The sequence below is a fragment of the Mirounga angustirostris genome, unplaced genomic scaffold, assembly GCF_029215605.1.
Source record: "Mirounga angustirostris isolate CCGP_5_RB_7025 unplaced genomic scaffold, mMirAng1.0.hap1 SCAF_12, whole genome shotgun sequence".
In the NCBI taxonomy this organism is placed as follows: Eukaryota; Metazoa; Chordata; class Mammalia; order Carnivora; family Phocidae; genus Mirounga; species Mirounga angustirostris.
Window position 1 is genome coordinate 104487 of NW_026991720.1, and position 72089 is coordinate 176575.

Below are 72089 nucleotides of genomic sequence, written 5' to 3' on the forward strand. Positions count from 1 at the left end.
CAATACTAATCAAAATTCCAAGAGGATTTCTTTGATGGATTAGCAAGCTGATTCTGAAATGGATTTGAAAGAATAGAAGAACAAGAGCAGCCAAGACAAATGCCTCTCTAGGTTGAAAATCTCACCACATGCAATCAAATTATCAAATACTGATTGTAATTTATGTTCCTGGCACGGTACCGGACACTGAGATTACCGTGATTAGTGAGATCAATAAACAACAGTAAGGTAGTTCTCGTGGACGCTATAAAGGAGATTCATGTGACAGCTAGAGGGATGCCCTAGAGTTCTAAGATGAAGTAAGGTGGTCTGTGGAGCCATTTGCCAGCTGTAATGGAAGATGGCATGGTTATGATTATGATTATGGTCCTACAAACTATTTCTCCTGAAATCTTACAATCAGGGGTTATTCTTAGTTAATATCAAAGCATGTGGAATTTCTCTGGGCTGCTTCTGTCTCCTGAGACCTATACTTAGGGTCTGAGCTCTATTCCCATTCCTTGGCATCCCAGCTACCTTTCAATTTATCCTGTTAAAATGGAAGCTGATAAGTGGTTTATTCCTCCTAGGAGTTCATGGATTTGAAAGATGAATTTTTGAACACAAAATATCTTAAAGTTAAAAAGGAATGCATTTATAATAATCTGTAATGGTATAATTTCAAAATGTACATCACCAGAGATCTATTTGGAGAAGGGCCTGGGGATGATTTTCTAAATATAGTTTAGCCAGGGGCCTCACCATGACATAGTTGAAGCCCTTATAAAGAAGCAAATTTGCTAGCAACACATATCTTGCCTGTCAGTAGAGCAGGTGGGTGCGCAGTGATTCCATAACAAAGAAATGAGGACTCTGGGTCCCTAATTCTCCCAAAGTCACCCTCAGCTGCTGGTTAACATCTAAGTTCACACGCCAACATACCTCAATACCCGTGCAGTAAAGGAGGGAGAAAGCATAACGAGGGCAAAGAATGTCCAAAGAGTGAAAATTTATGATCATAAAAATAATTTTTTTCATTGCAGGAGATTTTGCCTTTATTTATATCGTTTGACATTTTATGAAATATACCATTCACCTGTTATGTGTGTGCTTATAATTAAATAATTAACAACAGAAAAGACTGTTGAGGGGGCCAATCTTCTATCTACATATCTGCACATGCATATATATAAAAAATTGGATAACAGTTCATAATTAAAAATTATATATATGTAATATGTATGCCTTTTTGAATTCAGCATTTCCTAGATTAACAATGCATTCTCTAGTGACTATGAAAATGCCAGCTTTCTCTACTTGAATTTTTCTTACTAGTTATTTATAAATCATAATCCATTATGTATTTCAAAATTTAATTTCTGATTCTGCATTTACCTTGATGCTTACTTCAATACCTAGGAGATATTTCCAAAATGGAAAAATTAACAAAATTAAAGGCCTTTTAAGGGCTTTTCTTTTAACTAATTTGAAAATGGCTTTCAAGATTGAAAAATATTTGTTACTTGACTGCATTATCATTTATAGTCCAGTGAAATGTAAGTCAAACTGGGTCTTGCTTTGGATTTGAAGCTTTTGGCCTGAGTATGGAAGGTCTTAGAGCTGAAAGATACACCCTCTACCCAGTTACACAGAATCACACAGTTTAACATTGTAATGATCATTGTTTAAAAACAAAACTTTGGGAAACTTCTTGGTTATAAATCAGAATATTAACTACATTTAAAATTTTTGAAAAGCTACAAGGGTTTGTTTTTTTTTTATGGTTTTTTTTTCTATTTATTTATTTATTTATTTGATGTAGTGTTCCATGATTCATTGTTTGTGTATAACACCCAGTGCTCCATTCAATACGTGCCCTCTTTAATACCTATCACCAGGATAACCCATCACCCCTCCCCTCTCCCCTCTAGAACCCTCAGTTTGTTTCTCAGAGTCCATAGTCTCTCATGGTTCATCTCCCCCAGCAAAAAGCTACAAGGGTTATGAAAGGAAGCAGAACATGCTGGGTATAATTTAACAGGGGAGGCTCACAGCTAAGCACAATGTTAATAGCAGAAATAAAAAGTGCCAAGAGACACAGTCAGAATTTTCAGAATTTTACCTTGACAGTGTTTGGTCTTGTTCAAACTTGAAGTCCCAGTGAAATCAAAGCCAGGGTTCCAAAAAATAAGTTGATTTTAATGATTTTTGCCAATTTAGTCATGATTTTGTGGAGGGGTAGACTTTTGAATTTCCTTACTCTACCATTTTTGCTTCTCCGTTTTTGAAGGACAATTTGCTGCATGTAGAAATCAACTGTTAGAGCTGTTAAGGATACACTGGACAGGAGAAGACCCTTCTCTCTTATTGCTTTCAAGATTGTTTCTTGGTCTTTTGTTACTTTGATTCTTCTAGGTGTAGCTCTCCTTGAGTTTATCTTTCTTGAAATTTGTTTGAGTTTCTTAGATGTGTAGATTATTTTTTTCATCAAATTTGAGAAAGAATATCCTTTCTACCCCTTTCTCTCTTTCCTCTCCTTTGGGACTCACATTATGCATATGTTGGTGCACATGATGGTGTCTCACAGATCTGAGACTCGGCTTATTTTTCTTTATTTCTTTTTCTTTGTTTCTCGGACTGGATAATCTCAGTAAATTTATCTTCAAGTTTTCTCTTTCTTCCTTCTGACATCTCAATCTGCTGTTAGCTACTACACTGATTTTTTTTCGTTTTAGTCATTCTATTTTTCAGTTTTGGAAGTTCTCTTTAATATTATTTTATAATTTCTATCTGCTTATTAATATTCTCTTTTTGCTGAAATGTCATACTTGTACTTTCCTCTAGTTCTTTAGACCTCAAACCAGGTCTAACATTGGTTCCTAGGACATGTTTACAATGGTTGATTTAACGTCTATGCCCTACAAAGTCCAATGTCTTTGATTCCTCATGAAGAGTTTCTCTTGACTTTTTTTTTTTTTTTCTGTGATGAGCCAAGCTTTCCTGTTTTGGGATATCTCATAATTTTTGTTGAAAGCTGGGCATTTTAAATAATATAATGTGGCAGCTCTAGGAATCAGACCATTTCCCTGCTCCAAAAGGGTTATGGTTCTTTCTCTTTGTTGTTACTATTATGTTGCTGTTTGTTTTGTGACTTCCCTGAATTAATTCTGTAAAGTCTGTATTTTCTATTATATGTGGTCACTGAGGTCTCTGCTCAGTTAGCTTAGTGGACAGATAATGATTGAACAGAGATTTCCCTAAAAGCCTTGAACCAGTAAGTCTCCTAAACTTGGCTATGGGGCTCTGTTTGTGTGTTGGTGTTTCTTTAATGCTCTGGCAGGCATTTTACAACACTACATCATCCATTACATCCTGCTTATGGAGACCCTCAAGGCAGACACAAAATGAGAGATTTGGACCCTTGCAGGTCTTTCCTGGGCAGCTTGGGCATGACTTTTTATAGTCTCAGGAATATGTTGGAGCTTTTCAAAGCCCTATGAACACGTTATCCCTCAGATTTTCCTTCTGTTATTTTGGTCAGCTTCTTGTTTGCCCCCAGAGTTATTGCTGCCTCAGGCAGCTATTATGTTAAGCGATTGCCACTGATCTTTTCAACAAATGCCCCAGGGAAAAGACTGTTTACATGGAGTAAGCTCTGGGTCAGATCAAATAAAAACCAGTCCTTGAGTGGAGGTTTCCAGAGAACTGCCAGACCTGTCAAACAGTAACAATTATCTGGGCATGGGATGTTGGGCAGCTTCAAACCCATCCTACCCCATCCAGTGGCTACCAGTCTGCTACTTCTCACAGCCAGCTGTTTGTTTTCAATACCACTGCAGAACTGGCCAGAAGGGTTAGAATAGGAAAAGTTAAAATGCCACAAATCAAGATTCAGCCATCTTTCTTGAATAAAAACTCCTTGGGATGTTGCAAGCCTGTGGTTAAATTCTAGAATATTGAAAAAGTTTATTTTGACAATTTTACCAGTGTTCTCATTGCTTTTATGGAAGAACAGATTTTTCAGGTCCTTACTCCAACATTCTGGGAAAGCTGTTTAATCTGCATGTGGAAATTTAAAAATAATGTCTATTTACCTAGTAAAAGGTGGTTAGCAACTAAAATGTAGAGTAGTTAGAGACTACTAAAGAGGTAGAGAAGTAGCAAATGGAGAAGGCCTGAAGAATACAAAACAAAGAAATATCAACTTCGATGAGTACCCCCACCCCAAGCCAAGACCTAGATCGCTAGGGAGAGGCTGTGGCTGCCACAGATGCACACAGTGCCCCAGGCTGAATATACCCTCGCTAGAGGGCAGGGCTGACTGAATGCAGCAACCCTAAGGTGAGTACCCACACCGCCCCATGTTGATCCACTGGCAGACAGCAGAAGCAAAACACCTTCCACTTGCTATTAACAAATCTTAACATTGCCAGCTGGAAAAGAGATGTCTAGTGTCCAGTTTTCATATCAAAAAGCCAGGCCAAGAAAGGTGAATTTGCATCAGAGAAGCAATATATTGATAACCAGGACAGCACCTTTTGATAATGGAAATGTAATTCTCTGTAATGTATCCAAATTTAGTCTTTCTGTCATCCACACAGAAGCCAGCATTCAATAAGCAGCCCCCCAAATGATAGCTTCTTTATTCAAATGATGCCTCAGACTCATCAGAACACAAGGTCATTTATCTAGGAAGCCTTCATCTTATTAGCTGACTTCCAAATTTTTTCCTATGCTCATCTGGTAGGTTCTTTGAGAGTGTGAATTTTTATTTATTTTAATATTTTTCATCTCAGGTCTAGTTGGTTAAACCTGAGTAGCTGAGAGCCTAATATATGTGAGTTTTCAATTCAATAATAGAACTGGCTTAGTGAAGCATATCTTATGAACTGCCAGGTCGATTCAGACTCATTACATTTAGGTGGTATGAGTAAGTTCTAAAATATAAACCAAAAAGGAACAAACTAAAGCGTAGAGTCAGGGAGCCACTTGGCAGCAGTGAGCAAAGACAGAAGTCACCCTCCATGTGGGTGCTTATCTGCAGCTGGGTCTTAGGATTTCCTGGGGCAAAAACCTCCTGACAGAGATTTTTAAATAACTTTGTTTGAGATGTCATCTTCCATAACAGCTTCCTAGCTACATGTCTATTTACAAAACAAAAGAATTGGTTTTGGGAAAGCATAAAAACTAAATACAGTTAGCTTCAGGACACAATAAAGAACCACCACGTGAGTAATTGTTACCTAGCAGGAGTCTAGCTATTTCGGAGAGCATAAAATTGCATCAGAACTGATGTTTTATGAATCTCCTTGTCATCCTGAGTATTTTACAGTGGTTTCCTTTTATTCTCCACCTAAGAATATGATGTGACTCACCCCAGTTCATCAACATTGTAATTTAAGGGGGAAAATAATGTAAAATGCCATTTTCTGGAATATAAAATGCAGGCAACAGGGTGAAGAAGAAACAGGAATAAACCCCTTTTATTCACAAGTCATTTCAGGGCACCGGCATCCACTAGCAGAAACTAATAGAAGCCACATGGCTTCATATGGCTTGAACGGGTCAACAGCCTTTGCTGTTATAGAAGTAATGGTCAGCAGCAATGTCCAAAATAGCCAAACTGTGGAAGGATCTGAGATGTCCTTCAACAGATGAATGGATATAGAAGATGTGGTTCATATATGCAGTGGAATATTACTCAGCCATCAGAAAGGATGAATACCCACCATTTGCATCCACATGGATGGAACTGGAGAGTATTATGCTAAGTGAAATAAGTCAATCAGAGAACGACAATTATCATATGGTTTCACTCATATATGGAATATAAGAAATAGGGCAGAGGATCATAGGGGAAGGGAGAGATAACTGAATGGGAAGAAATCAGAGAGGGAGACAAACCATGAGAGACTCTAGACTCCAGGAAACAAACTGAGGGTTGTGGAAAGGGAGGTAGGTAGGGGGATGGGATAAATGGGTGATGGACAATAAGGAGGGCATGTGATGTGATGAGCACTGGGTGTTATACACAACTAGTGAATCACTGAACACTATACCAAAAACTAGTGATGTACTATATGTTGGCCAATTGAATTTAAATTTTTAAAAAAGAAGAAGTAATGGTCAGTCCTGTTAAGATTATAGAGATAGGACAAGAAGAGAAAGAAAAGATTCAAAATGACAGAACATAAAATTTCTGCAATTGCCAGATGATTTGGTAACCAGAATGTGAGTTATTATGGGGAAAGTACCTAAAGTACCTTTAAAGGGAGATTATCTTCACCCTTGAGGTCGGATCAGAAACAGAGGTTTTATTTCCCAGTGTCAGTCACAGAAAAACTGTAACCCCAAACCACGAGAAGCCATGTGCTTACCTCAGCGGGGGTCCCACCTCCTGTGCCTTTCCAGCTTCCAGGCAGCCAGTATTCCACTCCTGAGGGCCAGTAAACAGCTACCTTAGGGCTCCAGAGCAACTGGGAGGTTTCCCAATGGGATTAGCCAGCAGGAATATCAGATGCCTGGCAGAGTGACTTCAAAAATAAGCATGGACCATGAATTTTTCCTAAGGTTTAAAACCACTGATTTCTATTAGAGTTTTAAGGATTAGAGTGTAGGATATAAAAATCTGTGGACTTTCGTATCCTCATCTGCTCAAAAGAGGGCTGTGTTAGGGATGGGCAAAGGGTCCATACACAATTGTCCAGGATTAATGCAGCTTGCTTTTCTCCCTAGAAGTTGGTGACCCACCACAACTGTTCCAATAGCAATGGCCCAACCCAATTTGGAGCTCAAGGAATAAGACAGGCCTGATACCACCATGAGCTGCACACCTCACTTCATTAACGGCTAGATTTAGATAGTCCTCTCTTCATCACTTTCACAGCAGACAGGCCCAATACACACCTTTCCAAGTTCCCTCCTAACTATTGCTTCATCAGTATTGCTGTACACTTGGACAAGAAATACCCACAGAAAGACCAGGCTTGCAAGTCTTGAGAATGCAGTCTGCATTTTATCCACACTTACTTCACACTCTTCACTTTCAAAGAGCAAATGACCAATGCAACATCTGGAGACCCTCTCATGTTACATTTGGGCCTTTTGTCTACATGGACATTAAACTCTCTATGGAAAGTATGTTCTGCAAAAAATGTACCTCCTCACTTTTTTTTTAATTTAATTTTATTATGTTATGTTAGTCACCATACAATACATCATTAGTTTTTGATGTAGTGATCCATGATCCATTGTTTTCCTATAACACCCAGTGCTCCATGCAGTATGTGCCCTCCGTAATACCCATCACTGGGCTAACCCATCCCCCCACCCCTCCCCTCTAAAACCCTCAGTTTATTTCTCGGAGTCCATAGTCTCTCATGGTTTGTCTCCCCCTCGGATTCCCCCCCTTCATTTTTCCCTTCCTTCTCCTAACGTCCTCCATGCTATTCCTTATGTTCCACAAATAAGTGAAACCATATGATAATTGACTTCCTCTGCTTGACCCATTTCACTTAGCATAATCTCCTCCAGTCCCATCCGTGTTGATGTAAAACTTGGGTATTCATCCTTTCTGATGGCTGAATAATATTCTATTGTATATATGGACCACATCTTCTTTATCCATTCATCGGTTGAAGGGCATCTCGGCTCTTTCCACAGTTTGGCTATTGCAGACATTGCTGCTATGAACATTGGGGTGCGTATGGCCCTTATTTTCACTACATCTGTGTCTTTCAGGTAAATACCCAGGAGTGCAATTGCTGGGTCATAGGGTAGCTCTATTTTTAATTTTTTGAGGCACCTCCACACTGTTTTCCAAAGTGGCTGTACCAACTTGCATTCCCACCAACAGTGTAAGAGGGTTCCCCTTTCTCCACAACCTCTCCAACATTTGTTGTTTCTTGCCCTGTCCATTTTTGCCATTCTAACTAGTGTAAGGTGGTATCTCAATGTGGTTTTGATTTGAATTTCCCTGATGGCTAACGATGATGAACATTTTTTCATGTGTCTGTTAGCCATTGGTATGTCTTCTTCAGAGAAGTGTCTGTTAATGTCTTCTGCCCATTTTTTGACTTATTATTTGTTTTTTTGGGTGTTGAGTTTGAGAAGTTCTTTATAGATCTTGGATACCAGCCCTTTATCTATACTGTCATTTGCAAATATCTTCTCTCATTCTGTGGGTTGCCTCTTTGTTTTGTTGACTGTTTCCTTTGCTGTGCAGAAGCTTTTTATTTTGATGAAGTCCCAAAAGTTCATTTTTGCTTTTGTTTCACTAGCTTTTGGAGATGTATCTTGAAAGAAGTTGCTGTGGCCAATGTCAAAGAGGTTACTGCCTACTCTCCTCTAGGATTTTGATGGATTCCCATCTCACATTGAGGTCTTTCATCCATTTTGAGTTTATCTTTGTGTGTGGTGTTAGAGAATGATTGAGTTTCATTCTTCTGCATGTGGCTGTCTAATTTTCCCAGCACCATTTATTGAAGAGACTGTCTTTTTTTCCATTGCATCTTTTTTCCTGCTTTGTCTAAGATTATTTGACCATAGGGTTGAGGGTCCATCTCTGGGCTCTCTATTCTGTTCCTTTGGTCTATATGTGTGTTTTTGTGCCAGTACCATGCTGTCTTGGTGATCACTGCTTTGTAATATCGCTTGAAATCGGGCAACATGATGCCCCCAGCTTTGTTTTTCTTTTTCAACCTTTCTTTGGTGATTCGGGGTCTTTTCTGAATCCCCACAAATTTTAGGATTGTTTGTTCCAGCACTTTGAAAAATGCCATTGGAATTTGATAGGGATGGTGTTGGAGGTATAGATTGCTCTGGGTAGCATAAACATTTTAACAATGTTTATTCTTCCGATCCATGAGTATGGAATGTTTTTCCATCTTTTTGTGTCTTCTTCAATTTCTTTCATGAGTGTTCTGTAGTTCCTAGAGTATAGATCCTTTACCTCTTTGGTTAGGTTTATTCCAAGGTATCTTATGGTTTTGGGGGCTATTGTAAATGGAATCGTTTCTCTAATTTCTCGTTCTACAGTTGCATTGTTAGTGTATAAAAAAGCAACTGATTTCTGTGCATTGATTTTGTATCCCACCACATTACTGAATTGCTGTATGAGATCTAGTAATTTGGGGGCAGAGTCTTTTGGGTTTTCCACATAAAGTATCATGTCATCTGTGAAAAGAGAGAGACCCCATCAAAAAGGAGAATTTCAGACTGATATCCCTGATGAATATGGATTCCAAAATCCTCAACAAAATCCCAGCTAATAGGATCCAACAATGCATTAAAAGGATCATCCACCACGACCAAGTGGGATTTATCCCTGGATGCAAGGGTGGTTCAACATTCACAAATCAATCAATGTGAGAGAACACATTAATAAGAGGAGAGAGAAGAACCATGTGGTCCTCTCAATTGATGCAGAAAAAGCATTTGACAAAATACAACATCTTTTCCTGATTAAAACTCTTCAGAGTATAGGGATAGAGGGAACATTCCTCAAGCTCATAAAATCCATCTATGAAAAACCCACAGCGAATATCATCCTCAATGGGGAAAAGCTGAGAGCCTTTCCCTTAAGATCAGGAACACGTCAAGGATGCCCACTCTCACCACTATTGTTCAACATAGTACTAGAAGTCCTAGCAACGGCAATCAGACAACAAAAAGAAATAAAAGGTATTCAAATTGGCAAAGACCTCTTCACTTTTTTTAAGAGTCACACTTTTAAAAAAATATTGAAGTATAATTAAGATACAATGTTATATTAGTTTCAGGTATACAACATACTGATTCAACAATTCTATACATTACTCAGTGCTCACCATAAGTATAGTCACCATCTGTCACCATACATTATCACAATAGTATTGACTATATTGTCTATGATGTACTTTTCATCTCTGTGACTTATTTGTTTTATAATTGGAAGTTTGTACCTCTTAATCCCCTTTATCTATTTTGCTCATCCCCCTACCCACCTCGCCTCTGGCAACCACCAGTTTATTCTCTGTGCTCAAGAGTCTTTTTAAGGCGTCTGGGTGGCTCAGTCGTTAAGCGTCTGCCTTCGGCTCAGGTCATGATCCCAGGGTCCTGGGATCAAGTCCCGCATCAGGTTCCTTGCTCAGCGGAAAGTCTGCTTCTCCCTCTCCCATTCCCCCTGCTTGTGTTCCTGCTCTCACTATCTCTCACTCTGTCAAATAAATAAATAAAATCTTTAAAAAAAAAAAAGTCTTTTTGTTTGTTCATTTGTTTTGTTTTCTAGGTTCCATATGTAAGTGAAATCAAATGGTATTTGTCTTTCTCTGTCTGATTTATTTCACTTAGCATAATACACTCTAGGTCCATCCATGTTGTTGCAAATGGCGAGATCTCATTCCTTTTTTTGTGGCTGAGTAATATTCCTTCATGCATATGTATATCTTCTTTATCCATTCATCCATAATTCGGCCTTTGGCTAATTCAGAGGTTGAAATTACCTCGTAAGAGGCCAGCTAATTGCTTTTTTGAATCTACACTAACTTCACATTGAGCCTACTCTCAGAGGTACGTAGGCTTAGTAATAGAAAATACTTCAAGCTCTTCTGCAGTCATTACTCCTGAGTCACTCAAACTGTACCGAGGTTTAACTGGCATAGGACTATTGAGTTCACAAGGAATATCTTTTAAAAGTCTGGAAAAGAGTATTAATTCCTTAATTATCAATAATTACACTCAGAGTCCTTTAAAGCAAAGATACTTAAGGCAGAAAGAAAAAATATACTGTAAGTTCAAACCATCTTTATACTTGCTTTCCTTTATCTGGCTCAAGAAAGTGTCTCAAGATCAACCTAGTTTTTAGACTGGAAAGAGAAGTTTTGGGACAAAGTATCACTTCATGAGGTGCATATGGAACATTAGCTCCTGCTGGAGTCCCAAGTTGTACATACCTTGAGGGTTATAATTACATCAGCAAGTGATACCCACTGGAATACTTGCCTCACACAAACTGATAAAAACTCCATGTTGGGCAATTTCTAATCTGCAGCCTGTAAATCCGTCTTCCATGCGTACCTGAATTCTTTGGCCAATTAGCCCACTGGATCCCACCATCCTTCCCAAGGCCAGGGTTTCCAGCCCAGGCATCCATCCCGCTCTACCATCTAGAACCACTGATTCTCCTGTCTGGGCCTCTTTTTCTAACCCTTAAAATTAGGCAGGTCTTTCTCAGCACTAGGATTTTAGGATTCTTTCTTTGAGGCTCGTGTAAGTTCCAGCTTCCTTACGAGGAAAGGGGAGGGAACCTGTGTGGTTACCCAGTTCTCAAGGGTGTGGGTGGGGTCAGAGGTGCAGATAGTAGGGCTGCTGTCCAGCTTCAGCTCTGTCTGGCATCTGCCCGGCAGTCCTATAGTTAAAAAACATTTTTGTTCATTCTTCCTTAGGACTGACACTTGAGAAAAATGTTTTATTTCCCTTCAATTAATTTTCTATCTCCTCAAAGATATGTTTTTTGCAAATATACACCATAAATTTGACCTTCTCCTTGAACTTATTTAAAAAGTAAATTAAAAAGAAAATCAACTAACAAGTGTTTAGTAAAAATCCATTTTATAGTCATTATTGCTGTGCCAGGGCGAAGAGGTATATAGCAAGTTTCTTCCCAGAAGAGTTGATAAGAAAGTGACCAAAGATTAATTAGTAATGAAATCAAAAAGTAACTCGTTGGTAACAATGTCAATTAAGGAGCAGCCCCGCGAAGTCCCTGGGACTTTGTGGTGGGCTGTGAGGACGGCTCAGGAGTCCCCTGCAGAGTCACACCCAAAGCCACCTGGCTTCATCCCCTTGGTCATATGCCCGTGTCTGAGCTCCTCTGCATTTGGAAGTTCAGAGAGCCCCCAGGGCTCCAGTTCCACCAGCACCCTGTGCCCGTCCACTGCCCCAAGCCCAGGGACTTCTTCCCTCACCTCTGCTCCACATTTTGCATTTACCTTTATTATATAACTTATCACTTACACTGCAAAGTAAACTTTTACTTGGGGGTGATCATTCATCTTTCTACCACTGAGCCACGGTGGCTACCACATACACGGTAGGTCTTCCACAAGCGATGAATCCACGTGATTCCTCTAAGAGCGATAGTGCATGGAAATGCTTCATGGAAACCTTAGGGTTCCACCTGAGCATTGAGGATTTGGGATGAAATGTGGCTACTGAAAGCTGTCTCAAAGGCATTGTGGTGCACAGGCCAGTGGGAGCAAAGGGAAGGAAAATAAAGGAGAGAGCACCCCACAAAAAACAGATAAAAGCTTAGAATGGAGCCCGCCATCAAGGGCCTTAGAAACCAGGTGGCAGAGACTCCACCTGATTCTGTAATTGCAGGGGAGTCCTGAGAGTTCCGCGGGAGGAGCAGGGCATGCGGACAAAACAGACCAGTTCCTGACCCCTGCTTGGCACAGGGCAGCAGTGATTCCCTTCTGTGGGCTTGAGACCAGGAGACAAGGGTCTTGGAAGGAAGAAGCAGAGGCGGGAATCATGGGAAGGAAGCAGCAGGGGCGGGAATCCTGGGAAGGAAAAAGCAGGGGCGGGAATCATGGCAGGCTACTTGACTACAAGGGAGTGTTTGTCCTAATCAGTTTAGTGTAACAGCCAGTAACTGAAGGTTCAGGGTATCTCCCCATGATGAGTGTAGTTTAAAAATTGGGAGGAGAGGCCTGAGAATACTTAACTCAGGGAGGCTGTGAACTTTCCCTATGTGCCTGTAGTTCCCCAGCAACACAGTGGAAACAGGAGCCAAGCCTAGATTGTGTTGGTTGCTACCCAGAGCAGCCAGAATTAGCCGTAGCCCAAGGGGTGAGTACAAGCTGTAGCTTTGGGTGTAGCCAAGTCTAACATCAGAAGAGCAGCGGCCATCAAGTGAGGGGCCAGTGGGACTCGGTAAATGAGTGAGACAAAAGGTCAGGCATGGAGGCAAGAAGGCGAAGCAGGATATATATAGTCAAGACATTTTCTGAGACAGATGATATACGTTAAACTAAAACCAGTTTGCAAAAATTGAATTTTTTTACTCACATAACTGTGAAGCCCAGCAGTGTTAGAGGTTGTGGACAATGATGCAATGGGGACTGGTCTCAGTCTCTCCTCCCTGCTCGGCTAGCTCACTGACAGCTCCCTTCGGAGGCCACATGGCTCATGTGACCCTCCCTGAGCAATGCCAGCAGAAAGGAGGCACCTTCCCGCCCTGTAATCCTGTCCCAAGCCAGGAGTTAAGTTTCACTGGCTCTACGGGCCACGTGTCCATCACTGAGGACATCACAGCAGCCAGGACGTGTACTGCTTGGATGGCCAGACCTAGTGGTATGGCAAGTCCTGGAACATGTGGAGAACAGATGGCTCACCAAAGAAACTCAGGGTGCTGTCGTCATAAGAAGAGTGACTGGCCGAAAGAAGAGAATGTGTACAACAGGAGAAAGGGTTCCTACAGAGAATCCCTTCACCACTGCGTGCCAGCACCTGATGTGGGCTGGGCCGACGAGCTCTCCATCTGGGAAGGGTGTCGAGGATTTCTAAGAAGAGAGAGGTAACAATTTTTCTTAAATGGTTTCCTGTAAACTTGATTTTCCCACCCTTGGCCATCTGTCAGATAGTCAGATTTAAACCAAGCTAATGATACTTACGCTCGGCCAAATTAATTTATCATTTCTTCTAGGACTAACATCAAGAAATATGCCAAATAATGGAGAAATGGACTATTAAAGTTTCGCTGGTATCATCTACACTGTGGTATCTTTCCAAACACAGAGTTAGGATTCAGCTTTTTCTACCAGCAATGTTTTGCCATCAGATCCTGATGCATAGTATACACTAATACCATTTCAGGATTCTACACAAACCCATCACTTGACCTGATGACCTTAATACTGGTTTATACAGTAGGTGAATGTCTTTAAAATTTTTGTTTATACAAGAGATATCACTGGTGGGTATATTTTTAAATCTGGAAAAAAAATAGTTAAACTAGCCTGGAAAGATTTATTCTTAGTGAATCCAGAGTCACTGAGATCCCATAATACCCTTGAACTCTTAGAGCAGAGGCCATCTATTTCTACCTTTTCTTTGTTATTTTATAGTGGCCAAATATCAAAGGAACACTCAGAATTACACACACAGAAGCAGAAACAACAGACCTCTCAAATTAGTGGAAAGGGATTATCAGTTCCATGGCGAAGGTGCCCGTGAAGTGCGCGCTGAGTTCTGGGTGCCATAAGTTAAGAGGCCCAGTGAGGGGCACAGGACAGCCAATAATAAAGGAAGTTAGCTCATAAAAGAGAAGACACAGGGAAATATGATATTTGAAGTTCCATAATGTGGAAGAGGGATTCTGTCCATTCTAAATCCCTATGGGTTAAATTAGGACCAAGGGAGAGAAAAGTCAGGAAGGGATTTTGGTTCAGTCAGAACTGTCCAGAGGTAGCCTGAGTTGCCTTTGGTTGAAAACACCACTACTTCTCAGCTTTGGATGTGCTCAAGAGGAATCTGGGTGAGCACGAAACAATCTTGATATTAAGATGCAAGCAGCTTTTCTCCTGCTGTGTAAACTCTCCCCCTGTGTGGGGACCCTATCCTTCTAAAGGACTTTGATCAGCCAATCAAGTTCAACATCTATTTCTCTATCAGTTCCTTCCCATCATGATTTCAGTTTCTCTCATCTTAAAAACAAACCCAACCCTGATATTCCTCATGTCTCCTTCAGTTGCTGATCTTTTCCTTAGCACTTGCAGGCAAGCTTCTCAGTTGCATTGTCTCAACTTGTTTTCATGACTTCACTTTGAACACACTTCACAGACCAACCAGCCTGGCTTGTGTTTGTACCACACTCCTCTGAAGCCGACCTTGCCAATATTGTCGATGATGACAGTAAATCCAACGGACACACTTCAGTCCTTAAGTTGGGTGATCTCTCAGCAGCATTGAACATATGACTGCCCTACCCTCTGGAAATGTCCACTTTCTTGCTGCTTCTGGGACGCCACACATTCCTGGTATTCTAAACACCTCCCTAACTGCTACTCCATGCTCTCATTTGTCATCCCTTCCTACTTTCAAGCAGAGGCTCAGGGCTCGGCATTTTCACAGGCATCCCCAGTGATTCTGGTGCCAGAGACTGGGGACCACACTTGGAAACACGCTGGCTCACATGATGGTGTCCCCAGGCCTCTTTCCTGACTCTACTCCCCCTTCAGCAAACTCCCCTGGCTTTAACTACCATATAAAGTCATAATTCCCAAAGGACTCTCCCTTGGGCTCCTAAACTGTAGCTGTAACTTGCTTCTTAACATCTCCACTGGGACCTCAGGTTAGACATATCCCAGACTTACTCCTTATCTTCTCCCAACCTCCTTTTCTTCAAGACTCTATGTCAGGCCATCCTCTAGGGGATAGAGCAGAGCAAAACCAAGTGTGAAATGGATCCTGGAAGGAGGGGAATAGAGAATAATTGGTAGAACCTGCCATCTATCTAGTTGCCCATACCGGAAACCTGGCAATAGCATTTACAGATCCCTCTCACTTATCCCCAGAAATGCAGCTCATCACCAACTTCTGCTGACTCCAAACCCTAAATGCTATACTAATCTCACCATTTCTGTCCATCCCCATGCCTCCAGTCCTGTTTAAGTCACCATGATTTCTCTCCCAGGCCATGACGCCTTCTGCAGGGCCTCCCATAGTCCTTTGAACAGAATCCTCATCTTTATCTTGTTCCCTGAGCCCTCTTCTGACCCTCTCCCTCTTCCCCCTACATCCCAGCCACCATAACCTTCTTCAGCTCTCAAATGCATTTCCTTCTCTGCTATAAGGTTTAGTGCAGGTTGTACTGTTTTCCTACCTGGAACGATCTTTGTCTAAGTCCTTATCATCTCTTGGGCCTCAGCCTAAATGTTGGTTCCTCCAGAAGGCCTCTCCCAAACTCAGGGCCCTGGTTATTACTCACCTTCCCTGGTCAACTGTAAGCTCTTTGAGGGCACAGCTCGTGTCTGTATTCCCACCACGGAATTCATAGCGTGCATGTTCATTTGTCAGAGGCCCTTTGGAGAGCAGATACAGAAAAAATATAAATGTTTATAACTGCCTCATGTGGTCTTGGGCAAGAGCACTTCTGTCCTGTGCTGCCGTCCCTCTGGGTTGAGCCCCAGCAGAGTGTAGGGTCTGTTTGGAGATGTGCTCCCTCACACGCACACACTGAACTCACTTCGGTGTGCTGGCTGGCTCTCCCTCCCACTCTGCTTCTGAGGGCTTGCTGCCAGAGGCTGTGTCCAGGTGCCATCCTGAGCAGCCCCCTCTCTGGGTGCGGCCGACCTCTCAGCTGAGAGTTGGCATTCTGGGCACTCGCACTAGATGATCTTCAAGGGCTTTGCATTAGATGTGGTGGTGCTTCCTACTGTATTTCTTTCAGAACCCACATCCTCCCTGGTAAAGCACATGTTTGACAAAGGAGTTTGGAAATTCGGGCTGTGTGGGGCCTGCCCACTATGTCTAAAGCCCTGGGGTTGAAGCTGGTCTAGCTGCTCCCTAACCAATCATATTCCACTTAAACAGACAATCACAATTACATCAAGTTAACCAGGCTTTAGAGGGGAGGGCTGGGGGGTGGGCAAAAGGCGTGATGGGGAGTGGGAAGTATGGGCTTCCAGTTGGGGAATGAATAAGTCACAGGATGAAAGGTACAGCCTAGGGATATGGTCAGTGGTATTGTACTAGAAATGGATGGTGACAGGTGGTAGTTACACTGTGACAGTAGCAGAACATAGACTTAGTGAGTCACCATGTTGTACGCCTGAAACTAATGCGTCATTATGTGTCGACTGTACTTCAGTTAAACAAACAAGCAATAAGTAGCCAGGCTTTAAACCCAGGACTCAGGGGAACATCGAAAAACCTGGAGAACACAAATCTTTCGCTCTAGATTTCCTGGCTCACCCCACATCAGGATCCCGTGACCCTCAAAGAAAGATATTAATAATGAGGGGGCTTGGATCTGAACCCAAAGTCCTGGGCAACTTGGAGCTGTCTGAAATGGCTGCTTGACCAGAGGGACCTTAAAGCAAAAAAACTTATCATAAACCAACAGCAAGGGTCAGCCAAATGCCCAGCTCCGTGAGGCTTTTTACATTATCTCGAGTTTATGGAGAATAAAGTATAAATGCTGCCCTGCGGATGTGTTGATGTGGGTGACCCTGCCAAAGGCTTCGGAAGGACTGACCAGTCAGGCTATGCTGAGGAAGTGTGTGCGGGCCTTCATGGTGCAGATGTGGTCCATCCAGCCTTGCTTTTGTTTGGTGCAGTCCCTCATGGCCTGTGGCTCGAGGCCCTGAAAGCCGGGAGCCCCAGCTGCCTCCAGCCATCAGCAGGTACAAACACAAGGCCCACAAGGTCTGGAGCTTCTCCCATGGATGAGTGAGGATGAACAACACACAAGTTGCCCCCAGGCTCTTGGGTTTCTAAAGGCATCCAAGGGAGAAATTTGTTGCTATAAAGACAGCCACTTGGAGAAACGCCATTGATGAACTCATTGAAGTGGATGCGGGGGGATGCTTTTAAACAATCACTTTTTTAAAGTAGATTTGTCTAAACCAATGCAGCTAAATGGAGAAAACGTAGCCTGGATGCTGGTCAACAGGATGCTGGTCTCTGCTCTGACAACCTGTGTGATGTTAGAAAAGCCTCTCAACCTCTCTGTGCTTCAATCCCTCAATAAGGACTTGCTCAGTCCTGCTAAAGCACTTTCCAGCCCTAACAGACTGAAAGTCTTCTCCACCTCCAGCATGCTGGAGTTCTCCAAACATTCTTTTAAAATCTTACATTAACTGTGCTTCTTAACATTCCTCAAACTGGTTACCTCAAAGCACACAAAAAGCCAGATCTCAGTCCTGACATTACGGAAGTTCTAACTGCATATTATTTTTTCCAGTTTTGTAGTTCACTGCAAAACAAGCATTTAAGAGGGATAAAAATAAGCCCTCAAGTAATCACAGCTCCCTCCAGACTCCCCAGCATTGCTCCTGGGGTGGAGTTGGCAGGAGGGGCAGGCAGCCTCGCATGATGACGTTATAGGAATTCTTACCTCTGTGCGGCTGGAGGCTGCCTTCATTTGAAGCATGGGTGTTAACTTTGTTCATCTCCTGGTGTATTTTGATGTGCTTGTTTGCAGGACTAAATGATTGCTAGTCCTCTCAGAGGTCAAATTTATGAATAAAAGTATGTAATGCTTGTAAAATGGACACAGTGGTGTGAGCTTGAAAATTCTGTAGGATCGAGGTCAGTGCTAAGGGATTTCTTTTCCTTTCAAGTGTCTGTCCATGTCCCTCCATGCTGCACTACCTCAGCCAGCTTCTCTGGTCCCATAGGCTGTCCCTCAAGTCACACTGCATCTCCCCCTAGAACTCTTCCATCGTGCCCCTCTGCACCTTGAGGCTGTACCACACCCTCTGATTGCTGGTGACCTCGGGCCTACCCTCCTGACACCTCTTCCCAGACAGGCAGGTGAGTACTGAGGTTCCTCCTTCTGTGTGGACGGAAGGCTGTGGCTCTAGGTGGAAGTGCGATCCTGGGTTAGCTACCCAGCCTCTGGGCTCCAGTTGTCTGAAGCTTTAATGAGGTTCAACTGGGATGGTCTGAGTCAGGGGCCTAAATGCCAATGTCTTCCCCTTCTACTTCCACACAGCTGTCCACTGACAACCTCGGTGCTCTGTGGGCTAGTGGAGTCACCACTGACGGGGACACCCTCTTCCTCGCTGCTCGTGCCCAGCAAGCCTCCAAGGTTGGAGAATTTGAATTCCTTCCTATCTGAGGAGTCTGTCCCTTCCTCTCCAATCCCATGGTTATTGCTCGGATTCAGCCCCTGGTCGTCTCTTGTCGGGGTTGGATGTTCTAACTGGCCCATCTCCTTACACTCTCACCCCTCTGACCCCACCGCCACCCTGCTCCTGGAGTTATTTTTATGAATGGAATCTGATCCTGACACTCCTTGACTCAACACCCTCCCACTACCCCCCTCCCTGGAGGGTGAGGCCCATGCACCTGGGCAGGTTGTCCTCTGCTTCAGCGTCATGAGACATGGGTGCCAGGCTGTTTGCTCAGGTGAGACTCTGTCCAGGGCACTCACCATCAGCCAGGAAACACCTCCTCTTCCTGATAGGCATAGCTCAAAGGTAATCCCCTCCACCCCGTCCACAAACAAACAGATTTGCCCACTTCCTCATTTTTGCCCCCACTAGAGACATTCTTATGACACATTTCTTTACTACAGAAGCTGTTTAAACCAAAACCCATAGAACCAAGTCATTGTATTAACCACAAACTGATTGAAGCCCAACGTGAGCAGCGGGCCAGAGGCCTTGGTTGACTCCGACCCCCACACACACACCAACAAACTCATGCATTCATTCTTCCTCAGCATGTGCATGCCACCTGCATTCACTAAATGACAACACCACCTGATAGCACCTAAACCGAAGAAATATGAATGGAAAAGTAAAAACAGGGTTTTTTTTGTTGTTTTATAGTAACTACTTTGAATGTTTTCTTAAAGAATTAATAAAAGCAGGCACCTGCGTGGCTCAGTCAGTTAAGCGTCTGCCTTCAGCTCAGGTCAAGATCCCAGGGTCCTGGAATTGAGCCCCACATTGGGCTCTCTGCTCAGCGGGGAGTCTGCTTCTCCCTCTCCCTCTGCCTGCAGCTCCCCCTGCTTGTGCTTTCTGGTTCTCTCTGTCAAATAAATAAATAAAATCTTAAAAAAAAAAAAAAAGAATTCATAAAAGCAAATTGCCTTAAAAATGGCTTGTTAAAGTCAGTATGGCAAAATTCTGTAAAAGATTTTTTAAATCATAAAAATAACAGACTATGTTGTTCTCAGATGATTTTACCTCAGTGTCCTTAAATTCTTTTCCATTTTTATGCACACAAAAAAGTGGACAGCATAAATGATGTATTATTAATGTGGTTTATTCCAGGAAAGACATGAAAATTCCAAATCAGAAAATTTCCCAAAGAAAAAGCTATGGGTTGAGTGGAAAGTGAATGTACTTTCATGTTTAAGTGAACATTTTTATGGATTTCTGGTCAAATTAGTGGAATAGAGAATGCTGATAGAACTGTCCGTTCTCTGTCCCCTATCACAATGCAGGGACCTCACCTCACCTCCACTGCCCAGCAGAGGACCTCACACCAAGCTGTCCCTTCATATTTGCCAAAGGAGTGAGGAAGAAACAAGCTCGTCGGACCAATAAACTAGACGAAGCCAGACCTCGGGCGGGAAAGGAAACTGACCTGCTGTCCTGCACCAAGACCCAGGTTCTGTGGAGGAGAGAATTTCAGGAAGCCCACACACAGGGCAGTCCCTACAGCTGGGATCATCAGGGTACTTTTGGGGGCACCACTTATCACTGAACATTTTCTAAAATGGATTGGTTCGCTTTTCTGGCTGCACACATCTGATTCTCCGTATGATTCAGAAGGCAGGAGCATCTCGCTGTGATTTAGGGCATGTCTCAGAACATCAATTCTCACTCCTATAGGAAGTGTGGGGGATTATGTTGAACCTGCAATGACCCCCAGGGGTCACCAAGCTGGAAGCTCTTCTCCCCAACGCCTCCAGCTCATTTTCAGGTCATCTGCCTCTTCTGAAAAGTCAAACAAAGCCCCATTCCTTTGAATTGCTAAGCTTTGATAAACTGGAACTTGCCTGTATTATTTTGTAGCTAAATTATTAAATATTAGGCCACCCCAGGGATATTTTCCAGGCTCATTAAGTTTGCATCAAGAGCCCCCCAACTTCCTGTTGTGACCTTCACTTTATAGGGGACTGTCAGTCTAGAGACATCTCATACTGCTCAGAGCTCATGGTGGGGAATCCTGAGGGTTTCCCAAACCATCTGTGGAGAAGACTCAATTATATTTCTAATTTCCAACTCATTACAGACCAATACTGCTATAAAATACAGTAGAAATGAATTACCAGAAAAATAAAATTTAAAAATATATACAAAATCAAGCCCTGGTTGTTATTAGAATCAAAAGACATAAAGTCATACTTCAGTAAGTATAACCAGAAAAAGCATAGTACCAATTACCAAAAATGTATAAGTAGTTCCCTGAAAATGTATGTGCTGGCACACGCACAGCTCTTCACCATTCTGCAATCATAGCTCCACGAAAACTTAGGAACCAGCGGTTATCCATGTGCAAGCTTAGAGAGCACTTCAAGTCTTAGAGGTGATGAATGAATTTGCTTCTTGCTCTGTGTATCTACTCTAAGCAGGAGAGATGACAAGACGCTACACTAGGGGTAATGTACGCCTAAACTATTTTCACATTTGGTCTTTACTTAGGGAAACCAGGCTGACAGAGGTTTCTGGGATATGCTGGGATGTTGATGGGATGGGAAAAGAGATATTAAATAATTGTAGCAGGCTTAGGATATTCCTTTTATCAGAGTGAAGCAAGTGATATCCTCAATCTTTCATCAACAGACAGCACTAAAGACGCATTCTGTAAAGTCATAGTCACTGTCCCAGCATGGCTGACAGACTCGTCCTAAGATACCACACATGTGCCGTGGACCTGCTGTGCAGGAGTGGCAGACAACACGCATGCACAAGCGAGCTCCACGCCGCCCAGGCTGAGTCTGCCCAACCAGGATGGGAAGGTGATCGCACCTGAGTGATGGAGACGTACCACAATGCTGTAAGGGTCCTGGAGGCTGACTCATCTGTCCAGGGGTGGCAGCCGCACTTCCAGTTACCCTTCGATCCTGGGAAGTAAGCGCTCTTCACTCCTGGAACTTGCCTGGAAGGGGCTGGTGGGTCCTTGGATCTAACAACTGGGCTTTGGACGCACTGAAGGTGTGTATGTGTGTGTGTGCGTGGGTGTGGGTGGGTGTGTGCACACATGAATGTGCAGGTTGTCTCCATGTGTGCACCGCACACATGTGCATGCATGTGTGGGGTATAGAAGGGACTCAGAAAATGCTCTGCGCTGCCCTACTCTATGGCTCTCTTGTGGCCAACCCCCAAAAGATGTCTTTGAACAGTAGTTTTCACCCACCTACCCTTTCTTTAAGTTTTCGAGTTAAATCGCCCACAGAAGCACACTGTGCAAAGCAGACAAGCCGAGGCTTTCAGTTTACATGCATGGAGGGGAGGAGAGACCCACTGTCCTTACTTGGTCAAACCCTCAGCTCACTGCTTTGAGAACACTTCTATTGGGAGATGAAGACAGAAGGGGAAGCCCACACGGGAGGAGAGGGCAGGTCTTCTGTGGAGGTTGTGCCCGTCTCTGCCTGGTGTCCTGTCCTCCAGTAGACCCACAGCCATGCTCTGAGCAGCTCCCCCAAGCCGGGGGTCCTCCTGGGGAGTGATCCCAAAGTTGACCCAAGTGACAAATTCATTAACACATAGGCCCAAATGGCTAATACAAATGATTGAAAGCTCACTGGCACTTCCAGGGGACCTGAGTTTCTGAAGGGGATGAAGGAGCTGCCCCTCTGTCATATTTGAGGCCAGGGACTCTCAGCATCCAGAGAGCAGAGACACTCGACTCTCTCTGACCCTCTGGGGTCTGTCTCCTTCTCGGGCAAACATGACAGGAGCTCACAAAATTTGATGAAGGAAGGATGGGAAAAGGAACAAAGAAAGGGAAAAGGGTAAGAGAAATGTGCATCAGTGTTTCCACATTGTCATCTGCAGATGACACAGCACCCCCAATAGGCTGTAAGACTTGTCCAAAAACACTCACTAAAGAGTGCTGCCCAACCAGATTCCCCCGCCTATTTGTCTGTTCACAGCTCCAGTGCACACGTACTGAGCTTCTAAACATGCCAGAATTGGGTTCTCTGACAAAACTCTGCTCCTGGTCTTAGGTGGTCCCGGGGAGGGAACCAATAGGCAAACGGGTAATTAAAAGGCATAAGATATGCCCAAGGGAGGAGCCTCTAATTCCATACTGCAGGGTTGGGGCAGCTTTCTCTGGGAGGGTTCCTGTGAGCCAACTCGTAAAGGAATCAGCCAGACAAAAGAATGAGGGATGATTGGATCAGATTCTTTTTTTTTTTTTTTTTAAGATTTTATTTATTTATTTGACAGAGAGAGACACAGTGAGAGAGGGAACACAAGCAGGGGGAGTGGGAGAGGGAGAAGCAGGCTTCCCGCCAGGCAGGGAGCCCGATGCGGGGCTCGATCCCAGGACCCTGGGATCATGACCTGAGCTGAAGGCAGTCGCTTAACCAACTGAGCCACCCAGGCGCCCTGGATCAGATTCTTCAGCAGAGAGCAGAGCATACAACGTGCACAGAGCTCCACGTGGCTCACATCTAGACGTAAGGCAGGGCTGGGAGGGATGGAGCTGGCTCCAAGGCAGATGCCCCCATTATACCACACTATCTTCCAAGATTTAAGGTAGTTTGTCAAAGTAATATAAGCACATTAGAGAAAATCTTGAAAACAAACCAAAGGGGAAAAATTCTTACCATTCATCTTACCACTGAACATGGCTAATACAAGCATTTGGATAAATTTCTTTATATTGCTTTTTAAAAATATGCATGTTTTGTGCAAAACAAATGTAATCATAGTATATGTACAAACTTATAATTCACTTTTACAGTAACCTTTATACCATAAGCATTTGTTCACATTACCATACAGTTCTCACTGGGGCTTTTCACATCTGAGAGCCAGCTACAGCGTGGAAATCTGTGCTCAGCCTCCCTCACTCCTGGATGCAGTTCAGGGCCAGAGACACGGCATTTAGGCTGGAGGCAGGAGGGTCCTTCAGTCTTCAACCAGATGGCTGAATACTTTCACCTGCCAAGCAAGTGCCAAGAGAGGTTCCAACAGCACTAACATTCTGGCATGGAGGAATACAATTGGGTTTAAAACAACAAAAACTAAACAAGATGATCACAATGCATGTTGCATTAGCGTCGTGAAGAATAGAGCCACGGTGACGAGACTGAGCATCTCACTTGGGCCAGTGGGTTAAGCTACTCTAAATTCAGTTGTTTTGTCTGTAAACTGGAAATTATTTTTTGAGGACCTATTTCATAGGATTTTTTTCAAAAAAGATGATAAAGTTTTTTATAAATTTAAAAGCCAGACAGAAAAAAAATAAAAAATATAAAAATATAAAAAATATTAAAAAATAAATAAATAAAAGCCAGACAGAAAAATTAATATTGAGATGATTATTATCATGACATAGCTAATTTCTCTCTAAGATAATTGATAGTATCATGTTTAGACTAAAAATTTCACTTGAAATATTAATGGAAACTTATATTTATTACAGAAGTGGTGAGAAGGACTAGGGTGGGGTGACCTTTCCTATTGATTTATTACCTTATAAAAGTTTCCAGGAAATACATTTTGAAAATACCATTTCCTGGTCCCTTGAAATCGCACCCCTGAGCAAGTGGCCAAAACGAGAACACGTAAGCTCCTGGAGGATTTCAAGTATCCCCCTGGCTAGGAGGTTGAGAAGAACATATATCCCAGAAGGTGGTGTGTTTAGGGTTAGATCCCCCTAAGAAGAGACAAAGTCGCTTTAGAAAAATTGCTTCTCTGGAATTTGCCCAGAGGAAAGCATCCATCTCAGGGTTGGTCCTCAACAAAACAGCAGAGCAGCCCGTTTATACTCACCTCAGATTGTCTCTCTTATATTTTTCTGTTTTTCACTCTTTTCCCACTTTTTCATGAACTTCCCCCTGCTCAACTGCTTTAATCCATGGTCATTTCCTGTTTATTTTCTTCAAATTGAAACCAGTTTCTGGTATATATACTCTTACTATTGTTTAAGATTAATTTATTTAAATAACTTAGCAAACACCTACAAAAACACTACCCAAAATAAAAACTAGGACATTAGAAAATTATTACCTCAGCCTAAATACCACTCAACCCCATCCCACACTTGTCTTTATGGCTGTTATCTCATGTCTCCTGTCTTTTCTGTACATATATTTCTATCTTATATGTATGTCCCTAAAAAGCATGTGGCTTCAGCTTTAGTTGTTTTTAATTCTTTGGGGATTTTCATTAACACCCAACATTAAATTACTAAAACTCATACATATGGCTGCATGTAGCTGTGATTCTTCATTTGAGGTGCTATAATATAATTTATTGTTTGAATATATGACAATTTATTCATTTTCCTGTTGGTAGTCATTTGAACTGTTTCCAGATTTCTGCTGTGATGTGACACATTCTTATTTATCTGAATCTTCCAAATTCAATGACTGGAAAGTGAAAACTGATGGATTGCATCTGGGGAAAGTATCTTTCAGCCAGCAAACCAGGGAATTCTAGGCTGCATCATTATCACTGAGCTGTAAGTCAGGGCTCAGAAACACACGTGCTCTCCCAAATGCTCTAGCATCTTTTGAAGTATAACACAAATGAGAAAAGTGCACAAAACATAGATGTACAGCCCCATCAATTATCAGGAGGCAGACACTCATGTGACCACCACCCAAGTGAGAACAGTAGGATGTGTGCCCTGTTCTCCAAAGGGGATGGCTCCCTAACTCCAGCACAATCACTTGGCTTTCCCTGGCCTGGAACTTTATAGATTGGAATAGTGTGCATTCTTTTGGGTCTGGCCTCTTCTTTGGCCCAAGTAGTGTCTGCCATGATGATCAATTCAGAATACTTTTCTTGATTCTTCCAACGGCCAGAAGTGCCATCAACAGAGGCCCACACTCTCAGCTCACTCAGGGAATGCTTGGCTGAAGAGTCCTGCCTTGCCCAAGGTCACACCCTTTTCCCAGGGCACCCCACACCCATTGGTGGACCCAGGTTGGGGTAAAGGTCCCAAATTAAGGGCCACTCTGAGGGTCATCCTAGCTTCAGAGTTCTCTGTAGTGTCAGCTGAGGCCGCTGTTGAGACTGAACCCCAGCTCACACTCTTCCTCCGCTCAATCCTGCTTCCTTCCCTTCCACAGCGCTGACCCTGTAGTGCTCCAAAATAAAGCTCCGGCAGGATCATTTCCATCTCGCAGTCCAGCCAGAAACCCAGTCTGTGCAGTTTATACCACCAGTGACACAAGAAGACAGATGTAGGATGTAGTTTTGCATCTGAATAACCTGCTGCCCCCAGCACAAGGAGCCATGCCATGGTTCACACGTCTACCAGGGATCAGATGGACTGGAATACCGGGACTGTGCAATGTGATAGACATCTGAGAAATGCAGAGAAAGTAGTTACTAGAAGGACAGTGAAATCAGGTGGCAGTTGCGAACTTGAACGAATGGTTTGAAGAAGATGACAAAAGGGACTGGTTAATAACAATAAGTGGAATGTGAACTCCAGAAGCTCCAAGTCACATACAAATGGCTCTCATCGCCTGTAGGTAGAAAGCAGAGAAAGATGACCCATCTCAGGACTCAGTCACAAAAGTAGTGGGCTCTTAGTAAGTTTACACTCCCCACCTCACCCATTCGCTCTGTCAGAGCTGGTGCCACAGAGAAGGGAAAGCTTATTGGGAAGCACTCTCCTGGAATAAAAGAAGAACCCCAGCAAATGGTGGAACACACACTAGGCTGGCTCCTGGGAGCAGGGAAGGAGTGAAGCCCCATACTGAGTGAGGTGTAAATACCAGAATCGCCACGGAAGGTGGTGAAGGAAGGGATGAACAAGCTCGGAGAAGTGGGTGTGCTAGGGTGGGAAAGCAAGTAGAGGACTGAGTCCCATCAGAAGCCCCAGAGGACAGACCACGTACCAGCAACGTGGCATGTGCTGGACGGGGCAGTGGTGGCTCTCCTGTGCAGACTAGACTGATGGGAGCAGAGGCCATTTGGAACTGGGCTCTCTGAGAGTGATGGGGTCATAAGACCCTGAAGATATACACCAGGTGGCTAAACTTCACCTACCAGAGCCAAGTAGAATTTCTCAATCTGTGACAAGGCTGGAGTGGCAGTCAGGAGGGGCTGGATTCAAAGAGGGTTGTAGAGAAGATTAACAGAACAATGTGCCTAGGTATAAAATATGTGGGCAATCTGTACAGTCAAATCATAGATGTCTGTGAAACTGCGTGTATGATCACCTCAATAAACACTAACTCTCTCCCAGTTCCCAGATTTAAGCCAGTTTGGACCCAAACAACCCATTATTTGAAGGAGTCTCTAGGCCCACAACAGAAAGGAACCTGATGCATCAAAGCAAGTGTACACAGTCCTTCTCCAAAAGATCCACAGCAAATTATTCAGGTGAGCGTGAAAGTTGGGGAGACACATATTACAAAGACTTGGCCACAGCAGTCCAAACTGACACCGATACCTGAAGATCTAAAATGTCATCATGACCCCTCTGTTAAAATGGGAGCACATGAGGGCCAAGTGAAAGAATCCTGGCTCAGGTCTACGGGACACATAAACCCACTTGCTGGTAATTTAACAAGGGCCCAAATGTATAATTGGAATAGATATTCTTGGCAGGTACCTCTTTGTTTTGTTGACTGTTTCCTTTGCTGTGCAGAAGCTTTTTATCTTGATGAAGTCCCAAAAGTTCATTTTTGCTTTTGTTTCCCTAGCTTTTGGAGATGTATCTTGAAAGAAGTTGCTGTGGCTGATGTCAAAGAGATTACATCCTATGTTCTCCTCTAGGATTTTGATGGATTCCGTCTCACATTGAGGTCTTTCATCCACTTTGAGTTTATCTTTGTGTATGGTGTTAGAGAATGGTTGAGTTTCATTCTTCTGCCTGTGGCTGTCCAATTTTCCCAGCACCATTTATTGAAGAGACTGTCTTTTTTCCATTGCATGTTTTTTCCTGCTTTGTTGAAGATTATTTGACCATAGAGTTGAGGGTCCATATCTGGGTTCTCTATTCTGTTCCATTGATCTATGTGTCTGTTTTTGTGCCAGTACCATGCTGTCTTGGTGATCACTGATTTGTAATATAGCTTGAAATCGGGCAACGTGAAGCCCCCAGCTTTGTTTTTCTTTTTCAACATTTCCTAACATAACATAATAAGATAAAATTTTTAAAAAAAAGACCTTAGGAGAAGAAAGATAGTCTCTTATATTTACCCATATATTTACCACTTATGTTTCTCTGCTTTCATTCTTCAAGTTCAATGTTTCCTTCTGTTAGCCATTTTCTTGCCACCTGAAGAATTTCTTTCAGCATTTCTGTAGAGCAGGTCTACTGGTTACAAAATCTTTCTTCTTCATCTGAGCATTGTTTGTATTACTTTCGTTCCTGAAGTATATTTTCACTGGATACAGAATTCTAGATTGACAGTGCTTGTTTTCAGCACTTTAAAATTGTTGTTCCACTGTCTTCACTTTCATGGTTTCTGATAAGAAATCCAGTCACTCAAATTGTCATTCCTCTGTATGTAAGATGTCATTTTTCTCAGCTGCTTTCAAGGTTTTCTCTATCTTTGTTTTTTAACAATTTAATTATGGCATACCTGGTACAATTTATTTGTCTGTTTATTTGTTTTTAGTTTATCTTGGTTGAAGTTCACTGAAATTCTTCAGTCTGTAAATCTGTCTTTCATCGAATTCATCAAGTTTTCAACCATAATATCCTCAAATGTTTTTTTTTTTTCAGCAGTCTCTTATTCTTTGGAGACTCCAATCACATAAATGTCATACTCTTTGATATTGTCCAACAGGTACCTCAGGCTCTCAAAATTTTTTCCTTATTGTTCTCTCCGTCCTTCAGATGGGATAAATTCTATTGTTCCTCCTTCAAGTTCACTGTCTCTTTCCTTTGTTATCTCCATTCTGCTTATTGAGCCTATCCAATAAGGTTATTTGTTATTATTATCATTATTATTTTATTATTGTTGCTATTTTAGATATTTTTCAGTTCCAAAATATCTTATTTTTTTAAGTTTCTACTTCTTTGTTGAGAATTTCTGTATGTCCATCACTTCAAAAGTGTTCACAGACCATGTTTACAATACCTGTTTTAAAGTCTTTCTCATAATTCCAACATCTGAATCATCTCAAGGCTGGCATCTATTGATTATCAATTTCATTTAGAATTGGACGTATTTTCTGGTTTGTGGTATTTTGAGTAATTTTGGATGGTATCCTTAGCATTTAGTCTATTATATTATGAGAGTATGGGTACTTAAAATCCTCTGGAGAACACTGATATTTTGTTCTATCAGGCAATCAACTTTGTTAGGTTCAAACTAAGAATTTTGTCTCACCTTATATAGGTGGTAATTACAATATCAGTTCATTTTTCAAAATTTTTGCTATGCTCATTTGGTTATGCATATGACAAGTTTTGATATATATAGTATTTTCACTTTTTTCAGTTCCAAATATTTTCTAATTTATCTTTTGACTTGTTTTGACCCATAAGTTATTTAAAATATATTTACTGTACCTGCTATGATAGATATTTTGAAAAATATACAAAAGGAGAGAAAATAGTCTCCATATAACTATCACTTTTTTTGGTAATTATCAGCCAAGCTCCTATAGAGCCAATCTTGTTTTATCTGTCTTCTTACAAAGTGACTCGTTAGCACAGTAAGTAGCGTGTCAGTCTCATATCTGTCTTCCTACACATTCTACTGGATGATTGTGAAATGTAGTCCAGTCACTAAATAATTTCACTCATAATTATTTCAACATGATTCTCTAAAAGATAGGAAACGTTTTAGAAATATAGCCACAATTACATATTATACATTAAAAATTAAAATAACTCATTAAAACTAATAAATATCGAGTTAGTGCAGAAATGTATTTTTAATTTCTAAACACAAAGGAATTTCTAGTTATGTTTTTCTTCTTTTATTCTAGCTTAATAGTACTGTAATCATAAAAAATATTTCATCTAAAAAATATTTCATCTGATTTCAATTCTTCAAAATCTATTCAGCATACTTTATGGCATGCCAATTTTTGTTCCATGTGTACTTGATAAAAATATGTATTTTGATGTTTGGGGAATTATTTTCCCTCCAAACATATATCAAGCAGACCTAATTTATTTAACTATGATATTTTTCAATTGATTGTTCTATCAGGTACTGAGAGAGATGCATGAAAATCTCCCATTATTGCTGCAGGTCTTTTGGGTTTTTGTTGTTGTTGTTGTTACTGTATTTTAGTTTTGTCTACTTTTTCTTTATATATTTTAAAGCTGTTTATTTGCAGTATACATATTTAGCATTACTAGAACTTCCAGTGAATTGTACTTTTTATCTTAAGGTTTACATTGATATATAGTACATAATTTTTTTAATTTATGTTTACATGGTGTGTTTTTTTCCATCCTTTTACTTTCAATTTGTTTTATCTTTATATTTTTTTAATCTTTATATTTTATGGTATCTCAGAAACAGCATATAAATTTGGGGGTTTAATCTTTGTCTTATCATTAAGTGTGTGTTTCATATACATATAATGTAATTATTGATATATTTCAGTTGAAATCTGCCAACTTATTAATTGCTTCTATTTGTTTTTTATATTCTACATTCTTCTTTTTCTCTATTCGCATTCCATTTGATTGATTTTTCGTTCTTTCCTTTTTTCCTTTTAACTACTACCTTGGTAGTTATACATTTTATTTTTATTCTCTTTCTGGTTATACTTGAGACTACTACATGTACCTGTTACTAGAAAATTCAAATTTAAGTTAGTGTTTTATCACTTTCTTAAAAATTCAAGGGACTTATAACATTTTCTACTTCATTTGCCACCTCAAAAATCATATGCTATTTATATTATATATATTTTAAACTCCCCCAGGAATTATTGCTGTTGCCATTACTATTTTATAAAGTCCATGTTCATTCAGAATTGGCACACATATTCACTGTTTTAATTATTCTTTATTCCTCCCTGAATTTCTGAGATTCTGTCATCTAGTATCGCTGTTCTGCTTAAAATATTTAAGCAGACTTTACATATTTCATTTAGAGAACTAGCCTTTCTTGTGACAAAATTTCTCAGTTTTGCTTGTCAAAAATGTTTTAATTGTTTTATGTCATTATTATTGAAGAATATTTTCACTGGATATAAAATTCCAATGTGGCATTTTAATTTTTACAGTTTAGCGTTCTATTTTCTTCTGGCTCTTCTTCCTGAGAGGTAAAGTATCTTCTAATTATTATTCAATTTAATAATTGTCTTTCCCTTTGGCTGCTTGAAAGTCTTTCTCTTTGTCATTATGTTTGGCAGGTTATACTATGATGTGTTTAAATGTGTTTTTTGGGGGGGACTCATAGTGACTCTAAAATGTGAGATTTAATGTCTTTCAACATATTTGAAAGTACTCAGCAATATTTCTTCAGGTATTATTTCTGCTTCATTCTCTCTCCTTTCATCTTCTGAAATTATAATTATAGCCACAATGGGTTTTATCACTATTTCTTCTATGCCTCTTACTCTCTTTCTTTTACATTCCACCTTTTATTTTCTTCATTCTGTAAACTTTCTTCTGAAATATCTTCTAATTCCACTAATTGTCTCCTTAGCTATGTCTCTATTAATCTCAACCATTGAGTTCTTAGTTTGGGTTATGGGTCATTTTAGTTCTAGAATTTCCATTTGGTTCTTATGTCTTATCTCTATTTCTCTGCCAAAATATCAGTCTTGTCTTTTATTATCTTCATTTTATTAAAAATGGTTATTTCAAAGTCTTTTCTGATAATTCCTCCGAACTTGTGGACCTGTATCTATTGTCTATTATTTCTTTTATTGTTCTTTCAATCATATTGTGTACTTAAAACAGGTTATTTTTATAAATTTATGGATATATATTTTATATGAAAAAATAGAATGTTTAAGGCCTAGAATGAAACTATATCTCTTCAGAATTTTGTTTATTTTTAACAGTTAGCTAGGCTATAAGCATTAGCAATTCCTGATCACCTTAATCCATTTTTTTATTTTTTTTTATTTTTTTTAAATTTTATTTTATTTTTATTATGTTAGTTCACCATACACCTTAATCTTTAATCCATTTTTAAGGATTGAGAGGATTTGAATCTGGCTTCAGCCATTCAAGGGCTGGTCTATTTCTGACTCTCTTTTGTCCTGGGTAAATCCATGGTTTATCAGGTCCCTAGTTTTCTTGGCAGACCCTAGATCCCAGTTTTCATCCCTTTCCCCCTGAAAAGCTCTGTTAAGCTTCTCAGTCTCTCATTGGCCTTTGCCTTTTCAGGAATCAGTAAATACCTCCATAAAAAAGCATCTCTGGATTTTCTTCTTTTCCCCAGTCTTGACCCCATATCCTTAATGACTCCTTCAGCCCTTCCAGCAAATGTTTTTATCTTTGTGCAGCTTTTCTAGTTGTCATCATCAGTAGGCTTTTTCTGAATTAACTAGTTTACCACCCACAAAAGTGGAATTCCCCCAAAATAACTTTTAAATTTAACTCAGGAAACTTCTAAATATATAGTAATTAAATTAGATATAAGATTCTGCATTAACTACGTAGCTGTGGTGAAAAAATGAAACGGACCTAGCCCTTTGTGACACAGACAGCCAATATTCGTTTGCCCCTTCATTTGCAGGAATAGAATATCTGGATTTTTTTTTTTTCTGAGCATATGGCCACCTAAAATATAGCCAAAGTTTTCAAGCCCTTGTGATAACTATGTATGCTTGAGTGATGTCTGGTCAGTGGGATGCATGTGTGATTTCCAGGCAGTGTCCTTAAAGATGAGGGCATGCCTTCCTTCACTTCTGCCATACTGCTGTCTGGAATGGAGACAAAATGACTGGAGCTCCTTTGAGCCACCTTGGGCAATGAGATGAACTTGGCAATGGGAGTCCTACAAGACAAGACAACAAAATGGAAAGGGCCTGGATCCCCGATTCCATGGATCATCACATCAATGTGAACTGACCACTTTTGGACTTCTGGAATGTTATAGACAAATAAAGGAGGTCTACCTTGTTTAAGCCTCTATTGTTTTCTGTTACTTGTTACTTATCTATATGCATTAACTAAAAGGATATCTAATATAAGACAGCACTTGGTAAGTGCCAAATGAGTGGTATAATCATTACTATTAAAACCCACAGGAGGCACCTAGAGTTCTGTAAGTTATTTGAAGGTTTAGTAAGATTAGAAGAATTTAAGTTTTAACAGAAGCTAGATGTGATTTACATATGCAAAAAGGAATGAATGCAGCAATAAGCAGATGTAAAAAAAATTAAAGATATATTCATGACCAGGTAGCTGACCAGGCTGACAGCACAAACAGCAGGACTGTGGCTGGAGAATAGCAGGGAATTGTGACTATGAGACCATATGTGATAGATACATGATTGGAAACTATGTTGAATACTAGATGTAAAAAGAGAATTTATTTATGGAGCTGACCTTAAGGGAGCTGAAAATAGTAGGGATGATAGTTATGCAGTGTTACAAATCCAAGAAGAGAAGAGTGTATACGGTGTAGACACGGTTCAGGGAGAAGAATGATTAAATCTGTCCTGGATGGTGAGCTAATCAATTCCTTCTCAGGTTACAACCTGAATCTATGATTTTCAAGGACAAATAGGTGTTTGCTTGGCAGGCAAGAGCAAATTGCCACATTGTAAAACATGCAACAGGGACTCAGCGAAGCCCAAAGCTCAAGATAAAGGCAGGAGCCTGATGGCAAAGACCCCTAAATGCTGCACTGAGTTTGGATTTTATGTGAAGGTAATTAAAAGCTGTTGTAGAATTTTAAGTGGAGCAGTGGCAGGACTGGAACTTTGTTTCTGAAGCCCTTCCTGGTAGCTGGTGGAACATGGATTGGAAGCTGAGAAGCAAGAGCAAGGAGACCCACTAATTATGAAGTGAGCTGAGCTAGTGGTCAGGCTGGGGTCTGCTGAGGCAATGAAGACAGAGGGAAAGATCAGAGACACATTTGAGAGGCAGGGCTGGCGGTGCTTGTTGCCTGTCTGCAGGGGAAGGGAAAGAGGGATGGATTTATGATCGTTCGAGTAGCTCCCAGACTGTGGTGCCACTAACACAGATGAGGGATCAGTTTAGGGTAAGTTAGGGCTGGAATATTCCCATGGGAATAAAAGCAATCACAGGTAATATATTGATCACATTCAGTCTCTGCCAGGCAGTACATCATCTTCACGGCCAAACCTTCACTGGGTGCTGTTATTATCCTAGTTGTTCAGATCAAAAGACTGGGAAACATAGGTGGGTGTGTCCAGGCAGAACTCAAGTCTAAACACCAGCTACTGGGCTCCAGAGTCTCTGGCCCTGATCATGACACATACCACCTCTCTGTCAAAGAGCTGGGTGCTGGTTTGAAGTTCAGGTGGGAAGTGTGAGCTGAGATGTAGATTTTGAAGTCACTGAGATGTAAATGATCACTAAAATCATAGGAGTGCATAAAATTCATTCTCAGGCCAGCCCAACCAGGTCCTGAGCTACCACCGGAGACCTGGAGACATGACACAGTACCTCCCCTCAAGTAACTCAAGTCAAAGGCTTAATTTGGGGGTGAAATCATATTGTAGTATGATAGTTTTATAATGTAATACACATATGGTTCAAAGAAGCACAGGGAAGAGATATATATATAGAACTAGTTTAGATAAGAGAAGAAGAGAGAACCCTGGAACCAACTCTGTAGGAGATATCAGTGGGAAAGGAGGCCACAGGGATGAAGATCTGGTCCAGGATGAAGGGTGAGAATCAGGAGTGAACAGCAAAAGAAGCTGCTGTAGATGGATTGTTTTTGCCCCTCACCCCAAAATTGGTATGTTGAACTCTAGTCCCCAGTGTGATGGTATCTGGAGATGGGACCTTTAGGAGGTATTTGGTCATGAGGACGGAGCCCTCATGAGTAGGATTAATGTTCATATACAAAGGACCCCGAGAGCTCTGGTTGCTTCTGCCATGTGAGACACAGCTAGAAGATGACTATCCATGAACCAGGAAGCAAGCCCTCTCCAGACAGAACCTTGGACTTTCTGGCCTCTGGACAGTGAGAAATCAGTATTTGTTGTTTAAGCCACACAGCCCATGATACTGTGATTAAACCAGCCTCAACGAACTAAAAAAAATCCACAGAGGGGAGCCTCCAGGAGTGTTGGCGCACATGCCAAAGGCCACCAAGAAGCCAAGTTAAGCAAGACTGACCATGGGCACTCGGCAGTGTAGAGGTCACATGGATTGTGCTGCCAGTTTCATAGCTTGTTAACTTCACTGGACAGGGAAGAGCATGTGTGGGGAGGCAAGAAGACAGTGAGCTCTGGTTCTTCTTCAGAAAGCTCTGCTGAGGAGCTAAGGAGAAAGGTTGAGAGTACATTTGAGAATGTTTTACACTCATTTGTTTTCTTATTTTTTTCCTCATGCGATGTAAATGATTTAAGCACCTTAACAGCCTGAGGTAAAGAACTAACAGAGAAAGCAATGTTGAAGTCTCCAGAGAGAAGGGCAAAACAGAAGAAAAGGGTTCCCATAGGGAGGGCAAGTCATGGACTGAAATGCAAGATGACCTGATGAACTCAGAGGACACTCCGTCCTCCCTAGTTTTCTGAGAGACTTAATAATCAACCATCTGCAAATCCTGTGGGCATATAGCCCCTGTAAGAACTGTAAAAATGTGAAAAGTGAAAAGAATTATAACTATAGCTGTTCTTTTGAGTTTGATATATGTTTCATGGTCTCCATTACTCATGATTTGAGTAATGGCACGAGATGGCGTAGAGGAGCATAAGTAATAAACAGTAATTCAGGTCTAAATCAGCTATGCCTGGAAAAATTCAAAAGCAAATGAGAACTTTAGGAAAATCTAATTTCAAAACCAAATCTAGGGGCATCCAGGTGGCTCAGTTGTCTAAGCATCCGGCTCTTGATTTTGGCTCAGGTTATGATCTCAGGATCGTGAGATCAAGCTGCCCCTCCATTCCCAGAGTGGAGCCTGCTTAAGATTCTCTCTCCCTCTGCCCCTCCCTGCCACCTCCCTCTCTCTCTTAAGAAAAAAAAAAGCCAAGGGGCGCCTGGGTGGCTCAGTTGGTTAAGCGACTGCCTTCGGCTCAGGTCGTGATCCTGGAGTCCTGGGATCGAGTCCCGCATTGGGCTCCCTGCTCAGCAGGGAGTCTGCTTCTCCCTCTGACCCTCCCCCTCTCATGCTCTCTCTTTCTCTCATTCTCGCTCTCAAATAAATAAATAAAAATCTTTAAAAAAAAAAAAAGCCAAATCAATCTTTGCTCAATGTGTTCCTCTTAGAACCCCTTTTCAGAGGACAGCAGCCTGAATGCCTTTAGCCACAGCATGTCAACAAAGAAGGAGAAACATTGGAAGATACAGGTATAAACAGTGCTGGAGAGAAAGCCAAAATCTGAATTACAGCCCAGATGCATTTCCTTCTGAATTCAGTTAGGTGAAAAGCCCTTGTATTTTCATTCCACTCTCCTAACATAGATCTGTCAGGAGGTCTGTTCTCATTTCACTTCAGACCATGTGGTTTAAATATAGATAGAGTTCTGGTTCTCTTAATTTCCATCTGAATATAATTCTATTGTTATCCAAGTGAAAATTTACTGGTGATTAGAGTATATCTGTTCTAAAGATGGAGTTCATTGCCAAAGAGATTTCTTGGGTGGTCTCACCTTCAACCAAAGCCTTTAGCTCTTGTGACAGTGTTCTCAATGCTTTCCAGTGTTATATTTGAGACTTTATGGGTTATTGCTTTTAAACAATTGGAGAACAAGAGGACCTGGGTTAACAAAACAAAATATCATATTAAGACCCATTGCTTCATTGAGTTTATGTTAACTATGTCTCTATTTTCTGTTTTAACCATAGTTTTCCTTTCAGCAAAAACACTTTTTTATTTGTTTGTTTGTTTGTTTGTTTTGCTATACAACATTGTACCTATAGTTAACAACAATATATTGTGCACTTAAAAATTTGTTGAGGGTAGATCTCACATTAACTATTCTCCCCACATTAAAATTTTAAAAAATTAAATGTTATTTTTTTCAGCTCAACAGAAATTTCCGCCTCCTCTGTTTTTAATTTTTTTCAGAATAAACACAAGAACAACACATAAATTGGTTTTAATTTTGTTATTCCTTTGTTCTCAAATCTAAATTTGAACTCTATCCTATGACAGTGAGATATTGTAGAATATCTTAATATGGCAATTTCTTTAGTTAAGAAGCAGGCCATATTATTATCATTATTGTTAAGTTTCATAGGATTGCTAGTCTTCCTTATCTTTTTTTTTTAAAGATTTTGTTTATTTATTTGAGAGAGAGAGAATGAGAGAGAGCACATGAGAGGGGGGAGGGTCAGAGGGAGAAGCAGACTCCCCGCCGAGCAGGGAGCCTGATGCGGAACTTGATCCAGGGACTCCAAGATCATGACCTGAGCCGAAGGCAGTCGCTTAACCAACTGAGCCACCCAGGCGCCCGCTAGGTTTCCTTATCTTTAAGCAAATTTCCATTTGCTTGGGGATTCAATGATGAGTGCCTTAAGAAGTTTCTAGGATTAGCAAACCTTAAAGAAAACCAACTGAAATTTTATGCCAAATGGGCAAGAAAGAAGAGTTATTTAAAATATTAAATCTGCCCTTTTGGTCCATTTATCCTGCAATATTTTCTATTTTACAGACTCCATAAAATGCCTAGATGTGAAAGTGGCTGAAATTGGTTACCACATGCTGAGTGCAGGGACAGTTTTCTCCAGATAGCTATGTTCTCACTGTCCAAAGCCCTGCTGCCCCATCCCCAAGGATACATAAACAGTGCCTCCTAGTCATCTGTATGCAGAGCAGGTAGTCCTTTCCCCAGTGGACCACATGACATGTTTAACTTCTGGGGGAAAATGTATCTGTCATCCCCCCAGATCCCAGAATTACTTTATTAAAATAATTTTTTTTTTTTTTTTTTTTTGCTAATGACACAGCCTAACCAAAACAACTTGCATTTATTCAATTTACTCTATGCCAGACAGGTGAAAATCCCTTCATAAGTACTACCTTATGTAATTCTAACAAGTAGCAAGTCTTGGGTACCAGAGTCCTCAAGTGTGTTGAGTGGGGAGGGATAAATGTAGAGATGGAGGCAAGGAGGCAAGAGCTGACTTGTACTGTATTTAAAATTGGAGAAATTTGGAGAGACCTGAGGAGTTAGGACTGGATCCGGGGGGAGATTTGGAACCTAATGGATTGAGGGGCAGGTGAAGGATGGAGAGCCCCCACGCTGGTGGCAACCCAAACAAAGAGAAACCAGGAGAAAATCCACCTGTCATGTGTAAAAACCAGTACTGTTTATTTATGCTTTATGAGGTGATTCTGAGTGCTGGAGGCAGTGCTGCTCATGGTCATGAGAGCTGGAAGTGACACTGTTGTCCAGAGAAGTCCAGGGGTGCCACATAGTTTGACCTCTTTGAGTATTAATATGGTCTCAGCTCTACCTACTTTTCTTAAAGATTAAGATTGATGGGAATAATGACATTTCTGAGTAAGTGGGAAGACTTCGCACTTTGCACATTCCTTTAATGAAAGTAAGAGATTGGTAAGGAGAAATAGACAACAGCATTTAAGTTCAAGTTGTGATTTGGGGGATCCAAAAGAAATATAGTTTAAGGAAGCATTTCAACATTTATATTTCTGTTAAAATCTTCCTTTATCCATCAAGAAATATAGACCCATGGATGTGTAGGATTTTGCTCTCTTTTTGTTCTAAGGCAATGCTCAAATGAACAATTTTGTTTAGATTGAACATTTCCCAAATTGGTCTCTGTAATCATAAATTATTCATGGTGAAATAGCACCACTATAAAGAATAGAGTTGGAGCATGAATACATGTAAGAAGCAGGGGTCCTGCCCAGAAGAGGTGTGAATTATGTCTGTGACAACTGTAAGAATTGCAATCATTAGTAAGAATGTTGTTTGTTAACTACATGTCCCTGGAACCAGAGCAACATCCAGTCATCATCAAATGGGGCCAACCCATCATCTGTAGGAAGACAAAACTAAACAAAGCAGATCATAGGAATATAAAATAAGCTGAAGGACAGCACTTATAAGGTTTGAAAGGGTGGCCAAGTTTAATTCTGCCCAAAGAATTCCATTCTGAAAATCTGAACTCATCAGTCCTTGCCAGATCTTATCAGGTGTATGTCCATCCTCTCCCTATGGATGTCCTCTTTATAGACACACAAGAAGTGACAAGGAGGAGAAAGACAGATGTAGTATTATTAGTAAAGATACAAGGCTCCACCAATGAAGAATTTAAAATCTGATTGTATAGTGAAAAGAGTCCTAAGAAGTGAGGCCCTCTCACTCAGCATTTGGGAGTTCAGGTTTATTGCAAGACTTATCTCATTGTGAGTCTCATTACTTCTGAGTCAAGGGTCTTGGGTCATGACAACAAGGGGATTGAGAACTTGAGGATTGTCAAGTGCCAACTCTCCAAAGTACCACAAGAAACCTGGTGATCAAGCCAGAGTGAATGTATCAGACTTCATGCAGTGAAGGGAAACACCAGCTGGACAGAAGCAGGAGACATTGTAGTACTTCAGAGGTGGGAAGTCAGAAGAGGGTTCATGGGGTTTTGATCTACACTCAAGTGGTTTAAAGTATACTTTCCAAGGCTGAGAACTGATTGAAATTGAGGAATTTTATTTTATGCTACCTTAGGAGCCATGTCCACAGCAAAGCAAGGGTCTTGAAAGGAATTCTGATGTTTGTCTAAGTGAACAACCTATAAATTGGAAAGCTGCTTGCCCAGATGGACACACTGTTCACCAAAATAAAGTTTTCAGGAATTTTTTAAACACTGATTTGTTGTTTCATAGCCTTATATTGTTAGGCAAACACCTTGGAACAAGCATTTAGGTAAGGTTGACCCAGGGGTCTCAGCATCCCAAGTCCTCCTTGTGTTTCTCCCCCTCTCCTCAAACTCCCACTCCCCAGAAACCCCACCTTCCCAGCTGTCCCTCACTCTTGATCTTTCCAACCTATCAGAGATACCAGCTGGAGCCTTTATTTAGCCGGTTAAAGAAACCCTAAGAAGTGGTTAATGACCAAGAACTTCATAGTTCTTCTTAGGGTTAGTTACATTTAAACAAAATATCACGATGCATTTACCATTTACTTTTCCTTATTCACTTGGCAATTTCTGCCTTTTCACCTCCTGGAGGCCCTTGTTAAAAATCTCAATCTCAGCTTTAATTAAGTACTATGTTTATCATCTATTTGTCAGTTAATAACATTTGGCCATGTGACATCTCTTGCATGATTACCTTAGACTATAGTTTAACACTGTAGAGCAGTATAACTACAGGACAAAAAATTCATTCTGTTATCCACATGAAATGTGCTTTTGGTAACACACCTGTTATATGGACTCACAACACCTTGCACACACATCCCATTATCCTATTGCTACATCCACCATCACCCCAAACCCTGAGCTACTTGAGGACACTCACCTAAAGGATAAATGCTTGTAAAATGAAAGAATATAGGCACGTGATGTCTTTCAGCTAGATTTATTTAAGTTCCTTTGAGGAACTTGATTGTGTTTCCCACACCTTCAGATTGTCCATTACACATAATAAGCCCCTAATAATTATATGCACATTGAATTATAGTGAGCATATATATGAAAAGATGGGAAAAATATAGATCAAAACATTACAGAGATGATCCCTGAAAGATAGAAATTCAGGAAATTTTTATTTTCTTTGTGTCTACCAAGTTTTCTGCAGTGAACATTTATTATTTCCATGGTTATGGGAAAAAATGAATTTAAAAACAATATCAAGGACAACCTCATCAGCTGGAAGTGGCATCAGAGTACAAAATTATCCCAGGTAGGGTGGAAGAGGGTGCATTGAACACGCGGACACTGGAACGCAAATTGCCTGGGCAACAGGGGCTCCTGGGGCAGAAGTGTGTCTTATGAATGGCAGGGCAGTGACTAGATGTGTTGGGTCTGATGACTGGTCTTCAGAAATGAGGTCCTTGATCTACTCAGAATTCCTGTGTCACCAGGGGAACTGAGATTTTACTGAGACAAAATGGTTTCTCTAATTACTAACAAGGCCACATCAACGTATACTAGTGGTACTTCACCAATAAGATTCTACCCCATGAAGCTCCTCAAGCTGTCAGCTGAGCTCTTGTCACTGAGTTTCCGGCAGTAGTTTCAATTATTTGTGTTGCCTTTGTACAGAAGTTTATGGGATGGGCAGGCCTGGCTTCACATTTTATTGGCAAGCCAGTGGGCATTTGTGTGTTTAATTGTATATCTGGAGTACAGAAGATGCATCAGTATGGGGCTTTCATGTTTATGTCGAGTCAAGATAACAAAAGGAAGAATACAGGAGCAATCTGCTTCACAGGTCACCTCCCTAGAACCAGGGCCTGGCCTCAGGGACCCAGCAAAACCCACAAACTCAAAATTCAAAGATCCTCAGCATCTAGTCAACGTGGTTTGTATTTTGGGGTCAGGGGGAAGGGGTTGTGGTAGTAAGTTAGAGAGTGCCTTGAAGGGGGAGGTGAGGACCAAGATCCATGACGGTCCTGTTTGGGTTCAAGGCACCCACCTGAACCACCAAAGAGGACTTAGAAAATTTGGAAGAAGACACTCAAAGCATGGGGGTCCCTGAAATGTGATTCCACCATGTTCCCTGACTTGCCTTCTTATGCTGCACCAAATGAATTGAATCCCTTTCAATTTGACCACTTAAAATGACAGCTTGAGGGGGCGGAGCAAGATGGCGGAGGAGTAGGAGATTTCGTCTCCTCTCAGGAATTCAGCTGGATAGGGATCAAACCATTCTGAACACCTACAAACCCAACAGGAGATCGAAGAAAGGAATAGCAACAACTCTCTGAACAGAAGAGACCACTTTCTGGAAGGTAGGACGTGCAGAGAAGTGAATCCGAGGCGATATTCGGGAGGATAGACGGCAGGGGAGGGGCCTCCGTTGGCCGCTTCTGGCAAGTGACAGAGCCACGGAGCACAAAATCGGAACTTTTAAAACTCTGCTCCGCCGAGGGACGTCACTGGTGGCTAAGCGGGGGTTGGAACCCCCCGGGACAGTGTGGTCTCAGGACCCTCGGGGTCACAGAAAGACCGGGGGTGCCTGAGTGTGGCAGAGCTCCCAGGTAACGGAGCAGGGAAGCCGGCTGCAGAGGCGGAGCCCAGGCGCGGGCTCTCAGCTCGGGGTGGCCATAAACCACGATCTGGGGCACAGTCGGGCCCCTGCTCCTCCAGCAGGGACCCAACAAGCGGCAGATCCGGGGAGACTCACCTTCCTCCCCCGGGAGGGGCCGCGAGGGAGTGCACCGCAGGGATCTGCTGGGTTTGGAGACTCCACCTGGGGTCGGGTGCCAGAGATAGAAACGCGCAGTCACAGGCCGGGTGAGCACGGAGTGCGGCCGGAGACCGGGGAGACGGGAGTGACTGGCGGCTTTTCTCTGGTGGCTCAACGAGGAGCAGGGCCCCGAGTTCTCGGCTCCTCCGGGGCGGAGATGGGGAGGCCGCCATTTTCACTCTCCGCCTCCAAAGCTGGACGGAAAGCTCGCAGGGAACAAAAGCCCGGTAGAGCAAACCCGAGCAGATTACTTAGCCGGGAGGGGACAAGGGCGGGGCAATTCTGCCTTCGGCAGAGACATTTGGAAACCACGGCAACAGGCCCCTCAGAAGATCAGCGAGAACAGCCAGCCAAGACCAAGTTTACCGATCAATGAGAATGGCAGAACTCCAGCGCTAGGGGAATACTGCACTTAGAATCCATGGCTTTTTTACCATGATTCTTTAGTCTTTCAAAGTTAATTTTTCTTTCAACTGTCTTTTTTTCTTTCTTTTCTTTTTGAATTTTTCTTTTTCCCTTTTTCAACCAACATCTTATCAATCCCTTTTTTTAAAAAAAAATTTTTATTTTTCATTTTTAGAATCATATTCTATCCCTTCATGGTAGTTACCCATATTTTTGGTTTATATATATAAGTTGTTCTCTCTTTAAAATTTTGAGATAGTTTCTTCTAACAGACTAAAATATACCCTAAATCTCTAGTGTATGGTGTTTTCTATTCCTCTGCCTGATCACATCCTCTCCCTTTTTTTTTCTTTTTTCTTTTTTTAAATCCTCTTCTTTCTTTTTTCAAACAACTTCTTATCAATTCCTTTTATAAAATTTTTTATAATTTCCATCTTTACGGTCATATTCCATCCCTTCATCATATCAACCCTTATTTTTGTACATATATAAGTTTTTCTTTCTTTAAAATTTTGGGAGGCACTTTCTTCTAAAAGACCAAAATACACCCAAAATCTAGTGTGTGGCACTGATCTATATACCAGCCTGATCATATTATGTTTTTTTGTTGTTGTTGTTGTTTTGTTTTGTTTGTTTTTGTTTTTATCTTTATCTTTTTCTTTTTTTTCTTTCTCTTTTTTCTCTCTTTCCCTTTCTTTTCCCACTGCTTCAGGTCTTTTCTGATTTGTTTAGAGTATATTTTCTGGGGACGTTGTTACTCTGCTAGCATTTTGTTCTCTCATTAATCTATTCTCCTCTGCACAAAATGACAAGACGGAAAAAATCACTTCAACAAAAAGAACAAGAGGTACTACTGACTGCCAGGGACCTACTCAATACGGACATTAGTACGATGTCAGATCTAGAGTTCAGAATCATCACTTTAAAGATACTAGCTGGGCTTGAAAAAAGCATGGAAGTTATTAGAGAAACCCTTTCTGGAGAAGTAAAAGAACTAAAATCCAACCAAGCAGAAATCAAAAAGCCTATTAATGAGGTGCAATCAAAAATGGGGGCGCTAACGGCTAGGATAAATGAGGCAGAAGAGAGAATCAGTAACATAGAAGATGAAATGATGGAAAATAAAGAAGCTGAGAAAAAGAGAGATAAACAACTACTGGATCACGAGGGCAGAATTCAAGAGATAAGCGATACCATAAGATGAAACAACATTAGAATAATTGGGATCCCAGAAGAAGAAGAAAGAGAGAGAGGGGCAGAAGGTATAATGGAGCAAACTATAGCAGAGAACTTCCCTCATTTGGGGAAGGAAACAGGCATGAAAATCCAGGAAGCACAGAGAACCCCTCTCAAAATCAATAAAAATAGGTCAACACCCCGACATCTAATAGTAAAATTTATGAGTCTCATAGACACAGAGAAAATCCTGAAAGCAGCTCAGGAGAAGAGATATGTAACCTACAAGGGTAGAAACATTAGATTGGCAACAGACCTATCCACGGAGACCTGGCAGGCCAGAAAGGACTGGCAGGATATATTCAGAGCACTAAATGAGAAAAATATGCAGCCAAGAATACTCTATCCAGCTAGGCTGTCATTGAAAATTGAAGGAGAGATAAAAAGATTCCAGGACAAACAAAAACTTAAGGAATTTGCAAACACAAAACCAGCCCTACAGGAAATCTTGAAAGGGGTCCTCTAAGCAAAGAGAGAGCCTAAAAGCAACATAGACCAGAAAGGAACACAGACAATATACGGTAACAGTCACCTTACAGGCAATACAATGACACTAAATTCATATCTTTCAATAGTTACCCTGAATGTAAATGGGCTAAATGCCCCAATCAAAAGACACAGGCTATCAGACTGGATTAAAAAACAAGACCCATCGATATGCTGTCTGCAAGAGACTCATTTTAGAAGCAAAGACACCCCCAGATTGAAAGTGAGGGGGTGGAAAACCATTTACCATGCTAATGGACACCAAAAGAAAGCTGGGGTGGCAATCCTTATATCAGACAAATTAGATTTTAAACCAAAGACTGTAATAAGAGATGAGGAAGGACATTATATCCTACTTAAAGGGTCTATCCAACAAGAAGATCTGACAATTGTAAATATCTATGCCCCTAACATGGGAGCAGCCAATTATATAAGGCAATTAATAACAAAAGCAAAGAAACACATCGACAACAATACAATAATAGTGGGGGACTTTAACACCCCCCTCACTGAAATGGACAGATCGTCTAAGCAAAAGATCAACAAGGAAATAAAGACTTTAAATGACACACTGGACCAAATGGACTTCACAGACATATTCAGAACATTCCACCCCAAAGCAATGGAATACACATTCTTCTCTATTGCCCATGGAACATTCTCCAGAATCGATCACATCCTAGGTCATAAATCAGGCCTCAACCGGTACCAAAAGATTGGGATCATTCCCTGCCTATTTTCAGACCACAATGCTTTGAAACTAGAACTCAATCACAAGAGGAAAGTCAGAAAGAACTCAAATCCATGGAGGCTAAAGTCCATCCTACTGAAGAATGAATGGGTCAACCAGGAAATTAAAGAAGAATTAAAAAAATTCATGGAAACCAATGAAAATGAAAACACAACTGTTCAAAATCTTTGGGATGCAGCAAAGGCAGTCCTAAGAGGAAAGTATACAGCAATACAAGCCTTTCTCAAGAAACAAGAAAGGTCTCAAGTACACAACCTAACCCTACACCTAAAGGAGCTAGAGAAAGAACAGCAAATAAAGCCTAAACCCAGCAGGAGAAGAGAAATAATAAAGATCAGAGCAGAAATCAATGAAATAGAAACTAAAAGAACAGTAGAACAGATCAACGAAACTAGGAGCTGGTTCTTTGAAAGAATTAACAAGATTGATAAACCCCTGGCCAGACTTATCAAAAAGAGAAGAGAAATGACCCAAATCAACAAAATCATGAATGAGGGCGCCTGGGTGGCTCAGTTGGTTAAGCGACTGCCTTCGGCTCAGGTCATGATCCCGGAGTCCCGGGATCGAGTCCCGCATCGGGCTCCCTGCTCAGCAGGGAGTCTGCTTCTCCCTCTGACCCTCCCCCCTCTCATGCTCTATCTCATTCTCTCTCTCAAATAAATAAATAAAATCTTTAAAAAAAAAAAAAATCATGAATGAAAGAGGAGAGATCACAACCAACATCAAAGAAATACAAACAATTATAAGAACATATTATGAGCAACTCTATGCCAGCAAATTAGATAACCTGGAAGAAATGGAGGCATTCCTAGACATGTATCAACTACCAAAACTGAACCAGGATGAAATAGAAAACCTGAACAGACCTATAACCACTAAGGAAATTGAAGCAGTCATCAAAAATCTCCCAAAAAACAAAAGCCCAGGGCCAGATGGCTTCCCAGGGGAATTCTACCAAATATTTCAAGAAGAGTTAATACCTATTCTTCTGAAATTGTTCCAAAAAATAGAAATGGAAGGAAAACTTCCAAACTCATTTTATGAGGCCAGCATTACCTTGATCCCAAAACCAGACTAAGACCCCATCAAAAAGGAGAATACAGACCAATATCCCTGATGAACATGGATGCAAAAATTCTCACCAAAATACTAGCCAATAGGATCCAACAGTACATTAAAAGGATTATTCACCATGACCAAGTGGGATTTATCCCTGGGCTGCAAGGTTGGTTCAACATCCGCAAATCAATCAACGTGATACAATACATTAACAAAAGAAAGAACAAGAATCATATGATCCTCTCAATAGATGCAGAAAAAGCTTTTGACAAAGTACAGCATCCTTTCTTGATCAAAACTCTTCAGAGTATAGGGATCGAGGGTACATACCTCAATATCATAAAAGCCATCTATGAAAAACCTACAGCGAATATCATTCTCAATGGGGAAAAACTGAGAGCTTTCCCCCTAAGGTCAGGAACGCGGCAGGGATGTCCACTATCACCACTGCTATTCAACATAGTACTGGAAGTCCTAGCCACAGCAATCAGACAACAAAAAGAAATCAAAGGCATCCAAATTGGTAAAGAAGAAGTCAAACTCTCACTGTTTGCAGATGATATGATACTTTATGTGGAAAACCCAAAAGACTCCACCCCAAAACTGCTAGAACTCATACAGGAATTCAGTAAAGTGGCAGGATATAAAATCAATGCACAGAAATAAGTGGCATTCCTATACACCAAAACAAGACAGAAGAAAGAGAAATTAAGGAGTCCATCCCATTTACAATTGCACCCAAAACCATAAGATACCTAGGAATAAATCTAACCAAAGAGACAAAGGATCTGTACTCAGAAAACTATAAAATACTCATGAAAGAAATGGAGGAAGACACAAAGAAATGGACAAATGTTCCATGCTCATGGATTGGAAGAACAAATATTGTGAAGATGTCAATGCTACCTAGAGCAATCTACACATTCAATGCAATCCCCATCAAAATACCATCCACTTTTTTCAAAGAAATGGAACAAATAATCCTAAAATTTGTATGGAACCAGAAAAGACCCCGCATAGCCAGAGGAATGTTGACAAAGAAAAGAAAAGCCGGCGGCATCACAATTCCGGACTTCCAGCTCTATTACAAAGCTGTCATCATCAAGACAGCATGGTACTGGCACAAAAACAGACACATAGATCAATGGAACAGAATAGAGTGCCCAGAAATGGACCCACAACTCTATGGTCAACTCATCTTTGACAAAGCAGGAAAGAATGTCCAATGGAACAAAGACAGTCTCTTCAACAAATGGTGTTGGGAAAATTGGATAGCCACATGCAGAAGAATGAAACTGGACCATTTCCTTACACCACACACAAAAATAGACTCCAAATGGTTGAAAGACCTCAATGTGAGACAGGAGTCCATCAAAATCCTAAAGGAGAACACAGGCAGCAACCTCTTCGACCTCAGCCACAGCAACTTCTTCCTAGAAACATCGCCAAAGGCAAGGGAAGCAAGGGCAAAAATGAACTATTGGGACTTCTTCAAGATAAAAAGCTTTTGCAAAGCAAAGGAAACAGTCAACAAAACCAAAAGACAACCGACAGAATGGGAGAAGATATTTGCAAATGACATATCAGATAAAGGGCTAGTATCCAAAATCTATAAAGAACTCATCAAACTCAACACCCAAAGAACAAAGAATCCAATCAAGAAATGGGCAGAAGACATGAACAGACATTTTCCCAAAGAAGACATCCAAATGGCCAACAGACACATGAAAAAGTGCTCAATATCGCTCGGCATCAGGGAAATCCAAATCAAAACCTCAATGAGAGACCACCTCACACCAGTCAGAATGGCTAAAATTAACAAGTCAGGAAACGACAGATGTTGGCGGGGATGCGGAGAAAGGGGAACCCTCCTACACTGTTGGTGGGAATGCAAGCTGGTGCAGCCACTCTGGAAAACTGTATGGAGGTTCCTCAAAAAGTTGAAAATAGAGCTACCATATGATCCAGCAATTGCACTACTGGGTATTTACCCCAAAGATACAAAAGTAGGGATCCGAAGGGCTATGTGCACCCCAATGTTTATAGCAGCAATGTCCACAATAGCCAAACTGTGGAAAGAGCCAAGATGTCCATTGACAGATGAATGGATAAAGAAGAAGTGGTATATATATACAATGGAATATTATGCAGCCATCAAAAGGAATGAGATCTTGCCATTTGCAATGACGTGGATGGAACTGGAGGGTATTATGTTGAATGAAATAAGTCAAACAGAGAAAGACATGTATCATATGATCTCACTGATATGAGGAATTCTTAATTGTAGGAAACAAACTGAGGGTTGCTGGAGTGGGGGGTGGGGTGGGAGGGATGGGGTGACTGGGTGATAGACACTGGGGAGGGTATGTGCTCTGGTAAGCGCTGTGAATTGTGCGAGACTGTTGAGTCTCAGATCTGTACCTCTGAAACAAATAATGCAATATATGTTAAGAAAAAAAAAAGAAGAAGAAGAAGAAGGTAGCAGGAGGGGAAGAATGAAGCAGGGGAAATCGGAGGGGTAGACGAACCATGAGAGACGATGGACTCTGAAAAACAAACAGGGTTCTAGAGGGGAGGGTGGTGGGAGGATGGGTTAGCCTGGTGGTGGGTATTGAGGAGGGCACATTCTGCATGGAGCACTGGGTGTTATGCACAAACAATGAATCATGGAACACTTCATCTAAAACTAATGATGTAATGTATGGGGATTAACATAAGAATAAAAAAAAATTGACAGCTTGAAAACAAATCATTAGTGCCCCTCGTATCAGGGTTTTTCAGAGAAACAGAACCAATAGGATATTGCATATATGGAGAAAAAGATTTATTATAAGGAATTGGGCCATGTGGTTATGGAGACTGGCAAACCCAACTGATTGGATGAGGTCCACCACATTATGGAGACCACTCTGTTTTATTCAAAGTCCACCAATTTAAATGTTAATCTCATTCAAAACACCCTCACAGAAACACCCAAAATAATGTTTGATCAAATGTCTGGGAACCCTGTGGCCCAGGCAAGTTGGCACATAAAATTAACCATCATGCCCCTTAACTAAGGCTTCTCTTCTTCTGAGTAGGTAACTTGAGTTGTCTCAAGAGTCTGTACTTGCAGTGTGTTCAACTTAAACACTGGTGATCATGCTTCTCTAAACACATTCCAATTAGCAAAATTGTTTCCCTTCTTCCCCCACTTTGTTTCTCTTCACTGTCCATTCCCTTGTGTATTACTCTCTGCTAATTAATCTAAGGAAGAAAGATCTGCATATAAATCATGGGACCATGTAGAGTTTCTACCATAAGCTGCAAGGTGTTTTTCTTTCTTTTTTCTTTTTATTTAAATTCAATTAGCCAACATATAGCACACCATTAGTTTCTGATGTAGTGTTCAGTGATTCATCAGTTGCGTGTAACACCCAGTGCTCATCACATCACGTGCCCTCCATCATGTCCATCCCCATTTACCCCATTCCACCACCCCCTCCCCCTCCAGCAACCCTATTTCCTAGAGGTAAGAGTATCTCATGGTTTGTCTCTCTCTCTGATTTCCTCCCATTCAGCTTTCCCTCCCTTCCACCATAAGCTACAGGTTATGCCTGGTGTGAGGGTGCAGTATGCTACTAATGCCGTGATTGTCATGTGTGCATCTACCCCCTTCGACAGAGGGCACAGTGAGAGCTACGGCACCCCTTGTGATTGTTCATGTGAACCTCAGACATGACAGACATTTGATAGAAGAGGGAATATTTTGAGATTTGTTCGGATTAAAAGAAAAAATGAGGGGAGCCCGAATGGCTCAGTCAGTTAAGCATCTGCCTTAGGCTCAGGTCATGATCCCAGGGTCCTGGGATCAATCCCTGCAATGGGCTTCCTGCTCGGCGGGGAGTCTGCTTCTCCCTCTGCCACTCTCCTCCACTTGTGTGCGCTCTCTCACCCTCTCTTCCCTTCTCTCTCTCTCTCTCTCAAATAATAAAAATAATCTTTAAAAAAAAATGAAAAAGTCAGAAAAAGATTATAAAAAAAAAACACTGATGAATCAACTAAAATAGTGATGAATCAACTCTTAAGAAGCAACCATAGCTACTTTATCAATGCCCTTGTCCTGTGTTTAGTTCTCCATTTCCCGTTAGACCAGCATTTGCTTCTTAAGCCAAAGGAAATTTGCCACGTGTGCCTGAAAAACTGCCATGATCTTCATGCATCACCAACGTGCTCTTGAGCCTGAAGCAATGGATGGAAAGAGGAATCTGAAGAATTTAGACTTTCACCTGCCATCTCACTGCAGACTTCCTCTCTATACTTCCATGCAACTGCCCAACCATCGTGTGATTTGAGGATCAGTTCTACCGCTTTGGCCTGCTTTTGTCTTTTCTAAAATATCCACAACCAGGATTAGAAAACCGAGGCTGGAGTGGGGACAAGGTACTACGAGACCACTGTTAACACACATATATGTAACTCAGAAGGGGAGAAAGGCAGCAAATATTTCTCCTAGATTTTTCCCATTAGTATGTGTATAGGGATAATAGAGATAACGCCTTGAAATTTTTTTGTGATTTTGTTATGTCTTTTTCAATATCTGATATTTACCCTAGTCACACTAAGGCATTCTTCATGCAGTAGAGATTGTGTTGGAGTGGTGGAGAGAGTAGTAGAATTTTTACAAAGAAATATTCAGCTCCTTTAGTTCAAAAAATGGGAATTGCAGGTGAACTAGGTGAAGGGGATCAAGAGTACATTTATCGTGATGAGCACGGAGTAATGTACAGAATTATTGAATCACTGTATTGTACACCTGAAACTAATATAACACTGTGTGTTACTTACACTGGAAGTAAAGTTTTTTAAAAGATTTTATTTGACAGAGAGAGAGAGAGCACAAGCGTGGGGGGGAGGGGCAGAGGGAGAAGCAGGCAGGGAGCCCAATGCAGGACTCGATCCCAGGACCCTGGGACCATGACCTGAGCTGAAGGCAGCTGCTTAACTGACTGAGCCACCCAGGTGTCCTATGGAAATAAAATTTTTAAAAATTAAAAAATAAACAAAAATAAGTAAATCAGAAAAAAATGAGAATTGAAATAAGATAATAGATTTGCAAACTAAGCCACTATATTAAGGAAGTATTTTCTAAATTCTGTCCCCCTTTTAGGCTATGCAGGTTCAAAATGCTATGCATAGAAAAAAGATAATCTATTTGGGTCCTCACATGACCTGAAGTTCTAGCCTCTTTCTCCTCTTATAAGAGCACTAATCCCATCTGGGCCGGTCCATTCTCAAGGCTTCATTTAAACCTAATCACCTCCCAAAGCCCTTCCTCCTAATACCATCCCACTGGGAGTTACAGTTTCAACATATGAATTTGGGGAGGACACAAACATGCATTCCGTAACAATGACTAATAACACTGAACATGTTTTCATTCATGGGTTGGTCATTGTACATTGTGTATCTGTGGTGAAAAATTGTCTATTCAAATTCTTTGCCTATTATTAAATTATTTGTCTTTTTATTGTTGTGTTGTAAGAGTTCTTTATATACTCTAAATATAAGGCCCTGAAAAGATATATGACTTGTATTTTCTCTCTTTCTGTGGGTAGGCTTTTTGCTGTCTTGATGGTATCGCTATGGTAATGTTTGTAGCACACAAAATTTTAATAGTCTAATTTATCTACTTTTTTATTTTGTCATTTATTTAGTTTTTTTAGAAACAAGGAGATTTACTGTTATATTTCCTTCTACGAGTTTTGTAGCTTTAGCTTCCATTTAGCTATATGATCCATTTTGAGTTAATCTTTGTGTATACTGTGAAGTAGGATTCCAACTTCATTCTTTTGCATGTGGATATCTAGTTGTCACAGAACTATTTGTTCAAAAGATTATTCTTTCCCTATTGAATTTTCTTGACATCCTTGTAAAAAATGAATTGACTATAAATGTAAGGGTTTACTTTTAGACTCTCAATTCTATTTCACTGATACTGGTAATCTATCCTTAAGCCAAATTCACACTGTCTTGATTACTGTAGTTTTAGTAAGTTTTTGAATTCTCCAGTTTTGTTCTCCTTTTTAAAAGATTGTTTTGGTTATTCTTGATCTCTTGCATTCCATATGAACTTTAAAACCAGTTTTTCAATTTCTGCACAAAAAAAAGCAACTGGAATTTTTATAAGGATTGCTTTATCTGTAGATCACTTTGTGAAGTATGGTCATCTTAATAATATTAAGTGTTCCAATATATTAACATTACATATCTTCCCACTTATTTAGGTCTTTAAATTTTTTTAAATGTGTTTTAGTTTTCTGTGTACAAGTGTTGCACTTTTTTGTTAAATTTATACCTAAGTGTTTTATTCTTTTTGATGCTGTGGTCATGATGAGGTGGAAATGTTTTCTTAAATTCATTTTTGGATTTTTGTTGCTAGTGTATAAAAATACGATTGATTTTTTTGTATATCAATAGCCTACTTAACTAAGTATCCTGCAACATGGCTGAACATGTTCGTTAGTTATAATAGTTTTCATGGATTTCCTAGGATATTATATATACAAGATCATGTCCTCTACAGATAAGGATGGTTTTACGTCTTCCTTTCCACTATGAAGGCCTTTTACTCCTTTTTCTTCCCCAACTGCTCTGGTTAGGATCTCAAGTACAATGTTGAATAGAAGTGGTAAGATCTTGACTTTCTCCACATCTTCGTTCATTCTTTGAGCGTATTTAAGAGAGTTGTTTTAAATTCTGGTTCTGGTGTATCTCTCATCAGATAGCTATGGTACATCCAGAGACTGTTACTGTTGATTTACTCATTTTCCTTTGAATGTGCCATACTTTCTTGTTTCTTTGTAAGCTTTGTGATTTTTTGTTGTTTTTGTTGAAAGTTGCAAATTTGAATCTAATAATCTGGTAATCAGATTTTTCCCCTTCCTTAAGGTTTGCTGTTTTAGTTATTATTTTGTTTATTGCTTTTTTTTTTTTTTTTTTTTTTTTTTTATTGTTGTAAGCTGTCTCTGTGCCAGGGATAAGCCTGAGGCATAAATTGAGATCTCAGATCTTTTCTGAGCCTACGCCTTTCCCTGGGCATGCATGGCCACTTTCTAATTTTCCCTATAGATGCAGTTGTTTTTGAATGTCAGGCCCCCAAAAGGGGAAAAAGAGAAAAATGTTCAAGCTTTCAAAGTTCCAAAATAGTTACATCAGACAAATTATGTCAGTACAGTTGTCTATGTGGAGAGACAGATTCTTGGAGCTTCCTACTCTGCCATCTTCCCAGAATCCTTACTGAGTTAATTGTGATACTTTGTCTTTCTAGGAACTTGTAGACCTCATCTAAAGTATTCAGTTTGTTGGCATACATTTGCTCATAGTACTTCCTTACACTACATTTTATTTCTGAAAGGTCAATAATGTGTCCCCTCTTTCATTTTGACTTCCGTAACCTGAGTCTTCTTCCTTTTTGTCTCAGTCAGTCCCGCTGAAGATTTGTCACATTGTTGGTCTTTTCAAAGTCCTGACTCTTGGTTTTGTTATTTTCTTTATTGCTGTGCTATTGTCTATTCCCTGTAGTGCTAGTGCTGTTCTAATCTTTATTATCTCCTTCCTTCTACTTGCTTTGCATTTATTTCTTCTTCTTTCCCCTGTGTCTTAAGGTGGAAGGCCAGGTATGGATCTGTGATCTTTGTTTTTAATTCAGGCATTTACAGCTCTAAATTTCCCTCTAAGACATATTTTAGCTGTCATGTTTTGGTATCTTGTGTTTTTATTTTCATTTATCTCAAAGTATTTCTAATTTCCCTTATGACTTCTTTCTTGATCTATTGGTTGTTTAGAAGTATGTTCTTTCATTTCTACACATCTGTGTATTTCCCAAATTTCCTTGTTATTAATTTCTAATTTAATGCCATTGAGGTTGGAAAAGGTGTTTTGTATATTTCAATCACTTTAAATTTATCCAGGCTTGTTTTATGGCCTAGCATATGGTCTAACCTGGAGAATGTTCCACATTCACTTGAGACAAATATGGATTCTGATGAGGTTAGATAGAATATTCTATAGATGTCTATCAGGACTAGTTGATTTCCAGTGTTGCTCCAATCTTCTATTTCCTTTGCTCTTCTGCCTGGATGTTCTGTCCAGTGTTGAATGTGGAATCCTGAAATCCCCAACTATTACTCTTGAATTGTCTATTTCCTCCTTCAGTTCTATCAGTTTTTTTTTTTTAAGATTTTATTTATTTATTTGAGACAGAGAGAATGAGATACAGAGAGCATGAGAGGGAGGAGCGTCAGAGGGAGAAGCAGACTCCCCGCCAAGCAGGGAACCCGATGCGGGACTCGATCCCAGGACTCCAGGATCATGACCTGAGCCGAAGGCAGTCGCTTAACCAACTGAGCCACCCAGGCGCCCCTGTTCTATCAGTTTTTATACAATGTATTTTAGAGATCTGTTGTTATGTGAATATATGCTATAATTCCTATGTCTTCCTGGTTGATTGACACTTTAATCATTATACAACATTTCTCCTTATCTCTAGTAACCTTTTTGTTTGTTTTAAAGTCTGTTTTGTCTAGTATTGGTAGAGCTACTTCAGTTCTTTTATATTTCTTGTATGGTATATTTTTTACCATTCTTTTCATTGTAACCTGTCTGTATTTTTCAATCTAATGTGTGTCTCCTATGGGTAGCATATGATTGGATCTTGTTTTTATCAATTATTTTGATGCTATCATTAATAGCTGGATTTACATCTGCCATTTTATTTTTATGTTTCCCATTTTTTGTTCATATATACCTCCTTTATTTCCTTCTTTTGCATTGAGTGTAACATTTCAATTCCTTTATTTTTTATTTATTTTTTAAGAGGGGAGGGGCAGAGGGAGAGGGAGAGAGAATCTCAAGAACTCCATACCTAGTGTGGAGCCTGATGTGGGGCTCAATCTCACAACCTTGAGATCATGACCTAAGCTGAAATCAAGAGTCAGACGCTTAACCACCTGAGCCACCCAGGCACCCCTCAATTCCTTTATTTTTTAAAACATAATTTTTGTGTTCTTTTCTTAATGGTTCCTCTAGGGCTTACAATATACATCGTAACTCATCAAAATCTGTTTCAGATTTATCTTAATTTATACTGAATTTATTCTAATGAAATACAGAAACTTTTTTCCTATATGTCTTCATTCTTTCCTTTTTTGTGATTATTAGTGTTATATATATTATATACATATGTTACAAGTCCAGCAGTACATTTTAATAATTACTGCTTTATATAATCTTATGCCTTTTTATTGAAGCTGAGAAAAGAAAGAAATACAAGTACATATGTGTAGAGTTGGTCATATGATCCTTTTTACTTATTCTTTTTGGTTTGCTTAAGTTCTTCCTGCAGATTGGAACTATGGTTTGGTGTCATTTCCTTACTCCAATACAGCATTGTCCTACATACTTCCCCATAGTCCAATGTGCAGTTAAGGTCCAGTAGATTATATTTCAGTATGTTATTGGTTCAACAATATAATAATATACTCATATTATTTTATACAATTATTTTTAATCAATCAAAAGAAGAATAGAGAAGAACTATGCAATGTTACACTATTTTGTATTTACCTATATAATTATCTTTTTTTAATGCTTCTTTTGTGCGTACAGATTTGAAATACTATCCAGTATCACTCGTTTTCAGCCTGAAGAACTTATTTCTTGTAGACAGGTCTTCTTGCAACAAATTCTCTCAGTTTTTGTTTATCCAACAATGTCTTTATCCTGACTTCATTTTTGAAAGATAGTTTTACTGGACTTTTTTTTAGTTTCCACGCTTTGAATATGCCATCATGTTTCCTTCTGGCCTCTATTGTTTCTGAGAGAAGTCAACTATTAGTTTTACTGGGGTTGCCTTGTTCATGATGAGTCATTTTTCTCTAACTGCTTTCAAGATTTTGTTGCCTTTGGTTGTCAGTATTCTGGCTGTGATGTGTCTAGGTGTGGATCACTTGGCTTTTATCCTTCTTTCATTTCCTTTAATTTTTTGGATAGCTAGATTAATATTTTTCATCATGTTTGGAAAGTTGTCAATTATTATTTCTTTAAATATTTTCTCATTTCCTTTCTCTTTCTCTTCTCTGGTAATCTCATTGCATGTATGTTGGTGCACTTAATGGAGCCCCAATTTCTCTGCAGCTCTGTTTATTTTTTTTCATTTCCCCCCTCTCTTCTGCAGTTATATAATCTCTAGTGACCTTTCTTCAAGTGTGGTGGTTCTTTTTTCTGCCAGCTCAGATCTACTATTGAGACTCTCTAGTAAAGTTTTCATTTGGGTTATTGTAATTTCATCTCCAGAATTTTTATTTCATTCTTTCCAATAATTTCTCTCTTTGTTCATATTCCCGATTTAATGAGACTTTGTTGTAATATTTCCTGGAATTCTTTAAGTATGGTTTCATTCAGTTCTTTGAACATCTTTATAATAGCTGCACTGAAGTCTTTCTAAATCTACCATCTGGGCCCCTTCAAAGGCAGTTTCTATTACCTGTTTTATTAGCCTTGTGTATGGGTCACACTTTCCTGTTTCTTTGCATATGTCACAATTTTTTTGTTAAAAATTGAATTTTTGTTTAAAAAAGTTTTAAATACTGTATCGTAGCAACACTCAATACTGATTTCCCCCTTCCTGGGGTTGTTGTTTGCTAAGTTGTTTATTGTTTAGTGCTTTGGCTGAACTGATTCTCTGAAGTCTGTCTCCCAGCCAACTCACCCCCAATGTGCAGCTTCTGTTATCTCTACGTAGATGTTTCCCACATTGTTTCAAACTTCTAGCCTCGTTACCTAAGTTTCACCTCTGGGTAGATATGTCACTTTTTTTTTTTTGTAAAAGGCTGTTTTTAAACCCCCTTAGTCATATTTCCTTTATGATTCTGTCAAGTATTTATTTCAGAACTGGCATGTCCCAGACTCTAGGAATCAATGATTCCATGAGAAATGATAGATGGGTTCCTTCCAGGAAATGTAAAACTTTTCCCAAATATTTTGGGTTTTTTTTAAGATTTTATTTATTTATTTGACAGAGAGAGACACAGCGAGAGAGGGAACACAAGCAGGGGGAGTGGGAGAGGGAGAAGCGAGCTTCCCGCAGAGCAGGGAGCCGGATGCGGGGCTCGATCTCAGGACCCTGGGATCATGACCTGAGCTGAAGGCAGACGCTTAACCATCTGAGCCACCCAAGCACCCCCAATTTTCCCAAATGTTTAAGTTCAAGGATGACTTGCTTTACCCATGATTCAAGTTTGGACTTAAGGTCCAGTTTTCTTTTGCTGAGTCACTATCCCAAACTTAGTGAAATAAAGCACTTTCTTTTGCTCAGCCATTCTGTGGTTCAGACTGTGGACAGGGTGTAGCATGTATGACTAGTCTCAGCTCATCCTGTCTGGAAGGACCTCAATGGGAAGACTCAAGCATTTGGGTTGACTTGAAAGTCTGTGGGCTGAAACCATTAGGAGCTTTCTTAATTCACATATGTGGTACCAAAACTGGGTTAACATGGTGGATTTCTTTCTTTTTTTTTTTTTTTTTAAGATTTTATTTATTTGACAGAGAGAGAGACAGCGAAAGAGGGAACACAAGCAGGGGGAGTGGGAGAGGGAGAAGCAGGCTTCCTGCGGAGCAGGGAGCCCGATGCGGGGCTCCATCCCAGGACCCTGGGATCATGACCTGAGCCAAAGGCAGATGCTTAACGACTGAGCCACCCAGGCACCCCAGACCTGGTGGATTTCTATGTGGCCTGAGCTTCTCACAGCATGGCAGCTAGGCTCCAAGAAGAAACTTGCTCACAGGAAACACCAGAGAGAAACTACGTGGCATTTTATTACCCGGCCCTAGCGGTCACATACATCACTCCCACTAACTCCAATTGGTCAAAGCAGTTACAAGCCAAATTAAAGGGGAGGAAACATGGATCTCACTTCTCAATGGAAAAAATGTGGAGAATTTATGGTCATATTTTAAAAACAGTCACAGCTTGTTTAATACTAAATTCCCCTGAGAATTATATCTGCGTCTATTACCTTTACATTAACATGGTAAGAAAAAAGAAGGCAGAGAAATTTTAAATCATTGCAGCCAAAGCCAATTGAGGCTTAATCAGAAATTATAGTGTTAAGTCATTATCAGATGTTTGTACCTCAGCAATGATTGCTTTTGCAGAGGGTTCACAAGCCGGTCACAATTTTCTAAAAAAATAAGATACAGGACAGATGAGTTTTGACAGGACACTCAAAGAAGGGAGAGGGAAAGTGTAATGTGCAGGTTGGCTTCCCTCGGGGACAACATGCCTTGCATCGAGGGCACTCAGACAGTGAAGTGTGCCCCTGGGGGCCCCAGACAGCTCAGAGAGGAAAAAGCAAGGAAAGAAACACAAAAAGTCCCAATGACCTGCTTCAAAATTATGCCCATGAATGACCCTGGAATAAACGAAGATTTCCCTGCATTTTTGGATTGAAAATCTGCAAATGTTAAGAAACTAGACTTTCTTCTGTCTGGAAAATAAAATTATAAATCCTGGTTGTGCCTGTCAGTCCATCCACAGGAGATTTAGAGCATTTTCTTTGGCTTGATGTGCGGGAGCTTCTGGCATAGAGGAGGGTTCCGGATGATAGTGCTTTCTAGGGACTCCTAGTTACTCAGGAAGAGGGAAAATTCCAAGAGTCAAACCCGTTGTTTTATTAACAAGGCCTAGAGAGGCAAAGTGACTTGTTGACAATCCCCCAGGCATGAGGCGCCAATTCAAGCAACGTCCTTCAGTCTGTAGAACGAAGGAGGGGCATTGCATCCAGCCAGGAACAACATGTGGCCTTGAGGCTTGAAAGTTGAGATGTTTGCTGTTCAGTAGAAGCTGTGTTGGACGTAAGTGGGCTGGTTAGTAAGAGAGGTCTATCAAGATCAAGGTGAACATTTAAAAAACACATTAGCAGGGTTAGGAGGGCTAGCCTTCTCTGTCCCTGAGTAACTTTGTTTGTTTAAGTCACTCCTTTGGGTTAAACCCTTGGAGGCTGATATAAGAAGCCAGCAGCAGAGGGTCACCTGAGTGGCCTGCCACATTAAACTGTGACCACACATTAACAGCTTAATACTCTGTGGGATTGAAGCTTGCCCAGTAGAGGGATCTTGGGGAAGAGGACAAGGAAGGTTAAGTGCTCTGAGGGAGTGGGGGGTCAGTGCAGGGAAGACCAGGCTGGCTGGCCCACAGGGAAGAACTTAGCAGGTAGCAAGAAAGAAGGTGAGGCAAAGACCTTTTAGGAGAAACTGACTCGTGCCAGGAGCAGAAGCAACACTGCCGCCAAATACAGCTCACAGCTACTGAGTGCTGGCTCTGTGCCTGGCCCCGTTCTGGATGTTCTGGATGTTTCATCTCATTTAGTCTTCACACTAACCTGTGTCGATGACACTATTATTATTTCATGGTGCTGCCAAGGACCTCCTCTGCCTTCTAGAGGTTGAGAAACCTCAGGAAGATGACACACAGGGACCAGACAGAGTTGGGGTAAACCGAGGTTTATGCTCTTGGTCGAAAACTATGTTCTACTGCCAAGGCAGTGCAAACTGGATGATCTTCCCTATTGCCAACTCTGTAGATTATAGTCTCCCTGAGAAAAATCTTTATAAATGACTCTCAGTGACATCCGATGTGATAGCCAATGCCATAAGAAGGGCAAGGTGAAGGAATATATTTGGCATAGTGCAAATCCATCTCCACTAGGAGAAAATCATACTTAAGTACCAGGCTTAGCATCACATTGGTTTCATTTACTAGATGTTTCCCCAATATGTATCCCAGGATGTGACAATGCCAGGAATGGACAACAATAAATCTCCTAGGGCCAACAGCCACATTCCTGCACAGTCCAGCCGCCCAAACATCTTGTGGATATTGACCAGAAAGATGTAACTTTCAGAACAGTTGCTTCTACTTCTTGGTCTTTTCCGCTTGGCCCCTCTCCTTGCCAGACATGCCACAAGGAGGGCCCTGTTCTGCATATAGCATGCGTTTGGTGTCTCAACTGTTTTGGCTGCAAGCTCAAACAGAAAAGAATAATAATTTCTTTTCAAAATGTCTCTCCCTACTGGAAATAAATAAAACTTGAGCTTGTGAGAAGGCCTTCACTGAGTCCTAACAGTTTAACTTTGTTGTGTGAAACAGAAGGGGCTGTGAAGGGAGGAAGACCCCAAAGGGGAGAAAAAAGGCAGACTATCCCCCAGTAAATGAGACATAAAGGAAAGGATTTCATCTGAACCAAAATAAATTAATTTTTTTACATCAGGAGTCCAGAGGTACTGTCTAAAACACCTGAGTGATTGTCTCCGCTTCATTTTAGTTTTAAACAGATTTGCGACGAAAGAAAAAATGCTAACAGGAAAAAAGAATCTATTTTGATTTTCAAATGTAACGTAGAAACAATTCTGATGTTCTGAGCACATGCTGGGTAGTAAACACCATCGTGTCCCCCACACGCCCTCAGCATTCACCTCTCCAGGGCATGTCTGCCTCAAGAAATTCCAAGTCTTCACTTGGGACTCTAGTGGGGAGTTACCACCCCAGGAGCACCACTGGCCCATGGGACCTGGAAGGTGAATACTTGGCATCCACATCCCTCGGATGAGACAATTCTGAGGCATGTTCTGTATCACCTCCCAGAGACGCCCAGTGGGACTGAGCCCCAGTTGTCCACGGCAGTGATCTGCTTGTAAATGACCTTCTCTTCCCCATCTCTGGTGCCCACTGCCCCCTCCTAGCAGTTCAGCACCTCCCGACTAAGCCCCTTGCTCAGAGTTGGCCTCACAGTTATTTGTGATATGGAAAGAAAGCTGTAACTCCCCACTGATGGAGCCAAGAACAGAGCTGCTGAGAAATGATGCCTGCTGTTTTCTTCAAGGAGTATTTTGATTGGCTTTTGGTTTTGTAGCATTTTCACTGCCCCTTAAAGTCATGTGAAATGTCTAAAATATAAAAGAAAATCCACCAACTGGTTGAAAAGAATCCAAAAAGTTAAATGTTAGAGATCTTAGTCTTTCCCCAAATGGACTTCAGTGTACACCATTATCTGCTTCAGTTAATAAAGAACTGTCAGGAAATGGAAATATTGAAAGAAATATTTTTTATTCAAAGAGAAGAGAATGTGAAACTGCATTAATAAAGGTCATATCGACCTGTTTTTAATGGACTTCCTTAATCTCCTAAATCTATCCTTAATTTACTCTGATTCCCTTTCCTGAAATTAAGGGGCTTGCCACAGGCTGGTTCATCCATTTGGGTGCCTATGAAATCAATGGTTCTTTTTAAAAATAGTCTTTTTCTTCAAGACAAGGAAGGGGAAAGGGGGGCAGTGGGAAGGGGGGAAGGGGGAAGAGGGGAAAGGAAGGAAGGAAGGAAGGGGGAAAGGAAAGAGAGAGGGAAGGAGGGAGGGAGGGAGGAAGGAAACAAAACAGGTTTATGGTATTGGTAACAGACTGGGCTGGGCCTTGTCTCTAGATGAACAAATGACGTGTTTTCTAAAGTATAATGATGGTCTCTGGATAACTGAGGTTTTCTTCTCTGATGACCAGGCAAGGACTTGAATGTGGAGTCACGGGATTCTCTCTCCTGAGAACAGACAAGACCAGGGCCTGGCTGGGAGGTGCCCCTCTACAGTTAGTCTGTTCCACATTTACTCAAAAGTGGCTGGATGAGCCTGCTGGCCACCAGGATCAGCACCTGTCCAGGCCCCCAGCCTCGCTCTGGTCTGTCAGAGGACAGAAGTTCAGCTGCCGCCATGTTAGATTACTAGCTCTTGCCTTTCTGAACCCAGAAAAGAGACATCTTAAAACAAGGAGGGAGTATGAGGTAGACATTAAAGTCATAGTCCCTGAAATGAGCGGATTGGGACTCTGTATCAGGCTCTACCACCTAATATCTCAGTTTCTTACTCTCTTCTCAGTTTCCTTGTCACTAAAACAGAAATACTAGTAACATTTACTTGATAGGGTGTAATGGAGTTTAATGAACTATTTGTGCACAGTGCCTGACCTTCTGGCTCTCGGGCAGGGCCCAGGGGGAGGGGCCTGGGAGAGGCGGCAGGTGGCTGGGGAGGACAGTCCCCTCTCGGAAGGGTGCTGCCCTGCTCTGCACGTGCCTGGAGCTGAGGTGCTGGAGTCAAAAGTCCCCATGAACGACATCTGTGAGCATGCATGCTGCCACTCCTTCTTGCCCGGAGCAGAAATTGGTAATTCAGCGCTGTCCTGGGGTGGGTCTTCAAATCCATTCAACACAGCCTTCCCAGAAGCTGCAACCAGCCAGTCTCAGATGGCAACAGCAGAGGAGATGAAATCTTGGACAGTTGTGACTGTCCTCCAGGCCCTCATGGCCCACGGTCAGGGGAGCAGGCAGCATGGGGTCAGGGAGGTCGGTCCAGAATCCTGCGCTCTCCAGAAAGCACCCCATCCATCAGCCGGCAGGGGTCTGCACCAAGGGCGTGATGGTCCTTCAGCCCCTGTGGCTAATTATCTGGGGGTGCCGCTGCAGAGTTCCTGAGGGGGCCTGAGACAGGTGACAGCATCATGGAGTCCACCAATCTCGTACAATCCAACTATAGCCACCCACACACAGTGCCTCCAGAGCAACAAACCAAATTACCTTTCCCCTGCCTGCCTCCTATGGACAGCGTGGGAAAATCAACACAAGGGCAATTTAATCATCCTCTCTGCATTTTGCTTTTTCAGGAACTCTTCCAGTTTCTGCACATTCTATTTTTAATCCTCTCAAACATATTCGACAAGCTGGAAGGACAGTACACTCCATAAAGAAAATTAAAGCAGGATATGACCTGTTTGAAGGATGAGACATTTTAAGTAATCAGCTAAAGTGCTCTCAATTATAAGAAGGAACATTTTTCAGGAGAAATATGGACTGATTTGTGGATTGCAAATCTTCCCTTTCTGTAGTCACAAGGTGTCCAGGTTGATGCATTTAACTGTTATATTGACCCATAAAGACATTTGAATTAAAGCTCAATACTTATTTCGTTTATTATCTACCCACCTCTCTAGCTATTCATTCTGTGTAACAAGCTCGTTAAGTTACTAGAGCAAAGTGTGGTTTTCCTGCAATTACTGGACGTCTGTCCTCCCCTGAAGACGGCAAGCCCTGTGGGGCTGGCAGCAAGTCTCTGGTTCTCAGTGATGTCTTTCACATATACTGGGTGCTAACTAAATACTTGCTCGTTAGTGAGGAGTCAGTTGGACAATTAGGTTTTCCATCTTTGTGATCATCTGCAGACAGGCTGGTAGGTGGTGGACTGTTGCAGATTAATTCACAGCAAATATGGCCATATTGAAGGTCCTACCTGGCACCACAGGGACAACAGATATGTGGGTCATGGCCTAAACTTGACGAGTTTACAACCCAGCTGGAAAGTGAAGCCACAAAACAGGCTGCTCCATACACATCAGCATGTGATGAAATATCAAAATGAGTGACAGAGGCTCCAGCCATGGACTCGGGACTGGACGGTCAGTCAGACCAGGCCCAACCAGTATTCTCCTCACTGACACACTAGCTTTGACACAACTAAGCTGGGTGGTGAAATAGGACCGTGATGGGGAGGGGGTGCCATGGAGGCCCCTGGCTTCTGGAAATGAGGTAGGCAGGTCCATCATGCCCTGACAGAGACAGGGGCTCCCAGGCTGCCCAGGCCCGGGACATGGCCATTCAGAAAGCAGTCCAGCCCGTTTTTAAATTGTTTTGATAGTAATGCACAACTGTGACCACACATCTCCATATATGCATTTTGATGCCAACTGAACAGTAAAATACAAATATGTTTTAAACAACTCTAAAACAGATATAAGATGCCCCTGACCCAAGGACCTTAGCTTGGCAGCATCTTGCCTTTCAGCCCCTCCTGGGTCCTTTGGAGTTCAGAGAGCAGTTTTTCCTCCTTGCCTTCCTAAACAGGACTACTCGGCCTCGCCTGCCCAGCCTTAGCCATTAGCAGGAGTCAGGAAGTAAAGGACCTGCCGAAGCCTACGGTTTGAGGGCACCTTAACCATCTTTTTTAAAAAAAGGTTCTCACTTCTCAGCTTTCTAAACGTACCATGCGCATAACATTTTCTCGGTTCTTCAGCCATGCCTTCGTGACCATCGCATGATGTCACCTACGATGACACCCACCAGCATTATCTTTTAGTTCCTGTGTCATTTTTTTAATGTAATATCTGCTCCTCTAATTTGTTATGGTTGTTTGTAAACTTGACTCAAAGGTTCTAAACTGCTTTGAACTTAACCACCAGAGAGTCAGATAAGCAAGCTTCAGATCCAGTTAAGACGGAACAGGCGACCTGAGCGCGGCCCCAGCAGCGCTACAGGGAGGGCGTTTACCAGCTTTCCTGCCATTGGCGTTTGCCACACGGCAGCAATTCTCCTGGAAAGGTCATCTCCGGGTAAGTGAATGGTCACTGTGATGCTTTTCTCTTTCAGATAAAGAACTGACTCTGGCTTGCAGGTGAGGGTAAGACCAGCCACAGTAACAGACTGTTTTCACTGGTTCCAGGTGTAAAACCAGCCCCGAGCTTTTTCTTCTACAGATGCCTAATATATAAGAAAGGAAATTATCTCCAGCTTTGACAGCAGAGTAGGTAAAAAGCCTCATTTTGATCTTTTAAAGACTACAATAAATATGAATATGCAGCTAACTCTAATTTTTAAATATCAATTTAGCTTGCTTTCAGAGTGTTAGATACAGTCAGAATAGTCCATTAGCCTGTTCACTAACTCATTTTACAAATGAGAAGACTTGTGTCCCAAGAGGTAAAATGATCATGCAGGGTCATGTGACAGGGCTTTGGTAAAACCTAGGCTCCCAAGGCTCTTTTTCCCCAGCTACCACAGGTTAAAAATAATAGTTGGGTGCTTGAGTCAGAGAGAGAAGTTTTCCTTTGCTGCTATTACGTGACATCGGGGGCAGCGTCACCTCAGGCAGCATGGTGCAACACTGGGGGGCGCTCTGTGCTCAGCGCAAAACTCATACACTGGCCCCTGTCCCCTCACCCCCTTTCCAAAGTGCATGTGGAATTACAGAAAAGACCCACAGAATAGATGAAAAGTATGGGGAAGACTGAAGGACAGAGATTATGCAAGACTATTGTAATAAAAGGACAAGGACAGAAATGTTTGGTATTTCCATTAACACCTCTGGTTTTGTGTTATAAAAGGGTGAGCTTAGAAAAACCCTCCCTGTCGTGTGGACTATCCGCTGCTCCTGGGGAGATATTATCAATTATTCAAGGGCACTGGAGTAATCAATGATCCTTCCCCTTCATTCTAGAAGAAAACTTTTAAACTAAGTTCCATTTACCAGTTTACTTCTTAAGTCTCATTTCTGCTGAATATGTGGTTAAAAACAGGAGATCTTATTCTGTTTTCCTTCAGACTTGTTCATTTTCTTCTCTTCTCCCTAAAAAACAGACACAAACCATTTTGAAAGGCAACACAGTATTTCAAATCCTGACTTCTGCTAATGATGCAGAGCTCCCTGTGTATGTAACTTCTCTCCACGCTGTGGCCAGGGCTGCCTTTGTAAAAAACACGTCAGATGGGCCGCAAAACCTCTGACACCCTTTACTCAGCCCACACCATCATCACCCTAGAAACACATGTTTTTAACTGTGAACAGGTGGTCCCAAGCCATTTTGTTGCCAGTTTTGTCAGGGGCGTTCTTTGTGGTAAAGAACTGTTGTGTGCATTGCAGGATACTTTGTACCTGGTCTCCCTGGCACGCAGTGTCCAGGAGCTGACAATCAGAAACCCTTCTCTGTTCCATACACCAGCCAGAGACAGCACTAGTCTGAGGCACGTTTTGCACGCTCCAACACCTCACAATCAGTTCTGTGGTGGGCACTGGGGAGTAGAGCCTAGTCTCACAGGGTGGAACCCTGAGGCGGGAGTGAGGAAGTGAGTGTTGGGGGAGGGGAAGCATCCAGAGCAAGTTTTACCTATAAGGGTACCATGCATCTGAAAGGCTGGCCCCCTGGACTCACCATCCTGGGTATAAATAGCATTAAATCCTTTGCTGGCTGCATTGGTCCCTGAGAACAGAAATACATGTAAGTCAGGCATTTAAACCACTAAATGCCATCTGTGAGGTTTTTTTGTTTGTTTGTTTGTTTTATTTTTTTTTAATTTTTTTATTGTTATGTTAATCCCCATACATTACATCATTAGTTTTAGATGTACCGTTCCATGATTCATTGTTTGGGCATAACACCCAGTGCTCCATGCAGAACATGCCCTCCTCAATACCCATCACCAGGCTAACCCATCCTCCCACCCCCCTCCCCTCTAGAACCCTCAGTTTGTTTTTCAGAGTCCATCGTCTCTCACGGTTCGTCTACCCCTTCGATTTCCCCTCCTTCATTCTTCCCCTCCTGCTATCTTCTTCTTCTTTTTTTTTTTCTTAACATATATTGCATTATTGTGCTCGCTTCGGCAGCACATATACTAAAGCATATATTGCATTATTTGTTTCAGAGGTACAGATCTGAGATTCAACAGTCTTGCACAATTCACAACGCTTACCAGAGCATATACCCTCCCCAGTGTCTATCACCCAGTCACCCCATCCCTCCCACCCACCCCCCACTCCAGCAACCCTCAATTTGTTTCCTGAGATTAAGAAATCCTCATATCAGTGAGATCATATGATACATGTCTTTCTCTGTTTGACTTATTTCATTCAACATAATACCCTCCAGTTCCATCCACGTCGTTGCAAATGGCAAGATCTCATTCCTTTTGATGGCTGCATAATATTCCATTGTATATATATACCACTTCTTCTTTATCCATTCATCTGTCGATGGACATCTTGGCTCTTTCCACAGTTTGGCTATTGTGGACATTGCTGCTCTAAACATCGGGGTGCACGTACCCTTTCAGATCCCTACTTTTGTATCTTTGGGATAAATACCCAGTAGTGCAATTGCTGGATCATATGGTAGCTCTATTTTCAACTTTTTGAGGAACCTCCATACAGTTTTCCAGAGTGGCTGCACCAGCTTGCATTCCCACCAAAAGTGTAGGAGGGTTCCCCTTTCTCCGCATCCCCGCCAACATCTGTCGTTTCCTGACTTGTTAATTTTAGCCATTCTGACTGGTGTGAGGTGGTATCTGATTGAGATTTTCGTTTGGATTTCCCTGATGCCGAGTGATATTGAGCACTTTTTCATGTGTCTGTTGGCCATTTGGATGTCTTCTTTGGGAAAATGTCTGTTCATGTCTTCTGCCCATTTCTTGATTGGATTCTTTGTTCTTTGGGTGTTGAGTTTGATGAGTTCTTTATAGATTTTGGATACTAGCCCTTTATCTGATATGTCATTTGCAAATATCTTCTCCCATTCTGTCGGTTGTCTTTTGGTTTTGTTGACTGTTTCCTTTGCTTTGCAAAAGCTTTTTATCTTGATGAAGTCCCAATAGTTCATTTTTGCCCTTGCTTCCCTTGCCTTTGGCGATGTTTCTAGGAAGAAGTTGCTGTGGCTGAGGTCGAAGAGGTTGCTGCCTGTGTTCTCCTTTAGGATTTTGATGGACTCCTGTCTCACATTGAGGTCTTTCAACCATTTGGAGTCTATTTTTGTGTGTGGTGTAAGGAAATGGTCCAGTTTCATTCTTCTGCATGTGGCTATCCAATTTTCCCAACACCATTTGTTGAAGAGACTGTCTTTGTTCCATTGGACATTCTTTCCTGCTTTGTCAAAGATGAGTTGACCATAGAGTTGAGGGTCCATTTCTAGGCTCTCTATTCTGTTCCATTGATCTATGTGTCTGTTTTTGTGCCAGTACCATACTGTCTTGATGATGACAGCTTTGTAATAGTGCTGGAAGTCCAGAATTGTGATGCTGCTAGCTTTGCTTTTCTTTGTCAACATTCCTCTGGCAATGCGGGGTCTTTTCTGGTTCCATACAAATTTTAGGATTATTTGTTCCATTTCTTTGAAAAAAGTGGATGGTATTTTGATGGGGATTGCATTGAATGTGTAGATTGCTCTAGGTAGCATTGACATCTTCACAATATTTGTTCTTCCAATCCATGAGCATGGAACATTTGTCCATTTCTTTCTGTCTTCCTCCATTTCTTTCATGAGTATTTTATAATTTTCTGAGTATAGATCCTTTGTCTCTTTGGTTAGATTTATTCCTAGGTATCTTATGGTTTTGGGTGCAATTGTAAATGGGATCGACTCCTTAATTTCTCTTTCTTCTGTCTTGTTTTGGTGTATAGGAATGCCACTGATTTCTGTGCATTGATTTTATATCCTGCCACTTTACTGAATTCCTGTATGAGTTCTAGCAGTTTTGGGGTGGAGTCTTTGGGGTTTTCCACATAAAGTATCATATCATCTGCAAAGAGTGAGAGTTTGACTTCTTCTTTACCAATTTGGATGCCTTTGATTTCTTTTTGTTGTCTGATTGCTGTGGCTAGGACTTCCAATACTATGTTGAATAGCAGTGGTGATAGTGGACATCCCTGCCGCGTTCCTGACCTTAGGGGGAAAGCTCTCAGTTTTTCCCCATTGAGAATGATATTCGCTGTAGGTTTTTCATAGATGGCTTTTATGATATTGAGGTATGTACCCTCGATCCCTATACTCTGAAGAGTTTTGATCAAGAAAGGATGCTGTACTTTGTCAAATGCTTTTTCTGCATCTACTGAGAGGATCATATGATTCTTGTTCTTTCTTTTGTTAATGTATTGTATGATGTTGATTGATTTGCGGATGTTGAACCAACCTTGCAGCCCAGGGATAAATCCCACTTGGTCGTGGTGAATAATCCTTTTAATGTACTGTTGGATCCTATTGGCTAGTATTTTGGTGAGAATTTTTGCATCCATGTTCATCAGGGATATTGGTCTGTAGTTCTCGTTTTTGATGGGGTCTTTGTCTGGTTTTGGGATCAAGGTAATGGTGGCCTCATAAAATGAGTTCGGAAGTTTTCCTTCCATTTCTATTTTTTGAAACAGTTTCAGAAGAATAGGTATTAATTCTTCTTTAAATGTTTGTTAGAATTCCCCTGGGAAGCCATCTGGCCCTGGGCTTTTGTTTTTTGGGAGATTTTTGATGACTGCTTCAATTTCCTTAGCGGTTATAGGTCTGTTCAGGTTTTCTATTTCTTCCTGGTTCAGTTTTGGTAGTTGATACATCTCTAGGAATGCATCCATTTCTTCCAGATTATCTAATTTGCTGGCATAGAGTTGCTCATAATATGTTCTTATAATTGTTTGTGTTTCTTTGGTGTTGGTTGTGATCTCTCTTCTTTCATTCATGATTTTGTTGATTTGGGTCATTTCTCTTTTCTCTTTGATAAGTCTGGCCAGGGCTTTATCAATCTTGTTAATTCTTTCAAAGAACCAGCTCCTAGTTTCGTTGATCTGTTCTACTGTTCTTTTAGTTTCTATTTCATTGATTTCTCCTCTGATCTTTATGATTTCTCTTCTCCTGCTGGGTTTAGGCTTTATTTGCTGTTCTTTCTCCAGCTCCTTTAGGTGTAGGGTTAGGTTGTGTACTTGAGACCTTTCTTGTTTCTTGAGAAAGGCTTGTATTGCTATATACTTTCCTCTTAGGACTGCCTTTGCTGCATCCCAAAGATTTTGAACAGTTGTGTTTCCATTTTCATTGGTTTCCATGAATTTTTTTAATTCTTCTTTAATTTCCTGGTGGACCCATTCATTCTTCAGTAGGATGGTCTTTAGCCTCCATGGATTTGAGTTCTTTCCGACTTTCCTCTTGTGATTGAGTTCTAGTTTCAAAGCATTGTGGTCTGAAAATAGGCAGGGAATGATCCCAATCTTTTGGTACCGGTTGAGACCTGATTTATGACCTAGGATGTGATCGATTCTGGAGAATGTTCCATGGGCAATAGAGAAGAATGTGTATTCTGTTGCTTTGGGATGGAATATTCTGAATATGTCTGTGAGGTCCTTTTGGTCCAGTGTGTCATTTAAAGTCTTTATTTCCTTGTTGATCTTTTGCTTAGATGATCTGTCCATTTCAGTGAGGGGGGTGTTAAAGTCCCCCACTATTATTGTATTGTTGTCAATGTGTTTCTTTGCTTTTGTTATTAATTGGCTTATACAATTGGCTGCTCCCATGTTAGGGGCATAGATATTTACAATTGTTAGATCTTCTTTTTGGATAGACCCTTTAAGTAGGATATAATGTCCTTCCTCATCTCTTATTATAGTCTTTGGTTTAAAATCTAATTTGTCTGATATAAGGATTGCCACCCCAGCTTTCTTTTGGTGTCCATTAGCATGGTAAATGGTTTTCCACCCCCTCACTTTCAATCTGGGGGTGTCTTTGGGTCTAAAATGAGTCTCTTGCAGACAGTATATTGATGGGTCTTGTTTTTTAATCCAATCTGATAGCCTGTGTGTTTTGATTGGGGCATTTAGCCCATTTACATTCAGGGTAACTATTGAAAGATAGGAATTTAGTGCCATTGTATTACCTGTAAGGTGACTGTTACTGTGTATTTTCTGTGTTCCTTTCTGGTCTATGTTGCTTTTAGGCTCTCTCTTTGCTTAGAGGACCCCTTTCAAGATTTCCTGTAGGGCTGGTTTTGTGTTTGCAAATTCCTTTAGTTTTTGTTTGTCCTGGAAGTTTTTATCTCTCTTTCTATTTTCAATGACAGCCTAGCTGGATAGAGTATTCTTGGCTGCATATTTTTCTCATTTAGTGCTCTGAATATATCCTGCCAGTCCTTTCTGGCCTGCCAGGTCTCTGTGGATAGATCTGTTGCCAATCTAATGTTTCTACCATTGTAGGTTACATATCTCTTCTCCCAAGCTGCTCTCAGGATTTTCTCTTTGTCTATGAGACTCGTAAGTTTTACTATTAGATGTCGGGGTGTTGACCTATTTTTATTGATTTTGAAAGGGGTTCTCTGTGCTTCCTGGATTTTGATGCCTGTTTCCTTCCCCAAATGAGGGAAGTTCTCTGCTATAATTTGCTCCATTATACCTTCTGCTCCTCTCTCTCTTTCTTCTTCTTCTGGGATCCCAATTATTCTAATGTTGTTTCGTCTTATGGTATCGCTTATCTCTCGAATTCTGCCCTTGTGATCCAGTAGTTGTTTATCTCTCTTTTTCTCAGCTTCTTTATTTTCCATCATTTGGTCTTCTATATCACTGATTCTCTCTTCTGCCTCATTTATCCTAGCAGTTAGCGCCCCCATTTTTTATTGCACCTCATTAATAGCCTTTTTGATTTCTACTTGGTTAGATTTTAGTTCTTTTACTTCTCCAGAAAGGGTTTCTCTAATAACTTCCATGCTTTTTTCAAGCCCAGCTAGTATCTTTAAAGTGATGATTCTGAACTCTAGATCTGACATCGTACTGATGTCCATATTGAGTAGGTCCCTGGCAGTTGGTACTACCTCTTGTTCTTTTTGTTGAGGTGATTTTTTTCCGTCTTGTCATTTCGTCCAGAGGAGAATAGATTAATGAGAGAACAAAATGCTAACAGGGTAACAACGTTCCCAGAAAATATACTCTAAACAAATCAGAAAAGACCTGAAGCAGTGGAAAAAGAAAGGGAAAGAGAGAAAAAAGAAAAAGAAAAAAAGAAAGAAAAAGATAAAAACAAAAACAGAACAAAACAAAACAAAAAAAACAGAATGTGATCAAATATGATCAGGCTGGTATATAGATCAGTGCCACACACTAGATTTTGGGTGTATTTTGGTCTGTTAGAAGAAAGTGCCTCCCAAAATTTTAAAGAAAGAAAAACTTATGTATGTACAAAAATAAGAGTTGATATGATGAAGGGATGGAATATGACTGTAAAGAC